Here is a 65562-nt window from a genome sequence, read left to right as displayed (position 1 = left end):
AATGGATCCTTTTGACTTGGATCCATTCACTTATTGATGATTTGGAGGAGGGGGCGTTTGATCGCTGTTGGGACGCTTGGTGTTCTGATGCGGCATAATTATGTACCAAAATTGCAAGTGCACAATTGATCAAGTTATTGTATAAAAAGTTATCGATCCCACGAGGAAGGTGATTTTAAGAGATTATTAGAATTGGTTCTTATGTTTTGTGCATGACAAAAATAGGATTAAAGAATAAGTGTAATTATGGAGAGAGATATGATGAGTGATTGTTTTGAATATATGTAAGTGACAATAAATTAAATTTTAAAGAAGAGAAGAAAGAATCAAAGAATAAAATAAAAAGCAAGAATAAAAAGAGAAAAATTAAGAAAACAAAAGATGGAGGATTCAATTAAAGATAAGAGAGATCTAGAATTGAATCCCCTAGCTAATCTCAATTATAAAATATAAACTATTCTCTTTTTATCATATTTCAATTTAGATTTATTAAGCATAGATTATCAAACCATTTAAGGAAAGTATAACCTATCAAATTATCATCTAAGTTAAAATTACAATTCATGATAAGAACAACAACAAGATAGTAATCCTAGAATTCATAAGCATAACCTATCAAACTATTTAAGATAAGCATAGATTATCAAATTCTTCTTTTACCAATTAGTTTTCTAGTTGATTATCCTAAACATGAATATTTTAATGCAAGAGAATAATTCATATAATATAAAGGAAATTAGACTAGTTTCATACAATTCTAAGATTCTTACAAAAATTAATTTCACATCTTAAGAAATAAAAGCAAGAAGAAAAAGAACTAATTACAAAAAAAAATCTAAACTATGAACAAGAAATAAATCCAACTACAAAGAATTAAAATCTATACTACAAAATAAATTGCAAAAATTAAATGCAAGAAAATAAATCTACTCTACAAATTAAAGTGCAAAAAGAAATAAAAAGACAAGAAAATAAATCTACACTACAAGCATGAATGTAAATTTAACTAATAAGCAATAATAAAGAAATTACTAAAACGAAATAAAAGAGAAAAATAAAAGAAATGCAAACCTTTAAATTTCTCTTCATCTCCATCTTCATCATTCAACAAAGAGAAGAAAAAAAAATTTAAAGTGGATAAAAATTCTTTTATTGATTGCAATAAAAAGTTATAATTTTTAGAAGGTCTTCTCAATTAAGAGTAACCCTCCTCTCCAAATGGAGTTACAAAATTTTTCATACCCCTAACATCTCACTCTTTACCCCTATTTATAGTAAACATCAATGAATGAGAGCCCTTGGATTGAATCCTTATCCAAAACCATCAAAAATCAGCCATTGATCTGTAACTGATTCGTCAGTATCGATGCCAGCATCGATGCTGGCATCGATGAGCGCATCGATGCCCGTATTGATGTCCTATCAAAATTTTGCCTTCACGGATGGCTTCGTCTCGTCGAGATAGGCGATTTTCATATATTATATGTTAAATTTTACCTTCTGGATTGAGAGATATCGTCGTTTCTTTACAGCCAACTATCTTGAATATTTTTTTTCATATTTGATTTTTTATTTTCTCCGGCTTCTACAGGCTACTCGGCTTGATCCTGGGCTTGGACTTTTTGGCTCTTACTTTTGTTCTTCATTTAATTCATGGGTTTTTGTTGAGAGAAGAGATCTTGGGCTTTATTCTTCATTAACTTGCAATTAAAGATAAAAATAATTATTAGTGGTATATTTATTCATGTAAAATAGATAATGAGGGTATAAAATTATAATAAAAATATGATTATTAAATACCCTCACACCTAAACTTTTGCTAGTCCTCTAGCAAAGAAAGAAAAAGAAAAATTCTAACTCACTTTCACAGGAATCGCGGTTGTATTTAGCGCATACAACAAGCCTTTAAACCCCTAGGTTACCCTAGTAGACGAGTTATAGTCTCGTGAGGGTTTGCAGTGAATATACCCATAAAATTCGGTCAACTTGTTAAATTAAAGAAGTCAGTAAATACTAAATTCACTTGATAACTTTAGATAATCTAATTGAAGCCAATTATCACTCAAGAAAACATTTTTATATATAACTCTAATGTATATTTCCAAGAAAATCTTCTCATTATAGCAATACAAAATCAAGCCAAACTTAGAAATTTAATTTAAAAGTTTTGAAAAGAACATGCTAACTCTTTGTTTTAAATAACTTTCAAGTCTCTTGATCAAAAATTATTTTTCAAGACTATATATACAAAATAACAATATAGATAAAAAATAGTTAGTGTTATGTATATATATTTTTTTTTTCTCACTCTTTAATTCTTGGTGATTTTTTTCTATTTAATTGAGCTTTCTAAGTGACTATTTAGCGAGATTTAGGCCAATGAATCCCAACCCAATTGATCTTAGGTCATTAAATATAGAAATACTCCTTGGGCTTAATTACTCAGTCAACTTAGGCTTTATAAGATAGAATCACCTTGAATTTAAGAGTTTTTTTTTCCTATTTTTCGTACTCTTTTTTTTTGTGTCCATTTTCTGCACTCTTTTTTTTTTGCCCATTTTCCGCACTCTTCTTTTATAAGGTTAGTTTTTTTTCTTTTTTTAATATACATATATGTGTGTAAGTATATATATAGTCTGAAAAAATGTGTAAATCAAGATAATCTGAAAAAAAATATTTTCAACGCTAAGTTAAGCATGCAAAAATTTTATTATTTTTAATTAAAAGTCTAAGTTAAGGCTTAAGTAAAGTATACTACTTTGAAAAATCATTTCTTAAGAAATTTATTTGGAGTTATCATAAAATGTGAACTTGAGTATATTACTAACTAGGAATTAGAAAATTTAAAATCTATCAATTAAATCAATTATTACTTAACTCTATTAATTTGGCAAGTGACAATATTTTTATAATTTTTTTTAAGAAAAAGAAAAAATGATAAAAAATGCAACTAAAAAGGTAAAATAAAGAGAAAAGAAAAAAAACTAATTCCCACCCCCACACCTAAATTTTGCATTGTCCTCAATACAAATTCTTGATGCACAAAGTAATGCAGATAAGAATTGAAGAACTTACATTTGTTCTGTCGACCTAGAACAATGCTGATAAAGTTCTGTAATTACTGTTAGTATGGGGATGAAGAAATCAAATAAGAAAAAAATTGTAATTATTCTTTTTATTATTATTATTATTATTATTATTATTATTATTTTTAGAAAAGAGAAAAATGGTTTTTTTTTAAATGAGAAGAAAAAGAAAAAACCTAACTAAACAATTTTTTTTGAGAAGAATAAAAGTTAGTTTTTTTTTAAACTAGGAAAAACTAACTAAAACAAATCCTATATATATATTTTTTAGAAAAATAAGAGTTATTTTTTTATAAGAAGAAAAAGGGAAAACCTAACTAAAACAAATAAAAATAATAAACACTTTGCAATTACTTTAACTCTAGGGTTAAGCCTAACTCAGCTAGACCAGCTCCTAACCAAAAATTTCTTAAGTGAAAAGATAAAAGTTTTACTCGGTTAGTTAGCCAGGTAAGGATAGGAATAGAGGTTGATCAGAGATCGATTACGTACCTCGTTCATTGCAGAGCGCTTTACGCAACCTTTAAACCTTGCCTTAGACACCAACTAATCCAAAAAAACATAAGCCGGTTCACCTAAAGATTCTTTATTCCTTATTAAGCTCGATTCCTTAGGGCCAACGTCTAATGAGTTTTATTAAGCTTGGGTTGTGTAGTGAGGAATTAATGATTTTTGGGCTAAGGAAAGAAAAGAGTGATGAAATCCCTCACCTTATCTTGATTAGGGGTTTTTGCCCTTAAGAATATTTTCAAGTGTGTGCCAAATCAAGTGCTATAATCACTTCAGTGAATTCCTACTAACTATATGCAATGCAACCCTATGAATTAAAAGCGAAAACAAAATGATGATAAAAAGAAAATCTTTTTTTATGGTTAACAATTAAACAAAAGTGAAAAGAGAGATCTTGTTTGAATTTATTATCTTGTTAGTAAATGTCAAAGTGGAAGGTGAATTTTATCATGGTCAACGAAAATAAAATCTTTTTTTTAGATCCTAATTGTCGCTAATTGTGAGAAACTAGCTAAATGTGTGGAACTAAAAATATTAGGAAGAAGACTTACCACAAGTGAATCTCCAAATCCTTAATCTCCAATCCTTGATCTTTAATCTCTAAGTAGTTCTTTCACAAGAAACACAAAAGTTAAAAAATCAAAATAATTAAAACCTACTTAAGCACCTTCCCCGGTAACGACGCCAAAAACTTGATGCGGCATAATTATATACCAAAATTGCAAGTGCACAATTGATCAAGTTATAGTATAAAAAGTTATCGATCCTACGAGGAAGCTGATTTTAAGAGATTATTAGAATTGGTTCTTATGTTTTGTGCGTGACAAAAATAGGATTAAAGAATAAGTGTGATTATGAAGAGAGATATGATATGAGTGATGGTTTTGAATATATGCAAGTGACAATAAATTGAATTTTAGAGGAGAGAAGAAAGAATCAAAGAATAAAATAAAAATCAAGAATAAAAAGAGAAAAATCAAGAAAACAAAAGATGGATGATTCAATTAAAGATAAAAGAGATCTAGAATTGAATCAACTAGCTAATCTCAATTATAAAATATAAACTATTCTCTTTTTATCATATTTCAATTTAGATTTATTAAGCATTGATTATCAAACCATTTAAGGAAAGTATAACCTATTAAATTATCATCTAAGTCAAAATTACAATTCATGATAAGAACAACAACAAGATAGTAATCCTAGAATTCATAAGCATAACCTATCAAACCATTTAAGATAAGCATAGATTATCAAATTCTTCTTCTACCAATTAGTTTTCTAGTTGATTATCCTAAACATGAATATTTTAAGCGCAAGAGAATAATTCATACAATATAAAAAAAATTAGACTAGTTTCATACAGTTCTAAGATTCCTACAAGAATTAATTTCACATCTTAAGAAATAAAAGCAAGAAGAAAAAGAACTAATTACAAAAATAAAAAGAAAAAAAATCTAAACTATGAATAAGAAATAAATCTAACTGCAAAGAATTAAAATCTAAACTACAAAATAAATTACAAAAATTAAATGCAAAAAAATAAATCTACTCTACAAATTAAAGTACAAAAAGAAATAAAAAGATAAGAAAATAAATCTACACTACAAGCATGAATGTAAATTTAACTAATAAGCAATAATAAAGAAATTACTAAAAAACTAAAAGAGAAAAATAAAAGAAATGCAAACCTTCAAATTGACCTTCATCTTCATCATTCAACAAAGAGAAGAAAAGAAAAATTTAAAGTGAAGAAAAATTCTTTTATTGATTGCAACAAAAAGTTATAATTTTTGGAAGGTCTTCTCAATTAAGAGTAACCCTCATCTCCAAATAAAGTTACAAAATTTTTCACACCCCTAACTCCTCACTCTTTACCCCTATTTATAGTAAATAACAATGAATGAGAGCCCTTGGATTGAATCCTTATCCAAAACCATCAAAAATCAGCAATTGATCTGTAACTGATTAGTCAGTATCGCCCGTATCGATGCCCGCATCGATGTTCTATCAAATTTCTACCTTCACGGATGGCTTCGTCTCGTCGAGATAGGCGATTTTCATATATTATATGTTAAATTCCGCCTTCCGGATTGAGAGATATCGCCGTTTCTTTACGGCCAACTATCTTGAATATTTTTTTTTTATTTAATTTTTTTATTTTCTCCGGCTTCTACAGGCTACTCGGCTTGATTCTGGGCTTAGGCTTTTTGGCTCTTGTTCTCCGGCTTCTACAGGCTACTCGGCTTGATTCTGGGCTTAGGCTTTTTGGCTCTTGCTTGTGTTCTTTATTTAATTCATGGGTTTTTGTTGAGAGAAGAGATCTTGGGCTTTATTCTTCATTAACATGCAATTAAAGATTAAAACAATTATTAGTGGTATATTTATTCATATAAAATAGATAATAAGGGTATAAAATTGTAATAAAAATTTGATTATCATGTTCCCTGAATTTTAGATCCGTCTTGTAACAGATCTCGTCCACTGGTTCCAAAGCCTTAGCGAGTTGGCAGGCGAGGCATTGATGTTGCCTTTGATGTTCTCTCTTCGATAAGATTGGCGCGGCTTCAGTGGCTATCTCCTTGATTGAGGAGGAGTCTAGATTTGCAAATTCGACCTCATTGGAGGCCGGAAGGATGTTGCAATGCGTGATTGTAGCAGCAACGGGGGCGTTGATCTTCCTGCGCTTACGAGAGGCGGAGGATCTGGAGGAGGAGGACGACAGATATTCCTCAAACTTGGCCTGGTCGAACTCGTACTCGACCTCTACGTCAACCGGGATCCGTATCCGAGGTTACGACACATCAACCTTCGAAGAAAGGTTGTTGGCTTCCACTGTGGTCGCTAGTTTATTTTCATCGAAAGTAGTCTTCATTATCGAGTTCATTACAACTTTTATCATTTACAATGAATTCAAATAAGAAAAATAAAGATTACAACTTTCTAGAAAATAAACACAAGAACTGTTTATCAACTCTTGCTTGCATGGGGTCTTCGCCTATGCCGGGGATGTTGATATACATAGACGACCGTGAATCAGATCCGATTGTCAGAAAATTAACGGAACTCCTACTTCACCAAGGAAGTATTCACTTTGAAGCATTAAAATCGACCAAGCGAAATCAGTAGCTCTTCTGGAGATTAAGACCAAGCCTAATCTCAAGGAACGGATGGGGAAAAATACGAGTACAGATCCTTCGAAAGCCTTCCTCTTTATGCTGAAGTTCACCGGGATCTGACTTGCCTTTGCTGTAAATTCGTGCTCCTTAGACTCCTCAATCCAGCAACACCTCACCCTCTTGATAAAATTCCGCCCCCGTGAAATGAGCCCCTAGGCATGTATTTATAGGCTTCGGTTGGGGAGTTTTCGGATAAGAACGATGGATTTGGTCTTATCCTTAGTTGACAACCGTGTAACCACGTTTGGAGATGATATCAAGGCAGTTGCAAACCTCTGGACAGAAAAAATCCTGTGAAAATAGCAAAAAACGCGTTTTGGACATTCTGGACAACTTTGGGCGCGGGACAGACCACGGTGACCCGCGGCCGCGCTGTGACGCCCCAGGGTTCACACAAGGCTGCAATCCCAGGTGAAACCTGGATTGTCAAACCTGCCAAGCACCAAACACCATGCCACGACATGTTTCACCATCACAATCGTTATCTCTCTAGTGGAAATAATAAATAGATGAAGGTACAGACAGGCAAAACTAGAAATAGAACAACACCGAAAATACACAAAAGAAGCATAAGAGATATTAATAATGAGCCCAACTAGAATGAAATAGATATATCTCTGAGTCTGAACTGAGTCTCAAATACAATGAGTCAAATAAACAAAGTCTCACAAGAGTTCTCAACTCTAAAATAAAATACCAATCTAGAGTCTGAAAAATAATCAACTACATGTGGAGTTCTACAATAACTACAAAATATAATAAATAGCTAAACAGACAACTAAGATGTCCCATCAACCTGCGACTCTCCGTGCGCCGGACTCGCTGCCTGAAAGAGGGGAAACAACGAGCGTCAAAGCGCTAGCGAGATCATCACTACCTCTCCCCAGGGGAAGGGGTAGGAGTATATATATAAAAAATAGAGTCAATACATACATATATCAAATCATTCATATAGCTCTTCATGAATGAAAAACAAATAGTCAAGGAAAACATACTAACATACATATATCAAATCATTCATATAGCTCTTCATGAATGAAAAACAAATAGTCAAGGAAAACATACTCCAATCTCCAACATAAAGAATAAATATAGCTCTTCATGAATGAAAAACAAATAGTCAAGGAAAACATACTCCAATCTCCAACATAAAGAATAAATCTCTCATCTTGAAGTGCATCAGAGTAGCCTGCTCTAATATAAGAGGATGCCAACCAAAACAAAACAAAATTTAACTACTGTCCATAACGGGTGTGCCAAAATCTTAAAGTAAATACCCTACTCACGGGTAGTCTATCATGGAAGTAAAACTTATAACTGATCACATATCTATATGTACATCATCTTGTGCTATAGCGATACTTTTGTAATGCTCTTACTCAATCGCTCTGCGACAATAGGTTTTATTATCTTCCTCTTCCGGATACGTGTAATAACGATACTTTTGTAATACTTTTACTCAATCGTTCTGCGATAAATAGGTTTCATCTCCCTATTTCCGGATACGTATAGAACAACATTATTCAATATGTGTTTATCAATTTATCTCATGTCAAAAGTGTGTCAATCTAACACAATCTAGCATACGTGCACAAATCTCGGTGTGTGTGTCCTTATCTGAAGTTCACCATCATCCCAGGTGTTAAACAATTACTAACATCATAATCTATCATCATAAGGTCGAGAAATTCGTTCGACAACCAAAAACAACTCAAATAAACATGCACAGCCAAAGCAGACTGGCGGTCGACCGCGACGGGCTCCAGAGACTACCCAGGTCTCTGTCCTGCACGCGGTCGACCGTGGTGGTCGACCGTGAACCCTGTTTCCAATTTTCTAAACTGGTTGTGTGTGTGTCGTGTTCATGTCGTGTTTTCTCGATGTAAACATGTCTAAATCTTCATAAAATCAATTTATCTCATGTCAAAAGTGTGTCAATCTAACACAATCTAGCATACGTGCACAAATCTCGGTGTGTGTGTCCTTATCTGAAGTTCACCATCATCCCAGGTGTTAAACAATTACTAACATCATAATCTATCATCATAAGGTCGAGAAATTCGTTCGACAACCAAAAACAACTCAAATAAACATGCACAGCCAAAGCAGACTGGCGGTCGACCGTGACGGGCTCCAGAGACTACCCAGGTCTCTGTCCTGCACGCGGTCGACCGTGGTGGTCGACCGTGAACCCTGTTTCCAATTTTCTAAACTGGTTGTGTGTGTGTCGTGTTCATGTCGTGTTTTCTCGATGTAAACATGTCTAAATCTTCATAAAATTTGTATGCAACCATGTCACAGCAGATATGAATATCTGGAAACAACTCAACAATTATAAACATAATTTTATGCATTTGATTTGTTTTCAAAACCCCTAAAACATGCATAAAAGATCAAAACAACGAATCAAACTTCTTTCTTCAGATTAACCACGTTTTAAAATCATCTTCAGGTCTTAAATACTTCTGTAAAAATCGTTCTCAACCTTTTTAGCATAGAAAGACCTAGTCTCTTTACATATAATACAAAAGAAGTTGACTTTATTCATAAACTAGTCATTTAGGCTCTATAAAACATGTTTAAAACTCTTTAAAAATGTTTTGAAAACTAGAAAGAGGATTAGCAGAGATGATACTCGCCTTTGGTTGCAGCAAAATGTGTTAGAAGCAAGGTTGAAAAAGATCTCCACTCCAAAAGCCAAGAATCACCCGAAAATCCACTTGAAAACCTTCAATCTTCTCTAATAAATCAAACTAGGGTTTGGGGGGTTTTGGTGGCTGTTAGGGTTCTTAGGAAAACTGAGAAAATCGTGAAAAACTCATATATATATCAGGGGAAAACGGATATGGGTTTAGAAATCCGAAACCAACTCAAAATAGGAGAAAAACAAACTGCAGGTATCGGGTCGACTGTGGCGGCGCGGCGGTCGACCGGACTGGGCATTTCCAGATACTCATGTGTTTGGCCATTTGTGCATGTTTCAACTCTTTTCTCTCTCATGTATGAACTCGTTCATACTCAAAACACATGGTATTATCATACTAAATATCCACATATCATAATTTATCACACATTAATTTTATTATTCATAAATTATCGGGGTTTTACACGTGCGGTCGTGGGTCACCAAGAGGTGACCCGTGCGCCACGCAAGTTCCGAGCCTTGTTTGAGATCTTTCGGTGTTTTTCGACTTTTTCGGACTTGTACTTTCTGCCGATTTGTGTATTTGGTTGTCTTGTTGACTTATACGCTTCGCTGATTGATGAGCGTAAGCTGACTGACGATTGCGTTCGGTCACTTGGAGCTAACCGACGCACGCGAGCTGACTGACGAGCGTGTTTGGTCACTTGGGGCTGACCGACACGTTCGGTCACTTGGAGCTGACCGACAAGCACGGGCCACTCGGATAATACTTCTTGACTCTGATGATGACATTCATCATCCTCTTATCGTCTCGAGCTACGTGCAGACACCTATAGGTATTTTTAGATGCCTATAGTATTTTATTTTGTTCACACTGTTGTTACCTTATTGGTCTTTATCATGTTTAAAATTGCTTGGTCCAGTGTTTTATATTGTAGTAGTTGTTAATTTGGTTGAAGAAGATTTCATTTGAAGATATTGCAAGCGATCTTAGTGTTGATGATATTGAAGCAATTGATGACAAAGATGATCTTATAGAGGCGTTGCTTTTAAATGATGAAGATGAGGATGAGTACATTGAAAACACCCCAGAGGGGGGGGGGTGAATAAGGTTTATGCTAATCTAATCCGATTTTATGCCAATTAAAAACTTATTAATAAGTTATCCTAGCAAATAAGATATGCAACAATTATATGTAAGGATAAGCAATGTAAACAAAGAGTAAAATAAACAAACTACAAAATAAACAAGATAGTGGTCACTATGAGCAATAGACAATGGCGACAAGAATAAAATGAACAATAAGCACAAGTGAGACGCCAAGGCAATCACAAACACATAAAGATGATCACGGAGTTCGGACCTTCCGTCCTACGTCTCCGCTTCCACTCCCGGGGAAAAATCCACTATCACACCGGGTTTTCAACGCTCACCCAAAAACGTTTACAACGACACACTCGGTTTTCTAACTCACCAAAAACTTTACAACACTCACAATGTAACCATACTAACTATCACCTCAAGTGTTGGTCTCTAGCCCGTGTTTTTCTCAAGTGCTCAGAATTACGACCTACCTCTAGGCTTTACTACCGACGCCACTCCTCTTGGGATAACCCCATCTCTCACCACACACTCCTCTTAGTGTACTAGTGTATTACAGAGTGAACCTCACAATAATAGCGCAATACAATAAATGATTGTTCTCTAATATGGATGAGAACACGATGTAAGCTCACACTCAATGATACACTCCCCACAAGCCAAATTATACTATGTATGAAAATACTAGAATCTCAATGGTTGTATGTGTAAGCAAAGAGATAAATCAAAACAAACTAAACTCAAAGTAAATCTAGCTTATAGAAATTATAATCAAAACAATAAATAGGTAGATATGAGTTTAGAAAAACTTCTCTATGATGACAAGAGAAAGAGGGAGAAGAGTTGAATGCTCAAACACCAATGAATGATCTCCTCAAGCTCTAGTGAAAGTTTCTTCACAAACTAAACTCTTAAACACTTTTAAACAAAACTTAAACCCTTGTAAAACTTGTTTAAAACATTCTTCTTTTTTAGTTTTAGGTCTGAGGTATGAGAGGTATTTATAGAGACCCCAAAACACAAGAAAATCAATGCAAAAAGATCAAAAACCCAAAACAGTACAAGATTGAAAAACTAGCTGTTATGCTGTAATAAGTCGACTTGTCACTTTTATAAGTCGACATATAAACTAGTCGTTACAGGCTCTACAACACACATAAGTCGACTTACGGGAAACACAAGTCGACTTTCTATAGCATAAGTTGACTGTTAATTTTATAAGTCGTAGCAGAAACTTTCTGCTAATTCCAGAGCAGTTCATAAGTCGGCTTATTCATAGCATAAGTCGACTTATAAACATACACAGACATGAAATGCACAGTAAAACTCAACTTCAAACATTGTTAAAAAATATCAAATAAATTCAGAAAAATATAAAACTTTAGAAAATGATTGTAAACATGAAAAAAAACATGTTACAAAAATTGGTTTTCAAAAAGCACTTTCCATTTGTAAAATCTCATTATTTTACAAAATCACATAAGTATGAGCATGTTGAAAACTTGATTTCGCCAAAATGACTTAAACAAAACTTTGAAACACTTTAGAATGGATTTAGAGACTTATACAAGATATGAAAATAATGTAAATAAGTCTTCAAGCCATAAACATAATATTTTTCCAAATACAATAGAAAATAAAACATATGAATGTTTGGTGGAAAATTTGTAATAAGAAAAATAATGAAAGAATCGTATTTGATTTATTCTCTCTAACTTCTTAGAAAAAGAATGATTACAACTCTCTCGATCTCGATTACAATTAGATTTCCTGATTACAAAAGAGAGGAGAATGATCTGGATTCTCCCCTTTGTTTAATTATGAGTTCTTCACGGTGGCGATGGAGTGTCTCCCTCGAATGCTCGCATCGAGTTTGCTCTCTATTGATAATCCGAACGTCTTGATTCACTGGAACGGTATCTCCTCCTCACCATTTGACGATATGGAGAACTTGCGTGGCAAGTTTGAAACTCTGAAAGAGTTGATAACTCAGAGCGAGTTTAAACTCTTAAAAAAGAGTTGATTTGAACCAAAAGTTCGGTTAATAAGCCAAGGGAATACTCCAAGAACTTTATTGCTGCAAGAAGCTCCAAGATGCCAGATCCAAGATCCCCCAAAAAGTCAGTTAAAGATCTCCTCCTTGCTGCCAAGCTCCAGGGTCAATCTAAGCCAAGAAGTTCCAATCCTTAACTCGGTTGAGTTTCTTCTTATTTATAGGGGATTAAGGGGGTGTAACTGCCCCTTAAATCACTCCTAAGTGGGGTGTAACTTCCCTCAAATCATAGGAAACAGTTTTGAAACTGTTCAAGGGTTTAAAGGGTGTAATCCCCCCTAAAATCTCTCCATAATGGGGTCTAACCGACCCCATTAAGTGGAGATACGGTTTCAAAAGACCATTCAGGTTCTGTTTGAACCAGTCAAACACAAAAAACGCGGGTCTGAGCCCCGCGTTTTGATGTTGCAACGCAGGTTCGACTCCGGCGTTTTGATATTGCAACGCAAGGAGGACTTTTGCGTTATGTTGCTGACACACGAGGAGGACCTTCACATTTTGGTGTGGCAACGCAGGGAGGACCTATGCGTTTTGTTCCGGGAACACATCCACGAGCTATGCGTTTTGAATCTGGGACGCACAGGTGAGCTCTGCGTCTGGATTTGAAGAGACCGTCAATTTGTAGTATCTTTTGCTAGAGTGTTACAAAGACCGTCATCTTGTAATCTTCGTCTTGGATCCTTGAAAATATGAGAGTCATCAGTTTATAACTCCCGATGTTGATTGTGAAGGCTGTTGATTAGAGCTTTCATCAGTTATTGTGAAGGTCATCAGATTGTAACCTTCATCGATCTACGTAAAAGTCTTCAAATTGTAACCTTCTGAAAGTCATCAGATTATAACTTCCATCATAGGTGTTTGATGGGGATTGGCTATCTGTTGTGATTTTTAGACAGCCTACAATGAATATGAATGTATATTTGTTTCATGTCTATATAATTAAACTAAAATAACTTACCCACATGAAAACAAACATGTATAAACAATTTTTGGAATTTATTTGTAAAAACGTTGTTTGTGGATAAAACCAAAAACCAAAATGTGTATGTATATATATATATATATATATATATATATATAGAAACCAAAAACTAAATTGTGTATATATATAACCATATATGTACACATAGAAACCAATAAAATATGTGTGTATATGATATTGAGCTTAAAGTACTAAACACACATAATATAAAACCTAAACTAATATACCAAGCAATGATCTTGATATTCAATAAGCTCTTCTTGGTAAACTTGCGGATGAAGCTTGAACTTGGATCTTCAACTTGAATTGTATTGCTTCATACCAATATTTTGCCAACCCATTGATATGATTGTTATGGCGCAATTCCATCCAACCTCCAACATATTGTTTGTCTAGAATAAATACAAAAACACAAATACTAGACAAACAATATTAGTTGTAAATTGTTTGTTAAAAACATTATCAAAATAAAAAGCCCAACATACATGTGGAACAAGATGATTACAAGTGCCATTAATCAATCAAATATGATGAAGCAGGTTCCTCGTTCATGTCGAACTAGGCCATTCTCTGGTCATATGTTTGTAGAAGATATGTTAGCTGGACATCCTGATCATTCATATTCTTGATTCCGAATGAGTTCTGAGGCAATTCTTTTGCTAAAAAATGTTCTCATTGAGAAGAATGCTTTAAGGCCAACTAGATATTTAAGCTGCAATGAACAACTATGTATATTTTTATACGGAATTTCACATGCCTTTTCAAATCGAGTATTAGCTGAGATATTTCAACATTCAGGAGAGACTATTAGCAGGCATTATAATAATATACTTAATGCTATATTATATTTGAAATAAGATTATATCCAACTTCCCACGGCTGATGTAGATGTTCATCCTAAGATTCGAGAGAATCCCAATTTCTTCCCATACTTCAAGGTAGAGCTCTCAGCATATATTTTATGAAATCTTTTTAAATGTGTATGTGTGTATGTATCTGTACATTAGAACTTTATATTTATTTTATATTTACAGAAAGCATTGGGAGCAATTGATGGATCTCATATTCTTGCAATTGTGAAGAAAAAGAAACACAATAGGTATCGTAATCGAAAGAATTTCATATCTCAAAATGTAATGGCAGCATGCTCATTTGATCATACTTTTCTTTATGTTGCTACTGGATGGGAGGGATCAACATCTGATATGTCAGTACTTCATGCAACACTAGAAGATGGTAAATTCAATGTTCCTGAAGGTAAATTTTAATATTTTTCTTTTTGGTATTTTGGAATCAATTAGTACTAAAGTCAGATAATTTTAAATATGTAGGTCGCTTTTACTTAGTTGACTCGGTTTGGAATCAATTAGTACTAAAGTCAGATAATTTTAAATATGTAGGTCGCTTTTACTTAGTTGACTCGGGATATGCTAATATACTAAAGTCAGATAATTTTAAATATGTAGGTCGCTTTTACTTAGTTGACTCGGGATATGCTAATACTTTAAAATTTATCGCCCCATATCGTGGATCACGCTATCATCTTGGAGATTTTGCAAATGGGACCACCAGAGCCTATCAAGATACTAAAGACAAATATAATCATAGACATGCACAACTATGTAATGAATTGGACAAGACATGGAAAATTTTAAAGCAAAGATTCAAAATTTTAAAAGTTTCAGCTCTATTTCCTTATAAAACTCAAGTCAAAATCATTGTAGCTTGTTGTGTTCTTTATAATTTTATTGCAAGGCATCATGAAAATGATAAATACTTTAATATGCTCAATGGATTAGAGATGAATGAGGATGAAGATGAGGAGGAAGAAGAAGACCCCCAATACATGGTTGGTGCAGATGAAAGTTTAAGGGGTGAGCAGTTTCGTAACAGGATTGCTTTGGAATAATTAATATCTGTAGTTGTCAAATATTAAAGTATTAGGAGGTCATATTATGTCTTGTTTTCTTATCTGTAGTAATGAGAGCCTACTAAAGTGATTTACTTATTGTAGTTAATGAAGCAGGGATAATTACCAACATTTCCTGGCTGCCAACATTTTTCGGACCTTGTGTATTGAATTGTTTCAGACATCATAAGTTATTGTTATGCTTAGATGTGATATGATGAACCTGTAATAAGGTCCGTCTCTTGAGTATTGTTGTTGTTGTTGTTTGGAAGCAGCTCCTGAGTATTATTATTCAAGTAGTGCATGTTTGATTGCTAAGTTTTTTGGAATAAACCTGTAGTCAATTACCAGGAGCTGGTTATTTTTCTATTTCACTTTGTTTGCTCAGCTCCTGAGTATTATTATTCAATACGTTTGATTGCTCAAGAACAGAATGAAGCAAAATTTAGTGCCTAGTGGATGGTATCAACTCCATAATTTGGTAAGTTTTGTAGATATTTATATAGTCATTTCGTAGATCAATGTTTGTTGAAGGACTATGAAGATATATAAGTATGTGTTTATTTAGTCTAATTTTTCCGTGTTATGTAGATTCATGTTACGATTGTTATTGAAGATTGTCATATCCAAACGGGTTTAGAATTTTTTTAACCCTTCACGATAGATTAATTAAGTTAAACATTCTCTTTAATCCCCCCTCCTTAACCCTTTGCCAAACGGGGTCTAAGAGAGTTTCCTCAAATTAGAATATCCTGTATGATATGAGATTCCATCAAACGAAATCAACGGCTGTGATCTTGATAAGAGGTTAGTTTCATGTTTTGGGGCAAAATCCGAAGCAGAGAGCGATGAGAGGTAGGTGAGGCAATTAATGAGATTGCTAGGGGTATTTATGACAATCAGGTTACGTGCCCAAATATGATGTCAGGATAGAGATGGGAACTTGCATTAATTTTCTGTTTGAAAACAGCTTGTGCTGCCTCTTTAGCAATTTGAATAAACACTATTTAACTAACCCATATTGTTTTCATAAATTTCAGAGTTGCCACTGTTTTTTATTTTCCACCCGGGGGTTGGGTGGGGGGGAGTAGATTTTGAAGCATAAGCCTGCTATAAACTATAAGAAGAACCTATAATTTAAAGGTGACTTAATCTTTCTTAATATTCCGATGTATTAAGTAAAATTTCTTTAGACTTGTCTCATTTTACCATCATGATTGACACTATTGACTTTTAATGTGTCACATGCTCCTAAGTAAACAAAGTTGAGTATATTTGCTCTCTAATCATCAAATAAAATTTCATAAATACCCTTATTTTTTATTAAAGACACCTCTCTTGAAAAAGATATTACACGCTAATGAGGTGGAGTTTGAGAAATGTCTTCTATGATTATAATAAAAATATGTCTATTTACAAAAGTTGCACCTCACAAAATTGGTGCCATTAGGTATTAGAAGTTTTATATAAACTATAAGATATAAAAATTTCACAAATTTTTATTTTAAAAAGGTTAGAGATGAAGTGATATTCTATCTAAAAGTTATCTTAAAATTGTCCAAAATAACTTTAATAGTTAAGAAAGAAGCGAAAGTTAGAACAATTAGACAAGAAAAAGTAAAAGTTGTTCTAAAATTATCACATGCTTATACTATACCAACTTACATCAATGATTATCACTCATGATAGTTTGTCAAAGTCCACTAACATCTATCAATCATACTAGATTAGAGAAAAACATTCGTAATATTCTCTTATATATTTCATCATGATATTCTTGTTGGCGCAAGTGGTTAAATCTGGAATAAAACAGATAAATCTGTTAGAGAGCTGAAGTGCTATATTTTAAAACTTTTCAAGTTTAGTTGTTGTGCGTTTATGAAATGCTGTGCTTAAAGCAATATTTGGTCTACTTCGGTGCAAGGATCCCAAGGCCAAACCGCTTACAAGAACAGCAGTTAGTACATTAGTGTGCACCGACCAAGTACTGTCAAGGTCTCCTCGATTTATAAGACCTTTCGGTTAAGGCAAAAATCTCCTCGATCTGTTAAACCTTTCGGTTAAAAACTTTCGGTTAAAACCTTTGGGTTCAGGCAAAGATCTTCTTGATCTGTTAAAACCTTTCGGTTTAAAAGCCTTTCGATTAAGACAAAGATCTTTCGATTTGTAATAACCTTTCGGTTCTGGGCTCTGTTCCTTCGGGCATAGGCTAAAGCTTGCACGCTTTCAAACTCTGCAGCAGTAGCACAACAGCTTAAACACTTTCATGTATTTTTTTTATATCTGAGAGCTGCTCCAAAGGGCTCTATTTATAGGCCTTTAAGACCAGCTCAAGGGTTTATTTGCTGTTATAAATTATAATGACAATTATGAATGTAACAACAAATGACTTAATTGCTGTAACTGCTGCATGTAGTTTTAATTACTGAATGTAGTATCGCCTGAACGCGAGGTTGGCGTTTCTACGCAACTCGAGGATCGCGTCGAGCCTTGTGAACACGATGATCGTGTTCTCTCTCACGAACACAAGGGTCGTGTTCCCTCTTGCAAGGCTGCAGTCCAAGGTAAAACCAAGGATGTCAAATCTACCATGTACCACACCGTACAATAACAAGTTTCACCATCATAATTACTATCTCTCTAATAGAGTCAAATAACAGGTGTAGGTACAAAAGCAAGTAAAAGATAATACAAGAGTCAACTGATGAAATAATAGAGATCAGATTAATATTTCATCATCGAACATACTGAAAAATACAAGTTAATATCTGGAATGAATAAACTGGAACTCCTCAACAAGTCTCAAATACATAATGTCTGAATAACAGGAAATAAGGCACACAGCCTTTACAACCTCTAGAAATAAACTCTCAAAATGTCTAAACAAAAGCCTACAGTGGAGCTCAAGAGTAAAATATAACTATAGTAGAATAGCTGAAGCTAGAGTACCTCGCCATCAACCTGCGACTCTCCGGGCTCCTGGCTCGTTACCTGAAAGGGGGAGGGACAATGAGCGTCAAAGCGCTAGCGAGCAACATCACAACCAACCCCAAGGTTAGTATTTAGGAAGTTACAACACGAGCATAGGTACGTCGAGCGAAATAATCCAAACAAGGAAACCCTCATGTATATACCTTGTATCTCAAATTGTACATCCCTAAATACCAAACCCAAAATCTAATACAAGAACATTAATAAAAGAAGGCAAACTCATCTCAGACTTAAATACAGTGTCGTGTCACAACTTATATAAATGTCGTGTCCAACCTTTGCAAGTATAGGTGTTAACTCTCAAGGTCTAAATTGATGTAGTGGATGTCCAACACATGGACTGCATATGTAAACTGTCCAACACATGGACTGAAAGTGGTAAGTGTCCAACACATGGACTACACATCATAATTGCCCAACACATGGACTAGATGAGTTATATGAACAGGTGCATATACTCTACTTTCTCACGTGTCTCGGTGCGCAAACCTAAACTCTTGTCCGCATGTCATCTCACATATAAAGATACAGGTTATACATTAATTTCTAATACCCGTCATTCGAGGCGACTCCTCGTTTATATTTAAACACGCAGCAACAATAAACATAAATAGATTTCAGTTAAACTGAAATAACTCAAACAGATCCAAACTGAAGAAATACAAAAGAAGAAAACTCCTCATCAGTCGACTCATTGGTCTACTCATCAGTCGACTCATGAGTCGACCTGACAAAGCACACAAAAAAAACTGAGATTTTTCCCATCAGTCGACTCATTGGTCGACTCATCAGTCGACTCATAAGTCGACTCATGAGTCGACTCATTGGTCGACTGAGCAGAAAATCCCTAGTTTTCTGCTTTCGATGATTTTCTGCAAAAACGTTAACTAAAATTCTCTTTAATCATGTCCAGCAATATATTTCCGATTCTAACTCATGAGTATCAACAGAAACTAAAGGGGTTTGCATGTGATCGCTTACATTAAAACCTTAAGCATATAAACATGTTTAAAAACGTATTGAAAATGGTAAATCACATTGAATCTCATGTTTAAACAAGTTTTCAGATCTGGATCTTAATTTACAAATTCGATTGTGAGCTTTTTATAACTGAAAAAATATAAATCTTGCATCTTATAATGTAAAGTACATATTTTTATGCATAAAAATACGTTTTAGGCTCAAAATCCGAAATAAAAACTCAAGAAAGCTATACAAACAGTGGGTGTAGGATTTGGTGAGATGTTACTCGCCTCTGAAGTGTTGTAAACTCCTGAATCCGATGAGAGGACGACCCCCTTCGACAGCACCACAAAGATCCCGTTGAAAACTCCTCCAAAACTCCTCCAAAATCACCAAAACGAACTAGGGTTTGAGGAGAGAGAGGGGCTAGGGTTTCTCTGGGGTCTGATGGGTTTTTGGGTTGGTTTCGGGTAAAATAGTATATATATATCACGGTTAAAACCCGAACAAAACCTAACCAAACCCGCAACTGAAAGAAAACCCGAAATCAGCCTGTCAGTCGACTTATTGGTCGACTCATTAGTCGACTCATTAGTCGACTCATGAGTCGACTCATAAGTCGACTGAGCAGACACTAAATCTAGATTTCGTTCATGTTTTGATGTACAGCCAAAACCAATGCATGAAACTCAATGAAACCACACTCATACATGTCTAACAACTTGTTACCAAGTATATCTATGACCTCAAGTCATTTATCACAACAACTTGTTACCAAGTATATCTATGACCTCAAGTCATTTATCACAAATAAAATTATTTATTCACTAATAATTCATATATACTTTATCACAAATAAAATTATTTATTCACTAATAATTCATATATACTTCTAACAAAATACGGGGTTCTACACATTAGTAGCGTAAGCTTTGAATTAATAACTTGATGTAAATGATAAGTATTTATAAGACTCATCAAACTTTATAAATCTTACTTGACTTTTGAACCAATTATCTTATCATTAGTAGTATAAACTTTGAACTAATAACTTGATATATATGATAAGTATTTGTAAAACTCACAAAACTTTAAGACCCATTCTAGCAGACATCCTTTCGGTTATGTCCTTTTTTAGACCCTTAGTCAAAGGATTAACCACATTCTCTGAATACCGAACGTCAATCACAGAGATGACTCCTTAACAAATGAGTTCTCTTAAATAGCCATGCTTTAGACGAATGATCCGCTTCTTTCTATTGAACATCGAGTTTACTGCCATAGCACTCACCGCCTGATTATTACAATAGATAGTAATTACACCTTGCAATTCTGTCAATAAAAGATCTCGGAGAAAATAATTAAGCCACTCAAGCTTTATCTCCTGCAGCACAGCATGCGAAGAACTCAGATTCCATTGATGACTGTGCAATCATAGTCTGCTTCTTAGACTTCCACGAGACGGCAGATCCACCCATGGTGAAGAAAAAACCTCCAGTGGATCTGCACTCATCTGGTTCTGAGCACCAACTCGCATATGAATAGCCTTTTATTACAGTCAAATATTTAGTGTAGAATAGGCCTAGACCTATAGTTCCTTTCAAGTATCTTATCAATTTCTAGACAACATCCCAATGAACCTTTCCATGATTACTTTGTTGACCTTCTTGTTTTGATGATGTTTAACAAACAATTTACCACTAATGTTGTTTGTCTAGTATTTGCATTTTTCTATGTATTGTAGACAAACAACGTAGTTGGAGGATGGATGGAATCGAGCCTTAACGATCATATCAAATGGAGGTTGGCGGAATTGTGGAGTGAAGCAACGTCAATTCAAGTTAAAGATCCAATTACAAGCTTCTTCCGCAAAGTTTACCAAGTCATGCTCATTGAAGACCTTCATCAAGCTTGGGTATATTTAGTATAGGTTTATATTATGTGTGTTTAATACTCTAAGCTCAATATCATATACACACACAATATTGGATTTTCTCACAAATTAAGCTATTTTGAGAAAACTTTGTGATATTATTTTATTGACCATGTTTACTTTATATTCATGTGTTATAATGTTTATGAAGACATTTCATAAAGTTTCAATATGCGTTTAAACTCTTTTTATCAAAAACATGTTCTTAACAAATTCATATTCATGCATGTTTTTACAAAATGATGAGTTTTCACAATTGAGAAATGAAAATTGAAAATTTATTTTTGTAACATGTTTGTTTTCATGTTTATAAACATTTTGTAAAGTTTCATCAAGTTTGGAATTGATTTGTTATGTTTAATGGAATTTAGAAAATCATGTTCTTGTTCGTGCACATGTTCGTGCATGTTTTACAAAACAGATGAGTTTTTATAAATGGGAAGTGATATTCAAGAAATTCTTTCTTTGACATGTTTATCTACATGTTTAAAAAATTTCCTCAAACTTTTAATATTTTTTGAGTTGATCTACTATGCCTAATTGATTTTACAAAATCGTATATGTCAGCAGATTTTCAGAAACTGTATTTCTGTGTTCAAAAATTTATTTATCTCAAATGAGAAATGATTTTTCAGAAATTCTTTCTCTAACATGTCATTCTACATGTCTAGAACCTTCTCATAAAATTTCATAATTTTTGGAGCTGGTTTACTATTTTTAACTGATTTTATAAAACTGGATATACCTGCTACAGTACCTTCGGTCGACCGTGCTACAGTTCCGGTCGACCGACGAACTGTCTGAAACTTTTCTTCATTTCTTACCTTGCTCTCGGTCGACCGCGATTTTCATCGGTCGACCGTCGTAGTTCCAACGGCTAGTTTTAGAGCCGTTGCAGAGTGTTCTTTTTTGTCTTTTGTTAGGGGTTTTGGCTGAGTTTTTGAGTGGGTATAAATACCCTATTGCTGTTCTCTTTCAAGTTTATGTTTGGTTTAAGTGTGTTTATAAGCTTTTAAGCATTTGAGTGTTTTGAGTTTGTGAATTCAATTTCACAAGAGCAAGTGGAGATCATCCTTGGTGTTTGAGCATTCACTCTTCTCCCTCTCTCTTGTCATCTATAGAGAAGTTTCCTTAAACTCAATTCTAACATTTTATAAGTTTGCTCTTAATTTCATTAGCTAGATTTCATATTGAGTTTATATTGTTTTATCTCTTTGATCACACACAACCTATTGAGCTTATTGTATTTACATTCATAGTATAATTGGGTTATGGGATTATGTAACTTAGAGAGTGAGCTTATAATTCATTCTCATTCATTGTAGAGAACAAACACTTTGTATTGAGCCTAATTGTGAGGATTCACTTGTAATACACTTGTACACCGAGAGAAGTGTGTGGTGAGAGACGGGGTCGAATCCAAGAGGAGTGGCGTCGGTTGACGTGCCTAGGGAGAGGTTGTAACCGAGCACTTGAGGAGGAGGATACGGGCTAGGACCAACACTTAGTGTGTGAGGTGTGATTGCATAGTGATTGTATTGTGAGGTGTAAACGTTGTTCGGGTGAACGTAGAAAACCCGGTTGTGATAGTGGAGATCTCCTCGAGGTGAGGAGCGGAGACGTAGGTCGTGGGGACCGAACTCCGTAATCATATTGTTTGTTTGTGATTACATTGGCGCACTTTCTTTTATGTTCATATCTTACATCGCCTTTGTATATTGCTTGTTGATTATATTACCCACTATCTAGTTTAGATTGTTTACCCTTGAGGTTATATATCCTTGCACATACATTGCCTATATCTCTTTGTTAGGATATATCTTGTTGTTCATATTGCTTATCCTAGCTCATATACATTGTTGTATTTCATACTTGCTAGGATAACTTATTAATTAATTTTAAGACCCTAATCACCCCCCCTTTAGGGTCTAACAATTGGTATCAGAGCTTGGTGCTCTTTGATTTAAGGTCTAACCACCTTGAGTTAAAGATCCAAGTTATCTTATTTGTGCTAATCTAGTTATGATTACTTTTGTCTTGCTTGCATATTTTCATATATATATATATATCATGAATATAAATGTATTTCGTTTAGGCTATAAATCAAAAGTTGCTCCTAAATTCATTAATTTTCCCTATGCTCAATGGGCTTCTAGATTTAAACTATTTATTGAATCTAGAAATATCGACTTATGGAAAATTATTGATTGTGCTTATATTGTGCCCACATTGGAGAAATCCAAATGGAGCGATCATGATAAGAAAATGTTTTCAATGAACAAGCTTCTGTTAGAATTTTTGCTTAATGCTTTTGACTCATCCTTTTCTAACAAATTTGTTCATATTGATAGTGCTTACAAACTTTGAAAATTTATTGAAGCACATCAAGGGGACTTGGAGGCAATCCAACAAGCTTTGGAGGATTCTTCTTCAAGTTCATATGGAGCATCATGCACACGGCCACAAGAGGATAACTCTTGTGTAGTCTCGCTAGTGCATATGAGAAATTATCGCATGCCTACTCAAAATTACAAAATAATTTTATTGATCTTAAAAGCAAGCATGTTAGTTTAAAATCCGATCATGAGAAGCTAGTTTCCAATTTTGATATTATTTCTCAAGAAAATGTTGCTCTTAAAGAAATTAATGATATGTTAAAATTGAAAAATGAAAAATTGACTTAATCTATATCTAGCTTAACTCATGCTAATAATGATGCCATGATAGAAGTAGAAACTATTAGAAATGAGTTTAATTCTTTTAGAAATGATAATGTTTCATCTACTTCTATTTCCTATACATGTATGCAAAATGTTGAGTTGAGTCAAGTTAAACATCGCATATCTTGTTTAGATTCAACCTTAAAAACATGTATGGTAAACCATGATAAGCTTATGAACATGTGTGCTAAGTCTCATGCTACTACACCTAAACATATCACACATCATGCACACATGTATAGCAAAATTTATAAGTGCTCTATTTGTGGTCGTAAAGGCCATTTATCTAAATTTTGCTATGATGCACAAAAATCTAAAAATAGTAATATCAATGCTTCTTGTGCATCTCATAAGGCTTCTTCATCACACACACATGTACATGCACACACTCATAAAGTTCATCACAAGCATGCTCATGTGTATAGATGTGATCATTGTGGTAGATTTGGTCATTTGGCCAAATTTTGTTTTGATTTAAAGAAAGTTTCACATTTGCAAAACAATTTTAAAAGACCATCCATGTTTGCAAATGTTTCTAATGTTTCCCGTGCACAACCGTTTGGTCAACATAAGCAAATGCTTCCTTTCCATTGTACTTATTGCAATCGGAAGGGTCATTTGAGTAATTTTTGTTATGACCGTGTTCGTGCACCATATGCGCCTAAGAGGGTTCATAACCCTAGGGCTTTGAGCTTGAATGATAGGTTTTTCTCTTTCTTGGTTTTGAAAAATGCATTTTAAACTTTTATAAAAACAATTCCTTTTATTGGCTAAATTCTTTTATTTTCATGATCATTGGTTTTGCTTTAATGAGAGGTTTGCATTTATATAACCCTCCGGGTTTATTGGGTGTTTATTCCCAAATCATGTTTATCGGATGCTAGAATGATTATATGAGTTAGAACAAACTTAAGAGCTTGATATATTGTTGCCTCTCTTGAAATTCTTTTGTTAAAGATTTTGTTGTTGCTTTGAATTCATTATATTTCACTTATATGATGATATTTATATGTTTGTGCTTATGGATCATCTATTCGTACCTTATAATGTATTCCATATGTGGTTTGATCAAATCCCACAAAGGATATTCCATTTTTGATCAAACATGGGTTTTGGACTCAAATCTTGATTTATGATTTCTTTTGGTTGATTTGTTTTCATTTGAAAACTTTTTGCATGACTCTCATGTTCCTCTTCTTTGATTTCATAAATCTATTCTTTTATATGGTTTCTATATTTTTTGTGCTAAAGAGACACTTCTTTCACATTGATATATTCATATGTGTTCTCATTATCTTTTTCGTATGTGAGGAGTGCTTAGCATATTCATCTATGCTTGCTCACATATGTTTGCCATGATCTTCATTTCGTATATTCTATATGGCATTTTGATAGGGGGAGCAAATCCCTATATATATTTTTTATATACTCACCTATGCTCATTGATAGGGGGAGCTTTCGCTCTCTTATTCTTTTTGTCCCCTTTTTGATGTTGTCAAAGGGGGAGAAATATTATGAGTATATTCTTTCTTGTTTATATGCATGTGAATTATAAATTATATATTCACTTACTTCATGCATATGTTTTTTTTGTAAATTGTTTGTCATCATCAAAAAGGGGGAGATTATTAACCTTCTTGTTTTGATGATGTTTAACAAACAATTTACCACTAATGTTGTTTGTCTAGTATTTGCGTTTTCTTATTTATTATAGACAAACAACGTAGTTGGAGGATGGATGGAATAGAGCTTCAACGATCATATCCAAAGGAGGTTGGCGGAATGTCAGTGAAGCCTTGAGGTTGGCGGAATGTCGGTGAAGCCTTGCAATTCAAAGTTAAAGATCAAGTTCAAGCTTCATCCGCAAGTGTACCAAGTCGAGCTTATTGAAGATCAAGATCTAGCTTGGGTAATTTAGTTTAGGTTTTATATTATGTGTGTTAAGTACCTTAAGCTCAATATCATATACACACACGTATTTGGTTTCTATGTATATATATAGTTATATATATACATGCATGGTTTTAGGTTTTCATGTTTTGGACATACTTGCAAAATACATGAGTTTTCACAAATGGAAATTCAATTTGATAAATTCTTTTTCTAACATGTTTGTTTTCATGTTTATAAACATTTCGTAAAGTTTCATCAAGTTTGGAATTGATTTGTTATGTTTAATGGAATTTACAAAATCATGTTTTTCGTTCGTGCATGTTCGTGCATGTTTTACAAAACAGATGAGTTTTCATAAATGGGAAGTGATATTCAAGAAATTCTTTCTTTTACATGTTTATCTACATGTTTATAAACTTTCCTCAAAATTTTACTATTTTTGGAGTTGATCTACTGTGCGTAATTGATTTTACAAAATCGTGTATGTCAGCAGATTTTCAGAAACTGTATTTCTGTGTTCAAACATTTATTTCTCTCAAATGAGAAATGATTTTTCAGAAATTCTTTCTCTAACATGTCATTCTACATGTCTAAAACCTTCCCACAAAATGTCATAATTATTGGATCTGTTTTACTATTTGTAACTGATTTTATAAAACTGGATATACCTACTACAGTACCTTCGGTCGACCGTGCTACAGTTCCGGTCGACCAACGAACTGTCTGGAACTTTTCTTTGTTTCTTACCTTGCTCTTGGTCGACGGAAATTTTCATCGGTTGACCGTCGTAGTTCCAACGGCTAGTTTTAGAGCCGTTGCAGAGTGTTCTTTTTTGTCTTTTGTTAGGGGTTTCGGCTGAGTTTTTGAGTGGGTATAAATACCCTATTGCTGTTCTCTTTCAACCTAACCAAGAGAATTGTTTAAACAAGTTTAAGGGTGTTTTGTGTTTGTTTAAAAGAGTGTTTAAGAGTTTTGTTTGTGAAGCAAATTTCATAAGAGCAAGTGGAGATCATCCTTTGGTGTTTGAGCATTCGCTCTTCTCACTCTCTCTTGTCATCTATAGAGAAGTTTCCTTAAACTCAATTCTAGCATTTTATAAGTTTACTCTTAATCTCTCTCTTGTCATCTATAGAGAAGTTTCCTTAAACTCAATTCTAGCATTTTATAAGTTTACTCTTAATTTCATAAGCTAGATTTCATATTGAGTTTATATTGTTTTATCTCTTTGATCACACACAACCTATTAAGCTTATTGTATTTACATTCATAGTATAATTGGGTTGTGGGATTGTGTAACTTAGAGAGTGGCTTAATTGAGTTCTCACCTTGTTAGAGAGAACAATCATTTGTTAATTTATGCTTATCATGAGAATCACTTTGTAATACACCGGGGTCGAATCCAAGAGGAGTGGCGTCGGTTGACGTACCTAGGGAGAGGTTGTAACCGAGCACTTGAGGAGGAGGACACGGGCTAGGACCAACACTTAGTGTGTGATGTGTGATTGCATAGTGATTGTATTGTGAGGTGTAAATGTTGTTCGGGTGAACGTAGAAAACCCGATTGTGATAGTGAAGATCTCCTCGAGGTGAGGAGCGGAGACGTAGGTCGTAGGGACCGAACTCCGTAATCATATTGTTTGTTTGTGATTGCATTGGCGTACTTCCTTTTATGTTCATATCTTACATCGCCTTTGTATATTGCTTGTTGATTATATTGCCCACTATCTAGTTTAGATTGTTTACCCTTGAGGTTATATATCCTTACACATACATTACCTATATCTCTTTGTTAGGATATATCTTGTTGTTCATGTTGCTTATCCTAGCTCATATACATTGTTGTATTTTTTGTTAGGATATATCTTGTTGTTCATGTTGCTTATCCTAGCTCATATACATTGTTGTATTTCATACTTGCTAGGATAACTTGTTAATTAGTTTTAATTGGCATTTAATCGGATTAGATTAGCATAAGACCCTAATCACCCCTCCCCCCCCTCTAGGGTCTAACATACTTGTGAACCTATTAAGCATTCCTACAATGAATTCTATGTCTGGCCTTGTGCAGCTCATCGCATACATAAGACTCCCAATGATCTTTAAGTACCTTAGCTGCTCTACTGGGCTTCTAGTGTTTGATCGAAGTTTTTTGTTGTAATCATACGGTAGTGACAGTTCTGACAGGTCGTAGTAGCCATATTTTCTTAGCATACTATCGACATAATGAGATTGGGACAACCCAATACCCTCTTTAGAGTATATGATTTTAATTCTGAGAATCACGTCCGTAGTTCCAAGGTCTTTCATGATGAACTGTGCTGAAAGAAATTTCTTGGTGGATATTATTATCTCCAAATCATTCCCTTTGATGATCATATCATCCACATAGAGATAGATAACCACCACCTTTCCTTCAACGACCTTGATGTATAGGTACTTGTCAGATTCACTGACTTGATACCCATTGCTACGAACAACCCCATCGAACTTTTCATGCCAGAGTTTCGGTGCCTATTTAAGTCCATATAGAGACTTAACAAGTTTATAAACTTTACTAGTTAGGGCATCAAGTCCTTCTAGTTTCTCCATGTAGATCTCTTGTATGAGATCTCCATTGAGAAAGACAGTCTTCACATCCATTTGATGTATGATAAACCTTTTTATCGCTACCGATGCGATAAATACTCTGATGGTAGTGATCATGCAGACTGGTGCATAGATATCAAAGAAATCTATTCTTTCTCTCTGAGAGAATCCTTTTGCCACTAGTCTTGTTTTGTACTTCTCAATAGTACCATCAGGATGAAGCTTCTTCTTAAAGATCCACTTGCAACTGATAGGCTTTGCACGTTCAAGTACATCCACCAGCTTCTAAGTGTGATTTTAGATTAATGAATCCATCTCATCATCTACAGCTTCTTTCCATAGAAGAACATCTGCTGACTGCATTGCTTCTTGAAAAGTTTGTGGATCTCCTTCCATATTTTATAGGTGATGAAATCATCTCCAAAATCTTTTTGTCTCCTGACACATTTGTAAGATTGTTCAGTAACTCCTTCATCATTGACACTTTTAGTTTCTCGCAAAACTGGCTCCTCTGGTGCTTCTGACGTACTAGCATTCTCTGCATCCCGAGCTTCAATGATCTCTGGTGCGTCTGACGTACTAACATTCTCTGGTATATCTTGGAGCAATAAACATTTATCCTTGATAGACTTGTCCTCAAAGAATTCTGCATCCTGAGCTTTAATGACGGAGTTGGTTCCAAGGTCCAGGAATCTGTAAGCATCGCTATCTTTAGCAAAGCTAAGAAACACACACCTATTTGTCTTTGGTCTGAGCTTAGGTCTTCTGATATCTGGAACTCGAACATATGCGAGACACCCCCACATTTTGAGACTATCCAAAGAATCTTGATATCCCAACCATAATTGATGAGGAGTACTGTCAGTTTTGAAATAGAGTACTCTGTTCAGAATCCAGTTAGCCATCAGCATAGCCTCTCCCTAATAGCATGTAGGTAGACCAGATGTGATTAGCATCGAATTCACCATCTCGGTCAATGTGCGATTTTTCCTTTCTGCAATCCTATTAGATTGTGGAGAATATACGGAGCAGTAGTTTTAGCAATGATTTCATGCTCCTTGAAGTATGCTTCCAAATCCTTAGATCGATACTCTCCTCCTCTGTTGCTCCTGAGTTTTCTCATCTGAAGTCCAAGCTGCTTCTCCACACAAGTCTAAAACTCGATACATATGCTGAAGGATTCATCTTTAGATTTTAGCAGATAGACGTGGCAGAAGCGAGAATGATCATCAATGAAGGTGATGAAGTACTTCATGCCGCCTCGAGTGAAGAAGCTCTTGAAGTCACAAGTATCTGAGTGAATCAGATCCAATAGATTGATGCTCCTTGTGACACTTGGAAAGGGCTTCCTTGTTAGTTTCGCTTGTGTGTAGACTTTACACTTCTCAGGTTTGTCACCCCCCTATTTTGGAAGTAATCTTAACTTCTCTATGCTAATAGTTTTCTATAATTTACATGTCCCAACCTATTGTGCCATAATGCAGAGGAGTAAGCAGAAGATGATATTTTATTTATAATTGAGTTGGGTACAATAGTACTGATCTTATATATGCCATCAATACGATATGCATTGCCAAAATAAATTTTCTTAAATGATAACACAATATTTCTTCCTTAAAAATCCAGCCTCATACCTGCATCACACAACTGGCTTTCAGAGACTAAGTTTTTAATAATTGAAGGAACATGTTTCACATCCTTCAATATGAGAGTCTTCCTTAAAGAGAGAGTTAGCACCACAATTCCAGTTCCAAGAACAGACACTCCAGAACGATCAGCCATTGATACATTCTCTTTGACAACAATATAAGAAGAGAACAAATCTCTGTTGGAGCAGACATGATAGGTAGCACTTGTATCTAACCACCAAACAGAGATGTTGCTGGGAGTTGTCACCTAAAAGAGCATAGCCACACAATTGTCAACTTTATTGATATTGTATGTTGTTCCCTTCTTTGGTACTTTGCAGTCCTTGGCAAAATGTCATTGCTTTTCACAGTTGAAGCATTTACCGCTCTTGCTCTTCTTGAATTCTTTCTTCTGAACGTTCAGGTTCTTCGGATTCTGGTTCTTCTTTTTGTTAAAAGAATTTTTTTCTTCTTGGAAGAAGAACCACTACACTTCTCAAAGTTAGCAGCCACCATGTTAACAGACACTTTCTGCTTAGCAAGGAGCTCAATTTTCGTGCGAGTTCGAATCTCGTCATCGATTTGAATAAACTTCTTCGAATCAGACAGAGTCACCTGTCTTTTCCTTCTTCGAATATCAGTGAAGAATGACATCCAAGATAGAGGAATCTTGTTGGCAATTGCACCAGAAATGAAGGTTTGACAAAGATTGATTTTTTCATCATTCAGCTTCATAACAAGCTTTTCAAGCTCTTTGACTTGAGGCAAAACCTCAGTGTCATCTTCATACTTGAAGTCTAAAAACGTATCAATGATGTGAAATTTGGACAACTTCTCCTCATCCTTGTACTGATCCTCTAGAGCATTCTAGATTTTCTTTACAAATGCCTTCTTTGTGTAAGCATATGCTAAATGATCGGCCAGACAGTTAAGGAGATAACTCTTGTAGAAGTAATCATCTCTAGCCCAAGAGGTTTTAGACTCAGAATCTTCTTCAGAGTCGGGTTTCTCCTCAGAAACCACATAATAGATTTTTAGAAGTTGCATTCTGAAGATCACTTTCCAACGTCATGCGTTGAAGTTGGATCCGTCAAAGTTCTCTAACTTAAGACAGGTTACTCCAAGATTCATCGCAGGATCTATGGTAGATCAAAAATATTACTTTAAGATTATTGGCGCCTGTGGCTAAATCTAAAATAAAACAGATAAATCTGTTAGAGAGCTGAAGTGCTGTATTTTAAAACTTTTTCAAGTTTAGTTGTTGTACGTTTATGAAACGCTGTGCTTAAAGTAATATTTATCCTACTTCGGTGCAAGGATCCCAATACTAAACTGCTTTCAGGAACAACAATACAGTACACTGGTGTATACCGACCAAGTACTGTCAAGATTTCCTCGATTTATAAGACCTTTCGGTCAAGGTAAATATCTCCTCGATCTGTTAAACCTTTCGGTTCAAAACCTTTTGGTTCAAAACCTTTCGGTTAAAACATTTCAGTTCATGCAAAGATCTCCTTGATCTGTTAAAATCTTTCGGTTCAAAAACATTTCGGTTAAGACAAAGATCTTTCGATCTGTAATAACCTTTCAGTTCAGGGCTCTATTCCTTCGGGCACTGACTAAATCGTGCATGCTTTCAAACTCTGTAGCAGCAGCACAACAGCTTAAACACTTCAATGTGTTTTTTTATATCTAAGAGCTGCCCCGATGGGCTCTATTTATAGACCTCTAAGACTAACTCAAGGGTCATTTGCTGTTATAAATTATATTGACAATTATGATTGTAATAACAAATGACTTAATTGATGTAACTACTGCATGCAATTTTAATTGTTGAATGTAGTAATGCCTGAACGCGAGGTTCGCGTTTCTACGCAACGCGAGGGTCGCGTCGAGCCTCTCGAACGCGAGGGTCGTGTTCCCTCTCACGAACGCGAGGGTCGCACCCTCGCGTGAACGCGAGGGTTGCGTTCCCTCTCGCAAACTCGAGGGTTGCTTCCTCGTGTGAAACGTGAGAGTCACATTCACTTGCTGCGAAGCAGCCTGCGTGGCGCCGCCTAGCCCCGATGTCTCCATGCGAAGTACAAAGTGCGCCTTACAAAGCGTCACTTAGCGCCTCAGTCCGAATAGTCCCGATCCTCGGCCCATTGACCCACGGCCCACGGCCCACGGGCTCACGACCCCCGGCCCATAAGAACTTATGAGTGATTAATTGAATAAAAACAATCTCGGCTTGCCGTTGTCAAGCATCAAACACACCTTTTGAAACACCAAAACTTTAACTTTCCACTACGCTATTAAGTATTTCTGAAAAACACCAATAGTTAATAAATACATAGTTTGAAAACTTATTTTTTTTAAAAATGGTTTTAACCAAAAAATCCAACAATTCTATGCATCATTACTTTTACGTTAATATGGAACTCCATCTTCTTTTTCTCTTCCATTCGTTTTTAAATACACGTACATTTGATCATCTCTCTTATTTCTGGTTATTGCAGGGGGGGGGACAAACTAGTTTATTCTTAAGGGGTTGTTTGGTTGTATGTTTTTACCATGTAAAAGGATGGAAAGTGTAAAAAAGTGGGTCTCAATGTCAGCTTTCACCACTTTCAATTGTTTGTTTGTAGTTGTAAAAATAGTGTAAAGTGATTTCATATGCTGATGTGGCTTGTAAAGTGATTTCATAAAAAAAAACATGATTTTAGGAGAAAGCTGACATTAAAGTCAGGAAAAAATAATAAAAAATAATTCCAACCAATATGATCATTTGAGTAGAGACCGATTTTTACACTTTCCAAACAAACGATTAAAGTTACATTTACAAACCAAACAAGCAATTTATGATTCCTATAGAATCAAAAACAAACAAAGAAAAATATAAAAGTAAAATTAATGAAGTGGACAACAACTTTCTAAATTGTGTCATAAATACACAACTTTATCAACAGCAGCCAAACAGCCCCTGAAACACTTCTTAAGGGCTTGTTTGGATTGAGGGGAATGAGGGTGAAGGGAAGTTAGGGGAACCATTCACCTCCATTCACCTTGTTTGGAAACACTTAGGAGGTGAAGTTAATTCACCTCCATTCAACTTGGTTCACCCCCCTAATAGTATAAAAATTATTACCCCCCAAATTGGGGTGTAACCAAGGGGAAGGGAATTCCCTTCCCTTCCCTTCCTTTCCCTTCTCTTCTTTTTCCTTCCCTTTCCTGCACTCAGTTTCCCTTAACTTCCCTTCACCCCCTACGAATCCAAACAGGCGCTAAAAAAATCACAACATGTTGCTATTTATTTGGGTTTATTGAACTCAGCGAACACGAATGCTCACCTCGCAAAGTTGCGCAATACTGTGATCCTAATAAATGCGTGGAAAAAGGAGAACAAAAAGTCACTAGGATAGTGTCATTATTGTAATAATATCAAAAAACCATGTCTGTTTCCTTTGACAACTTGGCAGCCAAAGACATTGTAAACCCCCCGCAACCGCAAAGCCTTCCCCATTCTCTCCCTCTAACCGTTTCTTCTCTCTCCAAATCACCCCGCCGGCGGTGACGGCACCTCAGCCTTTCCCTTCCCGGAAAAATCGCTGGGCGGTGACGCGGCACCATCCACTACATTGACCTTAACGTACAGGCCGCACATGGGTTTTGTGGCCTTCAAGCAAGCCTCACAACGGCCTGCGATCCAGTCCGACGCCGCGGTGGCCGTAAGAGCCCGTCACCGCAGCGGCCGACGCCACCGGTCAGAGGACGCCGGCAGGGGGAAGAATTTCCCTGCGCTCGACTCCGAGGGATCCTTGGATGGCCCAGCGCGTGCGCGCGTGCGCGCGCGAGGCCATCGAAGGGTGGCGCCCGCGACCGCTGAACTCTTTCCAGAAGCTTGATAAGGTACTAACAAGTCTCCTTTGGGGAGGGGATTAGGGTGTAATTATGTGGAAAGGGGAGGGGTGTTAGTGTAGAGTTTCAATAATGTTCAGTAGAACGCTTCAACATATATTTTTTAATTTATTGGGCGTACAGATGGAAAAAATCCCCTACAAAGTCTTGCTTGTTTTTAGCTAAATATTATAAATAGGTTTATTTTCTTAAATAAAAGGAAATTGCATTTTAAGGGAATTAATTTGTAGGGATTTTTTCATCTATACCCCTCACATCTCCTTATTTGCAAATTGGTGCCTCAAATCTTGGTACCCCCAATTATCCCGCATTGAGTTTTCCTACCCTTCCCACTTCACAGTTTTAGTTTTTAAATGGGAAAATGATGCAAAGCTATTGCAAAACTTTGACATGGTGCTATTTAGAACCCGCATTGTTGGGTTTTGAGGGACAGAAAGATCTAATGTGAGAGATTTGTGACGATAATTTTGCACATATTAAGATTTGGAGGGTAAATTTGCGATATGGAAGATTTTTGAAGTACATATGCAAAAGTCTCTTTCTTTTTCATTTTTCATTTTATTTTGACAAGTACTCTGTATTATTTCCCTTAATTCTAAAAAGTTAAGCATGCTTGACTGAACTATTCTCAAATGCTAAAAACTTGTATTAACGCTACAAATACTCATAGTTGTTGGGAAAAAGGTGTATTACTTTTGGTAGAAGAATTTGCTCTCTTGACATAATATTGAATAAATTCTCGTTTGGTTGGACCTACTTCTGTAAGGGTGGCACTAGGGGCACACCACCAACCACAACCTCAACAACACCCCCTCTCTCATTGCTACAGTACACCGGGCCCCACATGAGATTTTAAAATTTCAAAATCTCATGTGGGGCCCGGTACACTGTAGCAATGAGAGAGGGGGTGTGGTTAAGGTTGTGGTTGGAGGTGTGTCCCTATCATTTTCCCTTCTGTAAACGTGTGTTAAATAAAAAGTATTTTACGTTTACTGAAATGATCTTTTAGTTAGTTCTCTGCATGATTTTCTTAATCATAAAAATGAATCGTGCAATGACGGACTAGGTCCTGCAAGAATTCTAGCTCGCTTCATCTAACTTCTGCGAATTTTTTCATGTTTAGATTGGCCAAGGCACATATAGCAATGTATACAAAGCCAGAGACCTAATGACAGGAAAAATCGTAGCATTAAAGAAAGTGAGATTCGATATCACAGAGCTAGAGAGTGTAAAATTCATGGCAAGAGAAATCTCAGTACTCCGAAGGCTAGACCATCCCAATATCGTCAAGCTTGAAGGCTTAGTAACATCTAGAGTCTCACATTCAATCTACTTAGTGTTCGAGTACATGGAGCATGATCTTGCAGGACTCGCAGCGTCCCCTGGCATCAAATTCACTGAGCCTCAGGTGATAATGATGTTCGCCAAGTGTTTTATTTTTGATATGTTTTAGAGAATTCTGTGATATGGTGAAATACATTTGGCAGTCAGAAGATAAGTTTGATGAGCTTGACAAGTCTGGCTTCTTTTGACCTATTAGCATGAGTAATGGCATTTCTTTGATTACCTCCTTTTGGACCCTGATGTGCATATGAATAAGCTGTAAGAGAAAATGCCCTTTATAGATTAGCTAATTGTGCTGTCAAAAATTGTAATAAATCACTACATTCAGAAAAAGTAATATGAACTTCTTTACGGTAGTTTCTTGTCTTAGATTGGAAATTGTCAGTTCTTTAGATAACATAATATGCTTCTCTTATTATCACTTCAATCATCTTATTATGATCTTCTCATTTTATCTTCTAGTAATGAATATAACTTTATTATCGACATTAGCCTATAGCCGAAGATATTATTAGGTAGCGCGATGGTGTTTAGTACATTTTAGATGTATGGCAAACAAAATTAGTTGCTTATGAACTTCTCCTCATGTTATATTGTAACAGGTCAAGTTCTACATGAAACAGCTACTCTCTGGCCTCGAACACTGCCATAGCCAAGGAGTCCTTCATCGTGATATCAAGGGTTCAAATCTGCTTCTTGACAATGAAGGGATTCTTAAAATTGCAGATTTCGGGTTGGCTTCTACTTTTGATCCTGACAAGAAAGAACCCATGACTAGTAGAGTTGTCACACTTTGGTATCGTCCTCCTGAGCTCCTTTTAGGCGCAACTTACTATGGTGTCGGTGTTGATCTCTGGAGTGCAGGTTGCATATTGGCTGAGCTGCTTGTGGGAAAACCGATACTTCCAGGACGAACAGAGGTGTCGAAATTTCCAAAATTTCTTTCTCAGAAATGTTCATTATATTGAAGGGTTTGATATATATACCCCTAAAATTGTGTGTTTGCAAAACTACCCCCAAATCATCAACTCCCAAAAAAATACCCCCAATCAACAAATCATCAACTTTGTAGGATATGTTGAGTAAAATTTTGACTATTTTGTTGATATTTTTACATTAGAGCTACAAATTAGCCTATCAAATTTAGATGATTTGTTGATTTGGGTGGTATTTATGATTTGGGGCAGTTTTGCAATATATTTAAGAGGTATTTATATAGAAAACTCTATGTTGCACTACTGTTAAATACGGCGTTTTGCTTTATTACAATTTTCCTATAACCTGCAAAATGTGTACATATGCAAGATGTACCATTTTCTACCACAATCAATGAGGCGGGGAAAAGAAAAACCTTTCCAATTAACGAGGCATAAGAATAAGCTGGTTCCTCTTCTTTAAACCTTGGTCCAACTCTTTAATTGTAGTATTTCTTTCTTATATTCTTTCTCTTCTTGGGACTTTCTGTATATATAATGTGTACATTCATATACAGGATATTCCCCTCTTTTTACATCAATCAATCAATCAATGAGGGGGTATAAAATTACCAGACCTTTAACATCCTATCAATGCAAGCTTCCTAAGTCTAGGAAGTCCATATTCTTCTCTAAACCTTCGTACAACTCTTGACCAAGGTTTTAAATGTTAGATATCGGGAAAATATCGGATGTCCAAAATTCATATCAGATTGTACATATCGGGGATATGTGGTAAATATCGGAATGCTATAATGGATGTTTTCATATATAGTATAATGCACTAAAATGTAATATCTTTAATTGTTTGTTTGGAAAGTGTAAAAAGTGGTCCCTACTCAAATGATTATATTGGTTGGAATTATTTATTATTATTTTTTCCTGAATTCAATGTCAGCTTTCTCCTAAAATCATGTCTTTTTTTTATGAAATCACTTTACAAGCCACATCAACATATGAAATCACTTTACACTATTTTCACAACTACAAACAAACAATTAAAAGTGATGAAAACTGACATTAGGACCCACTTTTTTACATTTTCCATCCTTTTACATGGTAAAAACATACAACCAAACAGCCCCTTAGAGAGAGAGAGAGAGAAATGGGTATGCTTGGTACCAAGCATAAGTTTTTGTGCTTGGTAGTGAGGTGACATATTCCCCTTCACTCATTGAAATTGAGGCCCACATTCACATGGGTTGGAGAGTGGTTGAGAATTGGAATGAGTGGATGAGAATAGGACACCTTACTACCAAGCACAAAATTTGTGCTTGGTACCAAGTATACCCATTTTTTTCATATACACACACACAAATCTAAGCATATAAAATGTAAATAATATATGCTTAGGATTACTAATCATCCTTGTAAAACAAATAAAAAAACAAATCAACATTGCAACATTTGGTTTAATTTTTTTAGGCCAAAATGTCATTTGATATACGCCCAAAAATTGTCAAGCGCAATATATTGTTTTGCGACAAGCCATATAAAAGCATATATCGGCCCACATATTAGCTGATATATAGGTCATATCGGGGATACATCGCCCAAAATACCCAAAAAGCGGTAAATGATATTTAGAGACTATATCGGTTGCGGCAAGCCTTGTAAAAGGATATATCGGGCCATGTCGAGGATATTTAAAACAATGCTCTTGACAATTACAAGTCTCGAATAATCCAACATGTGTTGTATATTTTGGTTTTCTTCAAATGGGGGGGAAACCCATTAAATTGATCATTTAATAATACATATATGTGATTAAATCTCAGATCTTGGTTTAGTTCATGTCCTCAAACATTTCACATTATACGTGGGTTTCGATTTCAGAGCATGTCATACAAGAGTAAACCATTTCTTTATTTTTATGCACTGTGTTTTGATTGGAACATATATCGGTAGTCCTCAGGCTCAAATGGTCTTGGCCATTGAAATGATATGGAGAACTTCTTCTACTCTCCTACATGTACCTGTATAGTTTCAGATGGCTTATTTTTTCAAAATTTATTTCTCAGGTAGAACAATTGCATAGGATCTTTAAGTTGTGTGGCTCCCCTTCAGAGAAGTACTGGAAGAAATCAAAGCTGCATCATGCAACCATGTTCAAGCCTCAGCAACCATATAAACGCTGTATTGCCGAGACCTATAAGGAATTCTCGCCTTCTTCACTTTCACTAATCGAAACCTTACTCTCAATTGACCCGGATGAACGGGGAACAGCAACTTCAGCTTTAAACAGTGAGGTTTGCAATCACAAAAAAAAACTCCATGAACTCAAAATTATACCTAACCCCCTGAACTGTCGGAAACTCTCATAAGCTGTGTTGACCGGTAGAGTAAAAAAACCTGATCTATGCTTACTTACTTGTTAGTTACATTCAGTAGGAGTTTCAGGGTGCTTAAGCAAAAAGGATGATATAGAGTTCTTGTCGGTCATGGTACTTAAGTGAGACAAGTTTAGTGTTCTTAAGATTTATAAAATTCAGGGGGTTTCAGGGGTTATGTGCAAAACCCACTAAATTTCAGCAGGTTTTGTGAAACTTACCCTAAGAAAGTTTCTCCTTTGTTGCAGTTCTTTACTACGAAGCCTTATGCTTGTGAACCATCAAGCCTGCCTCACTATCCTCCAAGCAAAGAAATGGATGCAAAGTTGAGGGATGAAAAAGATCGAAGGTGGGAATTTTCTCTTTTCGGTTTAATATTTTGGCAATTATATTTAGTTTACTAACAAATTAACTGTTGTTCTCATTAGGCAAAGAAAAATTGATGGCAAAAGAAATGGTAACAGAAGAAACAAAGCTCGAATCTATGACCAGAGAACCAATGAACGCCGAAGCAGAGCAGTTCCTGCTCCGGAGGCAAATGCTGAGCTACAAGTTAACTTAGAAGTATGTCAACAACCAAATCTCCAATCTTCAGTCTTTCATGTTAAATAAAGGGAAAAATTGCAAAATAGACCGTTTTTGCTAATTATTTAGCAAAACAGTCAAATAGACTGTTTTGCTAAATAATTAGCAAAATAGACCTCTTTTTGGCCAACAGGCCAAAAAAAGGTCTATTTTGCAAAACAACTCAGAAAACATACGAGACTAGTAGTCCCGTATGTTTTAATCACGGATTAGTGAAATTTTCTACTCAAAACATACGGGACTACTAGTCCCGTATGTTTTCTGAGTCACTAATCCGTGATTAGTTGGCTCTAAACATACGGGAGTAGTAGTCTCGTATGTTTTCTGAGCCTTGTTTTTCAAAATCGACCTCTTTTTTTCAAAAGAGGTCTATTTTGCTAATTATTTTTCAAAGTGGTCTATTTCGCTATATATTTCATAAAAATGGTCTATTTTGTAAATTTTTCCTTAAATAAATCCTCAAGAAAAGAAGCTAATTAGCTTAAAAGTAACGAAACCATCACAGGAGTAGCTATGAAGAGAAAAATAACTACATTCAATCTTGACCTTTCTTTGTAGTAAACAAAAAACACATATAGGAGAAATGAATGATGCAGGCATTAGATTAGTCCATTATGGAAAATCAGAAACATGCCAGAAAGCAGCTCAAAATATTATATGCACTGCCAATGTTAAATTTTATTTTCTCATTAGAGTTGATTTAATTATCTGACAAACTGTGTGTCCCCTATAGAAACATTTTTCGCCTAGTAGTAAATGTTGTTTTCGCTTGTCACTTCATTTCTGGAATTCAAACACAAGCACTGTTATGTGCACGAATCACTTGTTTTGGGTGTCAATTTCACCTGTACACATACTTAAAATACTCTTCTGATTCCTTAAGTACTTTCTATTCATTCTTGATGCATCACATGACATTGCAAACCATTTTGTTCTTGTATGTACTAATCTTCTACATGAATTTTCATTCAAAAACCGAAACAAACCATTTTAGTTACTGTCAAAAGAGTTAAAGATGCTGAGCTTTGGACATGATGAGTTGGTGATTTAGCTACCTTATTTGTCTACTTCATAGTGAGCAGAGCACGTAATTACCAGTATGGTTGAAGTGTATGCAAGATTTGTTGTATCTGATCTATATTGTAATTATAAAAGCTTCTTCAACTTCTTGTTACCTCTCTAGTTTCAACAGTTACTATTCGTAGCAATCTCAACTGCATTAATTCTCTTTGGTTCTACCATACAGCGACAGAGGATAATAGCCAACATAAATGCAACGAGCAAGAGCGAAAAGTTCCCTCCACCACATCAAGATGGAGCGGTCGGGATTACAACAGCGTCATTCACTTCATCTTTCTTTGACTCAAAGGTTGAGGCTGGTCGACCACTGGCAACTCTAGTTCAGAATGGTTTAAAACCTCAGACAACTGTTTCTGAGAACTTCTCGAAACCGCTCAAATCTTCATCTGTTGGGATCTTTATGGATATCAGGAGGAATCATAGAATTTATAGGAAGAAAAGGGGGAAGGAATTAGAGGTTTTTGGTGCTGGATTGTAGTCCATTGTATAATTATGTTGATGGCTGGGATACTTTAGTTTCTCATTAATTCATGCCATTTTGCTAATGTGTATATATTTGGAATGTAAGGTGGTCTGTTGTCGGATAAATGTTGTAATTTAAAGGAATGTGGCTGAGTACATACTTTTGTTGCTGCGAAGAGAGGAGAGATTAAATGAAGATGCATCTTTCATTGTAGGCCAAATGAAATTTTAGTTAGTCCAAAGCAAAGAGGGAGAAACAAAATATTTATTCAGATACTTACCGTAACTTCAGACAAGAGAGAGATGTTCTTGAGATACAAATTCCATCAATCAAATTAAGCGATGGGTATTTTCAAAATGTGCATATCTTCACTAAAATGTAACAATTTTACCAGTAACTAGTCCCCAGCAATCTAAACTCACATTGTCTCCCCTATTCCTTCTTTCGATTAATCCCATTTTTAAAACGAAATAAACAACAAATTCCACTTATGTTGCCATTAGAACCACAGGGACCATACTCTGTTGTCAGAGATAGATTAATGATAGTCAACAAAACTTTTGAACTCTAGAAAAATAAGAATATATAAGGGCATTTCTGTCGACTTCAAAAAAGCAACTATGATATGTTACAAATGCACTATAAAAAAAAATCGTGCATAGCTCCTTGCAGTTGTTTTTCATCACTTATACACTTAATTCTAAGAAACTAAAATAACAATAAGAATATACTGCTTATTGCAGTAAATAAAACAAAACCTTAATGGATCCTATGACTGAAGAGAATAATCAACACTAGGTCTCATCACAAAGACTAGAGAAGTGTGGCAAAATCGATCTGAGAATCCACAGACTACTATATACACCAGAGGCACCAAGTGCCTGTTGATCACATGTACTCTGCAAATGAAGAAGCTAACAGTTTATTAGGCCTGATTAGTAGTCTGATTCATCAGTTAAAAGCCACTACCGAAGGAAGTTCAAGTAATTAAAAGTATTTTTCGATATTGCAGAAGCTTTTAGTAGTCATCTTGTACACTTTTCAGTACTCACAAATTACTACAATTCGTTCCATTTCACTCTTCATGGATCAGATTTCCGAAAAGTTTACTTAAGGTTATACGAACACAGTTAATTTGATCTGACTACTACAGTTTTTCTTGTCAGATATACTAGCAAATAAATATATGCCAAAAATTGAGTAAATCGGAAACCATTAAATAATTAGATAATAGATTTGTAAATATGTTTTTTTTCATACAATGATGATTAATTTAGAGTTTTATACAAGAAGAAAATTTTTTGATTATGTCAACCATAAGATCATCTGCAAATTCATGCAAGGGTGGCTTGTCAAGATCAACTGCACAGTCTTAGTCAAAACACCTAAAGATATGGTAAGGACTACGACCATTGGAACAAGATAAGTGTGCATGTTAAACAGTGATTTTTTGGTATGAATTTAAACAAATAGAACAAATTGTTCCAAAAATAAAAAAACTCAAATGCAGATTTAATCATAGTAATTTTAACGATACTAATGAAATCTTCTTTATTTTCCTAGTACATCTTATTGTTGGCAATCAATATGCCACTTTTATCATAATATATGATTTTATATCTATTTTGTCTCTTGCATTTTTGACCTGCATAAAATATGCACTAAAAATAATTTTCTATTTAAGAATTTATATGAACAAAGCTAAACAGTTTGCAAACTTGACAGATTTAAATTCAATTAAATATTCCATCAAGGTTCTGTTGAATAAAATTTATGATTAGAATGACGCATACTGTAACAACTCAAGATATTTTGCAGGAAAGTTTTTAGCTGGTTAGGTTATACAATATGCAATTTTTTTTGTTTGATTATTTATAGTAGGTTTTAGATCATGTGCATTGTGCATGTGCATGTTGGCTGTAAATACAATGCAAGAATTGGCTTTCTTGTGCAAGTAATAAATGAAACTATCATTAAATCAAAATGGAAGAAGCTACATGGTCCAGAAACTGCAAGTTACCTTTTTCTTTTGTCGCTCGAGTAACTGACTCTGAAGCTCGTGATGCTGGATAGATGTTCTTTAGACATATAGGTGGCAGATGACGCGGAGCAAAATCTTCAATCAAGTCCTTATTACTAGTATCCTCCAAAAATTGAGCAACCTGTGACAATGGCATTCTTCGTGAGGGTATTGAAAAACTTCGGCGCACAGCCGCAGGTGGTGTTGGTAGGGGAGATGCTGTACAAGACGCAAATGGTGATGTTTGGCCTGTCCTCTTGTTTGGATCTTGTCCTTGATAAACCAAAGGCGCTGAATGACCAATTAAACTTGCAGGCCTAGTAGATCTCACCAAACCAATTGGCGGTCTTGGAAGCTCGTGAAGTTCACTAATCATCGGTGGAGGTGAGATATTACAAGTTGCTGTTGGAGAGAGAGATGGCTGAGGAGTTCGCACACATGGCAGCATGACATCTCTATCATCGGGCTTGTTTGACCAATGGCCACTTGTCAATGGACCGGAGTAAGCATACTGTCTGACTTTTTTAACATTAGAACCTGTCTGTGGACTGAAATGAGGTCTTGCCAGTTCCTCACTCAAAGGAGGAGGCATCCTGATAGGACTACTGTTGATATTACTTTCTTTTGGTTTCACTGTATGTGCTTTTGGGAATTTGGCGAGGCTTGGCATTACATCATCTCTGGAATTTTGAATGAATTTGTATGGCTCCAAGGGAGATGAATGCCATAACTGGGAGGGTTTTCCAACAGAGCCTATGGAAACTGAGTGCTTCACATCTACTGGTGTGGGTAGAGCATAAGTATGAAACTTCCTTGTTGATGAAGGTCGCAATTGTTTTATCCTTTCTTTTGGATCGAACACTTTATCAGGGAAAATGGGTGCTGAGTGGCTTCTAGGACTAGGTCTTTTATAAAATTTGGGAACTTCTGCCTCATTTCTGTCTACATTTTCCTGCATTAGCTGATGTCAAGTGTTTAAAACAACATCAGTTAAACATTTAAAGAAGATGACACAAGAACTAGGTGTACCATGAATTGTTTTCTAATATAGTAGTCTGTGATATCATGTATCCTAGTATTAGCTGATCTGTGAAACTATAGGTATACAAATATGATTTGTTTTATAGTATAGTAATATACATCCTATGATATCATGTATCCCAAGACTAGCTGATCCACGAAACTATAAAGATAGGTATACAACTATGGTTTGTAGTTTTGCACATAGACAGGTCAGGATACACGCATTACAATTTGTGCCGCTGAGCAATAATAGGTGATTATACAAGCTGTGCACATTTAAATCAAATAGTTTATGTGCTTTTTCAACTGTATATTATGTACATCTATTTGTATGGAGTACATGTGTGTATATGTAAGGTATGTACATGCATAAACGTACACAAATACTAAAAAGAAGGAAAACAGTACAAATCATTGGTGTTAGATTCTCAAAATTCTTGGCACTGCTAGAAAAACATCTTTTCCATCTAGGCTTCCAAATGGTAACAATGTTCTAATGGTGCAATATTGAAATTGAGTTTGTAGACAGTTTCTTTAAACAGATAAATTGTATGAACATTTTTATGTAGTATCACTTTTTAAATAGTAGGAGAAATTATTAAAATAATCCGATTTTAATATTTAATTATAAAAATCAATCTACTTTTTACTTTATTTACCATTTTCCACCTATTTGTGCCAATTCAGTCAGAAGTAGGTCAGTTTTGAAAACTCTATTTTCCCTAATTATCCCGCATTGAGAAACCCCGGTAATTAGCACTTTAATTATAAAAAAAGATCCGACAGCACTTGATTGCTTCTTTGAGCCAGAAATGGACAGGGAAATATATAAGGTCTGTTATTAATAACCACATTAAAGTGTGGTTTATACATGTCATTACAGGCTGGAATCAAGCCCTTCTGTTGGTGGCTCTCTCGTGGCCTGATTAATTTTTACACAAGGAAAGTTTGTTTTTTTAATAGGTTTGGAAAATTTGTCATATTTTTTTTATATAGAAAGTTTGTTATATTAGCCAACATGGAAGAATTTTAATTAGACTTTAATGATGCTGAAAAACAATCCTCAAACCCTTACCCTTTCTGTATATAGCAAACCCGATCTTTTTACGTTAAGCTAACTACCGATATTAGGTCGAAAATGATAAATAAATAAAAAGGTCAATTTTTGCGATTAAATATTAGACTTGGTTTATTTGAAAAATTTGTCCTAAAGAGTTTCATATCCAGCACACTTTTCTCATAGCTTTTTTATATTATAGTTTTTCTTTTGTAAAACTTTCTGAAGGTAGCCTACAGTATGTCGATATACCGGGCATTATCTTATAGTCGATTGAATCAATCAACAAGAAGATAAAATTTTCCCAACTGTTGACATATATCGGGGCAGAAATCCCAACTCTAGAAACCCCCTTTCCCACTCCTATGCCCTAAACCTTAGAGCCATTGATGGAGAACATGCTATCACTGTTCACAGGAACAGCCATGTAATATCTTCAAGCTTTCCCGCTCTGTGACTTTGTCAGATTCCTAGTTTTGCCGGGCAACTCCATGACCATGGATCCTCCATGACCATGGACCCTCCACGAGGGACTTTTTAAAGTTCTGGCCACAGCACCATTTTCTTGGTGCTCTGCCTATGTACCACAAGGAAAAAGAGGTGATTTACCTCAAAAACCCATGTCCATCCTCATATTCTTCATGCTCATCTCCTTCAAAATCATCCACGGTAAACCCTCATCCCTTGGCAGCCCAAGCTCCATTGTGCTAGTATTGCAAAAATCCCTAGCAAATTCCAAAAAAAAAAAATCTTTGGTCCTATAACCCTTTTCATTTAAAAATCCAAAATGCACCCAACTCCTCGTCAAAGACTCTCCCCAATACCACCCCTATCCGACGAACATTCATCTTCCATGGTTTCTGTTGTGTTTGCACTCTGCTGAGGGATCAGATAACCTCCCACCGCATCCTAACCCAATTGCCCAACATGGATTATCTCGTCTTCAACCACAAATCCAAAACTTCCCCCTATGTTTATTATGACGCAGCGTCATTGACCTCCTCGATCGCGCCTTCATAGAAATCATGGTCAACCTCCAGATCAATTGCTGCACCTTGATCCTCCACTGGCACTCTTTGGTGTTTTTGTTTATCATCTGATAACCAGCGAAGGTTAAATTCAGTCAATGCCCTCAAATTTCTGCCAATCCCCTACAACTAGTACATGGCTTGCTACCTTATGTATAGTGGTGATGTGGTGCCCAAGCGTGAACTCTGGACATGACCATCAGTGCCTTCAAGAGTTCCTCTGTGATGGCCGAGCCATCTTCAACCTTCTTTTCCCCACTGCATCGGTACCGCATGTGGTGAGATCTATTATGTCTAGGCTTCGGCTTCATCAACTAGCGTCAATATATTCATCCTTTACTATTTGCCCAAGTTCGGATAGACCCCTTTACTATTTTCTCAAGTGTGGATAGACCAATAGAACTAGAGGGGGTCTATCCCCAATTGGGTCATAGTGTAGGGTGTCCATCCACACTTTTTAAATATATAAGATGCCAACAGCTTTGAATATAATGTTATTATAATTAGACAATATTATAAATTTACATCTCTTTCTTCTTGATCTTCCAATCTTCAGAAACCATCTAAGTTATAGCAAAAGCTTCAAGTGAACTTTCACAAGCGTCTAGACTCCATAAAGAAGCATTATGGTGCATAAGCATCACAGTTCGCTGGCACCAGTGTTACCACTAGTAGTATGTCCTAATGCAACGCTTACAGCTATACAAAATGAATGGTGTCACTTGACCTGATAGATTTCCCATGCCTTTTACTAATACATTTGCATAAATTTGCATCTTCTGTGTTGTGGATTTGTATGTATCCACCTATGTTCATATTCGTGTGCATGCATGTGAGTCTCTCTTAGTGTGAGAGAGGAGAGTCCAACATTGGCTCTAGTTCACAAGGGTTCATGAAGAAAAATACCCTTCTGTAAAGTGTCAATGACACTAACATGTGAGCTTATGAGAATCATTGTTACAAGATAACATCAGGAAATTTGATTAACTAATTCATCTTAATGTGAAATGTGCACATAAACAATATCATGACATAGACATCTGGCAAAAGATACGGGTGTGCACATATAAATTATGCAGCTAACTTTAAAAATAAAAGAAGCTATTAATCAACAGTGACAAGAAGAACTGCAACTCATTATTGAAAAGCATGGTAGGTTTACCTTTGCAGGTTCTGTTTTTGATGCTCGAATCACTGGCTCCTCTACTTGATTTAACTGCAAATTCAGAATAACCACCAATTGGAAACAGAGTGTAGTACGAAGTGACTATAACTCTTGAAGAAGTAACGCTTTCATTTGCTTGCTAAAAATTTAAGGTGGAAATTTAGGTTGATACAGTAAAAGATATCTATAGTGAAAACTTGTAGGTTTCGTAGTTGAAAGTTCAAATATGAAGATTCTTAATTCAATGCAAATGGATTTTTACAAAGTAGCATATTCTAATAACTTCAACAATTTTTGATTAAAAATAGTGCGCCATACTCTAATAGGGAACCTACTACGTACGTTTGGAACTGCAATAACCTAGATTCATTACCATATTCTACAATGAAAGACAACTTCCACTAAAATGAAGCCATAAAGAAGTTACGTCCATGAGCTAGAACAAACAATTCTTTGTCAAAGAGAATGCATAAGCAACAAATACAAAGTGTATTATAGCCTATACTAAAAAGATCTTTGCTAGTTATATCTTGAATATGGCTAAAGCAATATACTGAGGTATTTTACAGGGAAACTGTAATGACATGCCATGTTGTTTCCCATTAAAAAGCTAAGTCTATTTGGGAGTGGATATGCCAGAGGCGACTGCCATGAAGTAAAGATGGTTGAAATCAACTACAAAGTGTTACGAAAATTTCAATAACGATGACCATGTTTGTCACAAATAAGTCACACATGAAACAAGATAAACTACAAAAAATGAGAAAAGGGAAGTAAAATAATCATTCATATACTACCATGAAAACTACGCAAATTACTAAACGAGTAAAATATTCCTGACCTCCATTGAGCTCGTAGATGAAGATAGTGCATCTTGATCTTTGTCATCTTGTCTATAGTCAAGACTCAGTTCCGCCTTATCATTGCTGTCATAACTATAGTAATCATCATCATCGTCATCATAATCATCATATTCTTCTGTATCATCATCTTCAAGCCCATTGAACTGATAATCAATATGCTCCTGTGAAGCAACTGCTTTGACTTGTGGTTCAACAACTTCTAGATACTTGAATCCTTTCCTGAAAAAGTTCAACTGAACTCCGAGCAGGGAAAGAATGGAAGTTACTATATGAGTTTTTGCTCTAGCTGAAGAATATGTATTCTTGGCATTTAAATGTTAGCTGAAATTAACCTGTGCAGCATGGTGCCTTGCTGCCTGTGTAAGAATACTTCTGGATTGACCTTGTTTCAATGATTTCAAGCGGAAGATGAATAAGTTTGCTTCCTCTTCATAATCTTCTCGTGCATCTTGCAACTGCTTTGATGAGACTGATTCACCTTTCACATGTTTTTTCCTCCCTTTTTCTCTATGTCTCTCTAACATGATTTTGTATAAATCTCTAGAAAAAATAAAAATAAAAATAAACTTGAGAAGGTAGTCACAAAGAAGGCTAGATAAAATGGTAAGAATAGTTGCTACATACCTTTTAACATCACATTGTTGCTTCATCTCCTTCATAGGAAAATGTACTCATATTAGAAGAATTATATATCTTTTCCAAAATAGATACTAGTAATTACATTTGAAAAATTAGAAAAATTGCTTATCGTGGTTTTTTAAACAAAAGTTATTATGGCTTTGCTGTGGATACAAGAGCTTCTGAAAAAAGCAACGTAAGAATCATATCTGAGTAAATAAAAAAATACACTACTAAGGAAATGAAGATGAAACATAAAACAGGACAGCATTAAAATAGATTCAGTGAAAGTAATCCATCTATGAAAGTTTGTAGATAAAATATATTCCACATGCAGAAAGCTATATCACCAGCTACAAATCATTGCCTATCTATCTGGATCATCCCAGATAGGAGAATTAAACTAAAGAACAATGGTTACAATGATGTCTTATCTCTTTATTCAAAATGGCAGGACAATATGAAGAACTGAAGAATATTTGTTAAAATAATGTTGTATATATTTTCCACATTGTTCATAGAATAAAACTAACTCAGCACATATGAAATAAATTTAAAAAGTCAAATATTTCCAAGAACCATAATATGGAATATGGTTCATAAACATTGGTATTAGTTCCTCTACATCTTTAACGAAGTAAGGGCATACAAGGACATATCATGGTCCACATGTTCGAGTCAACTCTTCCGAATTCTAAAAGAGTAATATTATCAAGATGTATCAATAGTGCATCTATACCCAGATTTATTTACAATTAAATATTTTCAATGTTGCAAGAAGAGCAGCTAAATTTAGCATCCCTGTTAGAAAAAGAGTCAAAAAGCAAACCTCGACAGTCTGAAGCTCCTTGAGAAGAGACTCTGATGGAGTTGTGATTGTCTGAACTATATGCATACGCTGACAAGAAGCAAATACAACATCAGAATGGTAAAAATGATGAATTTTCTCCATACATATTTTAGGTCTTACGTAGCTATCCATGAGTTTCTGAAGTTCAAATTGTACTTTACCCAGCATCAGGAGAACCCTACCTGCATGCACAAAATATGCTAACATAATAATTCAACATAAGGTAGAGTTTTCAACAATAATGCATACGCACGCGTGCGCTTCTTTGTACATGCGCTCAAAGAAGTTTATCACTACCCTGGATGATGTCTCGGATAACTTGTCCAAGGAGTTGGCCTAAAATCACATAGTTAGTCAGCTTATGCAGACTAACTCCTCACGATCTTCATGCCATAAATGAAAAATATAGAGTTTGAAGATCTGACACTTCCAAGTAATTTGGTTAATTATTTATTAATAATAGAAATTTGCTTTTTTTTCATCTATCAGAAGGGAGGAGTGCCAGTAATCTTGGAAATTTATGTAGAATTGTGTTGAAGATGCTCTACGCCATTCCAATCGAATTTGCTCATTAGGCAGATCTTATCACACTAGATAAGGGGACCAAGGCAAAGCAAATGTTCAAGATCAACCAACTCATGGCCATTAGACACTGCAGGTCTTGCGGATTCAGACACCTATAAGACAGACGGGGCAACTCATATCAGAATAGACAAAGGATCTCTAGGTTCAAGCTACCATACATAAGGATGGTAAGCTCAGCGAGTTCTTGCATAGGGGTCGCACGGAATTTGCATTTCTGTGCACTAGGAGTGATGGTGCGGTTTATTTATTGGTTTTTTTGGCATATTAGTCCCTTAAATCTTTCATATTTTGAATTAGTGCCTTAGATCATTAAAGTTGCATTAAGCTCCCTAATCATCATAAGTTATTTCAAATTAATCCCTCCAATTGCAACTTCTACTCTTAATTGGAGGGATTAATTTGAAACAACTTATGAGAATTAGGGGATCTAACAACAATTTCAATGATTTGAAGGACTAACTACAAAAAACTGAATATTTAAGGGACTAATATCGAGAAACCCTTATTTATCCCTTATTTATTGCATTTTCGTTTCTTGCGCTCTATGTTATCTGGGTAATCCTAACTGAAGTGTGCATGTATCCATATCCATACCCAAAATCCTTGGACACTGCTTGCATATATGCATACATTTCTTCGGGCATGTTCTCACTTATGCAATATACATTATTAAGTTAAAACGCTTTTCATACACTTATTGGACGCATATCCTACACTTCACATCTGCTTCCTAAAAATCATTGAATGTAGGCCAGGTTTTGAAGAATTATTTTAAAATGTCTAGTTTAAAAATGATTGTTTTCCAATTTATAATCCACATAATAAAAGAAACATATAAATATTATAGGAATTTTAATTCTTATAACGAGAGAATGAAAACAATATTGATCTCATGTAAATTATTAATTTCAATATATAATCTATGTATGTGTATATAAATATTTATATAGTTGTACCGTACCTACCTTTTATAAATTTGCCATGTCCTGTACATGTACCCGTACACATACCCATTTCTATGTAACTTAGCTTGCAATTCTTTACCTTCTTGTAATGTCACGTCTGAAAATTTCTGATAAAATGTTCCGCGTGTGAGTGAGTGTGTGAGTGCATGTGTGTGTATTGGGGAGGGCATGGAGAGTTACACACTCTTTGTCTCAAAAAATTAATAAAACCAAGGATATCACTTGGTTAATTAGTTAGAAATTAAAAAAATAATGTAATTGTATTGCATATACATCTTTGTACAATAAATCATGCAGAGTGCAGGTGCTGAGGGATGGACTAAAATGTGAACTTAGGCCAACTCCTTAAATATCTAAGGCATCATCACTGATACAATAATATCTTGTTTCACCATATCTATCAGCTTAACTTTGAGTGCACTCTCACATACATGTGCATTAGTGTGCACTCTCGTGCATAAGCATATACAGGCACACATAACATATCTATATCAATCAATCTATGCGTATGTGTATGCATAAGCACGGACAGGTACACAAAGAACATATCTATATCAATCAATCTATGCGTGTATGTATGCACGAGCACATACAGGTACATATATAACATATCTATATCAACCAATCTGTGTGTGCTTACATAAATATATATAACATATTCACAGGGGGAATTGGTTATAACCTGCCACTCATACCCACTGTTTCTATACGAGAGCAATATGTATCATATGACATATGAGAGGATTCTCTCCTGTGAGAGGATTCTCTCATATACAGTGACGTGGCTGAGTATCAGCCAAGTGTTGCGGGCTGAGTTAGGTAACAAAGAAAGAACCCTCTTTATTCACTAGGCTGAGATTCAATGACATTATTGTATACGATTGTATATGAAAGAATCCCCTCGTATGTCATATGATAGACATTATTCTCATACACACACACATACACACATACACACCCACGCAAACCACACATGTGCAAACACACTCACACACGCCCACCGACACGCATGCGTGCGTGCGCTCGCAAATACAAAAACATATGCAGCGGATATACACAAATACACACACACGACACACACTAATCTATGAATATCTTTTGACAAAAAGTAAAAGTCTTTAAGGCGTGCTCTTTGCATTTAAATCTTATAGTAGAATTACCATGTAGTTGTCTCCTTAGAAGCAAAGGTTCTACCAGCCAGCAGACAAAGATGGCCTTGAGGAATGGCAACCAACTTACGAAAGCAAATAAATAATTTGCACTTTAAGAATGTAACCGACATGGTGCATTAGTTACATTATAGTACCCGATAATCAATAATATAGGTCATAAAGAAATTTTACTCTAAGGCATGCGACAAGAAGACTAAAGTTTGATGTACTTGCCACTGTCTTCATCTTCATTCAATGCAGTTTTTTTAAGCAAGCATGTTCCCATTTCTTCCAGCGCTTCTGACAGCTCTGCAAGATTGCATTGCTACATCTATAACAATTACATTAAACATTTAACAAACAGATATTCTGAGGATTGCATGTGAGAGAGCTCTATGCAGAGTTGAGGCGAGGGACATAGTATAACAATTGATAAGGTTTTAACAAGTAGCTATTTTTTATACAAATCATGAGTGATCACTTTGTTCATAAAGAAAGACACGATTATTTGAATATGTATATATATATCTACATACAGATGTACACACACACACACACACACAAATGGTAACTTTTCCTACCAAAGCTTACAGGGAATCAAATAGTCCTTAACCCAAAAAAATCAACAAAGAAACAAAAAAACAAAAAATAATTTGAGATTGGCCTCCTCGAAAGTAACCATCCTCAAGCTCAAGAGAAGCAAATTTAAGACTCAGAACCAGCGAATAAATGGTAAAAAATAGCCTAGTCAACATTCATGAACAGTTGAAACCAATAATAGATCAAAGAATTATAGGTTAGGAACCTGTTATCTGAGTTAATCAATCATTATGATGAAATCTACCAGTTCATGAATAAATGGTCAATACTAGATATTCTTGCCACAAACAACGAACTAGAAGGAAATCTACAGTTGGCTGGTATGCCCTAAATTGGTGTCTACCAAGACACGTCAAAATCTAATAAAAACCCATCAAACTTCCCAGCACATGCAACATAATTAACTGAAGACTATGCTCTAGCACATCAGTAGATATTATACCTTGAGGGTTGATCTACAGAGAAGTTCACTAGGTTTTTTCCCACTGGGTCTGTGCTAATTTCTTAATGTAATTAATCAACAGTGTATGGATTTAAATGATGCTTCAATGGTAATCCAGCCAATCCTTATTAACAATAAAGAGAGAGGAACATATTACTCTGACTTCCATTATTACCAATAAAGAGAAAGGGACATATTAACACAGATTATTACGACAAATAAGAAAATAACCGCAACAGGATTAGTACCAAAATAGTCATTTGTTTGGCATCAAATACCAAGTGATACTTTTGTTCAGACCTGGGATCGAAAATAGTTGAGATGTGTGAATGACCAATAATCATGTCAAGCAGGCAATCTTTATAGAAGGGATACGATGCAAATGGCCTGTTTGGATGGAGGGTAGAGAGGGGGAGGGGAAGAGAAATGTAATTTTAACCTTGTTTGGGAGTTGCATTTAGGAGGGTAGAGGAGAGGAATAGGGGGGAAATTTGTGCCAAAATGTTACAACCCAAATTGGGGGTAATGAAGGGGAAGTGAAAGAAGGAGAAAGTTCCCCCTTTTTTCCCCCCTTCCTTCCCTTCCCTAAGTGAACTCCCAAACATACCAAAAAAGAAACCCCTTAAAGTTAAAATTGCAATAAAAATTTTACCATATGCACTATTTGTTGTGGCAGCTGCAGCAGAAAGTAAGCTATCATAACATCTTTTCATATCTAGCATGTCCTGCAAACCCAATAAAAAATGATCAAAATCTCACATTCAGCATAATTTGGAGGATCTACCAACATGTTTACAATCAGCAAAACAGTTTTTTTTTTTGTCTGTAAAATACTATCCAAGTGTAAACTGTTTTCACATTATGCGCTTGACCTACGCAACCGTCCATGCCCCTTTACGGTTGATCATAATAGCATGTCACAATGAAACCTCAAGAGGTATCTTGGTTTTCGGAAATGTCATTGGCTGAGTATTTGCGTGTCTTTCTATCCTCCATGAATTATCCATGCCTAGCTTGGTTAGAGATGCATTTATCCAGGAAACATTACATACAGATATTTGTTTCCATTAATTTTTTTTTTTTGGTTTCTAATGGTCAAATTTTCTTGGTGGGTGCTCATTTTGAACAGGTACTCGTCAAATCATAATATTATCACAATGTGGATGCAACACCGTTGCAATAATTCGCTACATCGTTTCAGTTTCGAGCATTTAGGTGATGGTGGGTCAATCAAATCCCATCTCAATTCGATCAATCAACCAATAACTCCCGTAACTAATCAAGAAAATTACGAACCGAGGAAGGTTTCGAGATTGGAAAACCTGCGTGGCGTGGACGAGCTCATCGCGCATTGCCGGCTGCCGATCATGGTGACGGTGATCCTTCTTGTCCTTGGAATCGCTCTTGTGATTGGAGGCCAACCCCCTAAGCTTCCTCAATGGCGATTTCATCCCGAATCTCCAATCAAAATCCCAAAATTGGATGGCGGTTTAGGGGAAAAAAACAAGAGAGAGAAATGGTAGGAAGTAGAGGACTAAAATGCAAAATCTCCGTGATCTGAGGGTATAAATTGAGACAGGAGACAGGAGCGGGAACGAGAAGGAGGAAGAAGAACGATGAGGGAATTTTGCCTTTTTTTAATTTTTAAATATATAGTTTTTATTTGTTTGTTATTTGTTTTTGTTATTTTTTGGGTCATTAATTTTTCCGCATTTGACGATTCTTAGGGGCTGTTTGGTTCGCATAAGGGGTGGAAAACTCAGAAAACTCCTCCACGTCAGATTTTTAGCCTTCTACGTCAGCTTTTTTGTTTCCGTCCATTTTTTTGTGCCGCTTTGGTTCGTTCGAATGGAAGAGGGAAAACTCTGCTGAAATCGCCGCCAACTAAGATTTTTTTCCCTCTCCGATATCCTTCCCCAACCAAGTGAAAATGATGAAAACTCTGCCACGTCAGATTTTTTTCCTTCTCTGCTTTGTTTATAAAAGTTTTTCTTTTTTTTTCTATGCGAACCAAATACAAAAAAAATAAATACATTGGTTTCCCACCATTTTTTATGTGCGAACCAAAGCAAAACAATCTATTTCTTAGAAAAGTTTGGAAAACTCAAAACTTGTGTTTCTTTGCATGGAATTGTATTTCTCTATATCAAGGAAACGAACCAAACAGCCTCTTATCGAAGAGGAGATACGTTTACATGGAGGGGCCTCAAACAACTTTTAGTGTTTTACAGTACACCCCCAACAGCTTTTATAATCTCACGAAACTCCAAATAACTTTTGTAAAAAAAACTCGAAAGTCAAACACTATTACATCTCATGCGGCACGTGCAACTGCAATGACTTAAAAATATTAAAAAAACCCTTAAATTGTTAGAAGTCCTTTTATGACCTTTTTATATTTTCAACCATAGAAAATATCTGGTCTTTTATTATTCGTTCTCCTTTCGCTCGCATCCACATTGGGGTCTCACAAACTATTTTTTTTCCTTGAAGTTTTCCTTGAAAGTGCTTTTTTATTTTTCCTTTTGTTTTAATTTATAGGGGATATCAGCAAAAACTTAGAAATTTAACGAGAGTTTTCTTTAATTCCGAAAGTTATTCAGGGTCCGGTGTGATTCGGAAAGCGATTGGGGGTTTACTGCAAAAATGCTGAAGGTTCTTGGGCTTTAGTATGATTTCGAAAGTCATTAGGGGATTCTTGCAAAATGTTGAAAGGTCTTGGAGTTTAGCATAATTTACACTTTATATAATCTTATTAGTCATCATACTCCCTTTAAAAGTACGAGTTCGGGAAAATCTTTCTATGCTTAATATTACCTTTACCTTTTTAAAATATTACATTGTTATCCTAATATATTATATGTAAGACCCCGTAAGTTTTGATAATTTATATATGTGACTATTAGTGAGAAATAATATTTATTTATGATAAATATCTTTATGATAAGGTTGTGCATGAAAGCTAGCATTTTTGAGCTTATGAGGAGGTATATATACATCAGTTATGAGGTTGAGTTTGCAAATTTGCAAATCATAAGCATCAGAGTCGAAGAACTCAGTTCTCAGCTCATGAGTCGACCCATGATTGTCATGAGTCGACTCATGATATCATCTCCCTTTGTCATAAGTCTCTGCTGAGTCGACTCATTATATTATGAGTCGACCCATGAGTCATGAGTCGACCCATGACTGCCATGAGTCGACTCATCGGGGTTTTTCTGGTTTTTTGGGTCGGGTTTGTTTGGGTTTCGGGTCGGGTTTTACCCACTAATATATATTTCCCTCCACCCGAAAACACTCAGAAAACCCTAGAGAAACCCTAGCCTCCTCTCCCCCTCAAAACCCTAGCTCGTTTTTGGGCATTCTTGGGCGATTTTTGGGGACTTTCAACAGCTTTTTGTGGATTGCAGCGAAGGGGATTGCTCTTCATCACATCTGAGGCGAGTAACATCTCGCCCAATCCTTCTCCCATGTTTTTAATAGTTTATAACTGTTTTCCATGAGTTTTATTGAGCCTAAGACTTATTTTCAAGTATAAATCAATATCCTTGTTAGGGTTAATGCTAGAAATCATGTATTTCGGATTTTAAATCCCCACCAATAAGTTTTTGATGAAAACCCAGATCTGGAATTTTAATTAAAGAAATAAAATATGAGCTTTATTTTGATTAAATGCTTTCTCTCATGTTTAGGAGTTAAAAGTTTGGTCTAACATGCTAGTGTTCGTTTCTCATGCTATGTATGAATTTATCACTGCCTCATAGTCTAGAATTGATAGTTATGGAGGTGAAGATCAGTTTAGTGGGAGTATATAACGAGATGGACGAGCTGCAGTTGTGAAATATCCAGTTTTCAGCCCGTGAGTCGACTCATGACTCATCGTGAGTCGACTCATGACTCATCATGAGTCGACTCATCAGGTTGAGTCGACCCATGACTGTCATGAGTCGACTCACAAAGTCAATCCCTGTTTCTATTAGTGTCTGCTGAGTCGACTCGTCAGTTCACGAGTCGACCCATGAGTCATGAGTCGACTCATAGCTGATGATGAGCCGACTCATCGGAGTTTTTCCTATTTTGTTTGTGTTTCTGCTTGATCACCTACTGTGCTTATTCATTCATACAGTGTTCATATATCATCGAGGGTACCGTTCATCATTTTTTTGAACATGAGAAGCTGCCTTGTTTATCGGGTATTAAATTACAGTATTTATGATTTTTTTTCATCTACTTATGTAAGATGACTTTTCGGACACATGTTTAGTTCTGTACAGCGGGGCATGTATAAGAGTAGAATACGTATACCTATACTACTAGTATTTCATGTTTCATATTCACTGTCCTCGTGTCGGACTATAATTCATTGAAGTCCTCGTGTTGGACTATAATCCATTAAAGTCCTCGTGTTGGACTATAATCCATTACAGTCTTATGTTGGATAATTGCTGAACCTTGAGTAAGTTTTCTTAACCGATTTTTTTTTCTTTTGGAAAACGACATACTATATGAGTCTGGGACATGATTGCCACCTAGGCTGGACATGACATTTATTGTAGCCTTGACATGTTTAAATTGTATCGGTAGAGATGGGTTTTGTTTTCTTTTCCTTTATTGTTTCTTGTACTAAACCTCGGGTTTAGTATTTAGGGATTTAAAATTTGAGATACAAGGTATATACATGAGGGTTTCCTTGTTTGGATTATTTCGCTCGACGTACCTATGCTCGTGTTGTAATTTCCTAAGTACTAAAACCCACTATTGTTAGTATAAGTGATTTTATATTATTATGTATAAACTGTATTTTCATATACAACGAGCCCTGTCCCTTGGGGTTGGTTGTGATGTTGCTCGCTAGCGCTTTGACGCTCGTTGTCCCTCCCCCTTTCAGGTAACGAGCCAGGAGCCCGGAGAGTCGCAGGTTGATGGCGATGCACTTTAGCTTCAGCCAATCATTTAGTTATATTTTCTTTTGAGCTCCACTGTAGACTTCTGTTTAGATATTTGAGAGTTTTATTCTAGAAGTTATAAAGGTTGTGTGCCTTATTTCCTCTTGTCAGACATTTTGTATTTGAGACTTGTTGAGAACTCCAGTTTATTTATTTCAGATATTTATTTGTATTCCAATATATTAAATGGTGAAATACTAATTTGATCTCTATTATTTCATCAGTTGATTCTTGTATAATCTTTTACTTGCTTTGTACTACACCTGTTGTTGTTTCCACTATAGAGATAGTAATTGTGATGGTGAAACATGTTATTACACCGTGTGGTGCATGGCAGGTTTGACATTTCTGGTTTCACCTCGGACTACAGCCTTGTGTGAACCCAGGGGCGTCACATTATAATTATCCTGTTCAATTTGAATTGGTAACCAAATTATTTATTCTATTCATAATGAGACTTAACATGTTATTGGATAAAATAGATATGTTTCATATAATTCAAATCAGACTTAACATGTTATTGGATAAAATAGATATGTTTCATATAATTCAAATCCTTTACTTATTTCAGTTCGTAGAGAAATCTAAAAAACATATGAATAGATATGTTTCATATAATTCAAATCCTTTACTTATTTCAGTTCGTAGAGAAATCTAAAAAACATATGCTAACCAGCACCTAAAAGTTTTTGGACTTTCTAAAAAATATTCTCCAAGTTTTTTAAATTACAAAAACGTCTCTACAAATTCAAAATTTTATTAAAGGATCTTAAAAATTATAAATTTTACTTATCTCAATTCAGTGAGAAATCTGAAAAACATATGCTAACTAGAAACTAAAAGTTTTTTGACTTTAGAGAAAATATCTTGTAAGTTTTATAAATTATAAAAATACCCCTAAAAATTCAAAATTTATAAAAAACACCTTAAAATTTTCAAACCTATAAACATACTAAAAACCTACAAATAACATAAACAACCCCCAAATTTTTATGGAATTTGTAATACACACGCTGGTACTTTTTACAAATTACAAAGTAAAACCCTTAAAATTATAAAATTTATAAAAATCCTGATAATTTTTGACCTAATAGTACATTAAAAATATAGGAATTATAAATATCCCCTACATAATTTATAATTTATAAAAAACACACTTAAAGTTTCAAAAATTACAAACAAACATTTAAAATTTATAAAAAAACACCCTAAAATTTTCAAATTTATTAGTATATTGAAAGCATAGGAATTATAAATAGTTTATAAACAATTTACAATCTGTATAAAAGGCCTATAAGTTTAGAAACTTGTAAAAGGTCCTTAAAATTTATAATTTATAAAAAAAATATCATGAGAATTTCTAACCTATAGACACTAAAATGAATATGAAAAACTACTAATAACCCCTAGAAAATTAAAATTTTGTAAAAAATATCATACACCTTTTAAAAGTATAGGTTTAGGAAAAACTTTTATGGTAAATATTACCCATAACTTTTTTCAAAAGAACATAACTAATTAAAAATCTATTAAATTTGAAATTTATAAAAAAAACATCCTTAAAGTTTAGTACTTTGCAAATTACCTCTCCAAAGTTTAAAAAATTTCAATGATTTTTTTGTAATTCATTGATTTCAATGTAATGTTTAATAGTTTTGTGTATTTGTAAATTATAAATTTTAGGGTATTTTTACACTTTTTAAAACTTTTGAGGGTGTTTATTTTATAGTTTTCTAAATTTTTCATTGTATTTTCAATGTAATTCACATATACATCAATTAATGATGATATTGAAGAATAAGTCATTCTTAAAACTATTAGACCATAGTTAAGTGTGCACATCACTATTCCTGGACAGTATAGTTTATATATGCAAAAAATTTTAGACAATCTATACAGTGGTTAAAAAGATTTTGACATTAATGTACTATTTTTTTACAAATTATATTTAATGTGAACCCACCATATAATTTTGACCGTGGTCATCATAATTTTAATATGTTTGATTGCCTGACTATATATGTATATAAATCATAGATTACTTTACTTTCTCACATGAGCTAATATTGGTGCTTAATAATTTAAATTATTACTTTTAAATTTAATATAAAGAGGAGCTCTAATAACATTTATTTATTTACCTACATCATAATACAATCTCAATTTTTATTTTTTGCTGGAGATTTATTCCTTATTACACGTATCAAATTAGTAACTAAAATAATAATTATTTATGCTTAAATTAGGATGATTGTAGTTGGTCACTCACCATAGAATTTTTATGAAGATATATACATTACTTTCTATAGCTATCTGCATTGTCCATGTATATTTTGTAAATTAGTTCTTAATTTGACATATTAAATTACTTTTTCTTTGTAGAAATTTCTTCTTTGACTTTTAAACTATGTAATCACTATATCACCATTCTAGCATAGAAAGGACCTTACTCTAAATGGCTTCAAACCAATGTTTGAGTTGCACTGAAGTATGTACTATTGCTACTATATGTATATATTTTTTAAGAAAATCATGTCAACCACTTTTTAAATAGAAGAGAATATTCTAACCTCTAATATTATAAAAACTAAATATAGCCAATTGAATAATAAGCAAAAGAGAATTTACATCAGAAAAGTATGAATAATAAGATAAAGAGGAAAGGCAATGGCATTGCAACAGTACTACAAATAGCAAACTACAATGTAAAGTTAATATATTTTGTGGAGTCCAACTACTGGCTATAAGCATCGAGGTTTCCATATATATACTTTATAATTTATTAAAAAGGGTCATCTAATCTTATATAATAAAATTGATTTAATATTGAATAGTAATATCGTTGTAATAATATCATTATTGGAAAAAATTCCTTATGAATCGATATGTTCTTTACGATATATAAGTTATACACTCCAAATTCTTGTATCTTTTATAAAGCCAAAAAGTTTGAATACGAGTCTCTAACATGTTGCTCTCACAACAGCAGAATCCACTTAGGAGATTTGGATATTCCAGATGAGTTATGTATCCTATATACAATACAATTGTCCTAGGCAAGTGACTTATAATAGTATTTTCATTCATATCGTTTGGGGTAAGATTTAATAGGGACCTTGCATCAAAGAATTTTTTTTGTATATTTAGAGCACATGGCGAAATATATCATGATCTCCCTGTTCTAATTTCGTAAGAAAATAATTCTTTATACTTTCAGTTTTACTTTCATGATACAGAGAATGAGATATAAAATTAAATGAGAATACTAGATAATATAAATATGAGTGAAACGTCAACTAAAAGTTAACGTGAATATGAGTCAAACCACAACTAAAAGTTTAATGGACATAATGCAAGTAAATTCATACGTAAAATTCATTTGCGAACTGAATGATCACCTATCTTTTGAAGACTTCAAGATACTAATAAATAGAGATGTTGTACTAGATTAATGTGTTTATAACTCACAAATAGTAGATTACGTGGTCACAGTTTGGGTTGAAGGAAACAATGACAATATTTTATTTGAGAGAGAGATTATTGAGTTGATGATCAATCACATAAAAAAATTTGTTTTTTATTTTTACTCTATTTTTATCAATTTAAATAATCATGATATTTAACCACGTGCATTGCACGTGCATCTCAACTCATGGTATTCAACCACGTGCCTTGCACGTGCATCTCTTACGAGTTTCTAGAAAACACGTGAGATTAAATATTAGGGGTTTTGGCCTTTGCGCCCAAAGTTTTACCTCATTTAAAAGCTCATCCACGTTCATACACGCCCTTAAACCAAAGACACCCTAATGATTTATTTTTCACAATCACTCTTTCAAATACCATGTAGTCGTATATGGTATTTAGAAAAGATTATTTAAGTTCCCAAATTACCCTTCTCATCTCTCTCTCTCTCCCCCGCCACTATGCTTGAGATAGAAATCAAGGAGGAGGAGGTAGCGGTTGAGATTAAGCTGTTAGCGCCACAACCTCATTGATCATTGCAGGCTCATTTCACTACAAAAAAAAGAAGAGTTAGGGGCAATTATTTTCGTCACTTTTAATTCAATTAGAGGCAAATAAAAAAGAAGAGTTAGGGGCAATTATTTTCGTCACTTTTAATTCAATTAGAGGCAAATAAATGGAATTATCTGCCTCTAATTACATGAGTGGCAAATCTCGTATCCGCACCTAAATGTGGCGTTGCTAATAGTTATTAGGAGCAATATTGCACAAACTTTCACCCCAAATACTCAATGTGCCACGTCAGTCGGTTTATTTGAAAAAGTATTAGAGGCAAATATAATCGCCTTTAATAACTTTTTAGGTGCAGATGTAACTGCCACAAATAGTTTGAAATATAATAAATGTATTTACTTAAGATACAAATATAATTACCTCTAATAACTTATTAGATGCAGATATAAATGCCCCAAATAGTTTGAATTATAATAAATGTATTTACTTTATAAATGCCCCAAATAGTTTGAATTATAATAAATGTATTTACTTAAGGTACAAATATAATCGCCTCTAATAACTTATTAGATGCAGATAATAAATGTATTTACTTAAGGTACAAATATAATCGCCTCTAATAACTTATTAGATGCAGATGTAACTTCCCCAAATAGTTGGAATTAAAATAAAGGTATTCATTTAAGATACAAATATAATTGCCTCTAATAACTTAAATTTGATATTAATATTTTAATTTTTTAATAAATCTAAAAAAATAATTAATTTTTAATTCATATAATTAAGTTGAAAAACAAACATAAAATAATTGAAACATGAATAATTTTGATTAATAAGAAGTTAATGAATTAGATTACATAATAATGTACCAAAATTGCTTAAAAAACGTGTGACAAATAGTACTTAACAATAACTTAAATAACCAACAAAGTTGACCTTCAACATGAATGTACAAATATCTAACTTTTATCCCTGTCATTCCTATCATTTGGTGGCATCATCTGCTGCATAAAATCTGAATCACCTATCATTTGGTGGCATCATCTGCTGCATAAAATCTGAATCATTGAGCATTGCTGTAAACTCTCCAGGTGGGTGTGGCACTGGGTGGTACAAAGATAAAATCTGAATCATTGAGCATTGCTGTAAACTCTCCAGGTGGGTGTGGCACTGGGTGGTACAAAGGTTGCTGGTATGGATGGGGTAGTAGAACTGCAAAGATGATGTATACGGATACGGTGGAAGATGCTGATATGGAGGATATAGGTACGATGTCGTAGTGTGCTGGGAAGGTGAGTGTTGTTGGGAAGGAGATCGCGACGACGATGCTGATATGGTGGAATTTGTTCTGAAGGTAACTGTTGTTGGTATGGAGACCGCTGCTGGGAGTTAGACTGTTGTTGGGAGGAAGATTGTTGATGCGGATGTGCGTTCCCTGAAGTGATCATCTGTTTCAACTCATCCAACTCTTTTTGTTGTCGCTCAAACTTTTCCACAAGTACTGAATATTGAGATTACAAATTAGCATATGCTCGCCCAGTACGTGATCGAAGTGATGAAGATGTTGGCTGAGTTTGTGCCACCCAAGGAATCATTTATGGCGTCACCCCTCTTCCATAACCATGAACTCTACCACGAATCTCTAAACCCCTTGCTGCTACATAAGCTTGTTGCCTTAGTTCTGATGTTTCCTCGCCATGGGTTTCAACCAAACTCATTAATTCCCGTGGGATCTTAACCTGGAAAAAGAATTCACTTCAACAGCCAAAATGGACACAATTTTAAGTAAAGCAATTTTTTACATGTATTACTTGTCTAAATACAAATGATTAAATTTCAAACTCACCGCCAACTCCTCCGATGCATTATCTATCCAACTTTTGTTTTCATCTCGCCGTTTGTGCACTATATAAAACATCTCAATAGGATCGGGTTTGCGACCATGTTTTTTCTCCTATTTGTAAAACACAGAAAAACAATCATAAATTTTATTTAATTAAAGAAGCAACATCTCAAAGAAGCAGACTTCAACAGTAAATGTAATGTTATGGACATCAAATGGTCTACATAGAATAAAGGTCAATTCAAACAAATCTAGGACAACTAAGACGCTTGAGAGCATAGGCATTAATGTAATTTTAAGAGAAAATCCTAATACATCACAAATCTGATATTTGAATAGAAGCAGGTCCTCTCAATTCTTTACTCACCAAGTGGGTGCAAATTCAGTTATGTCTCTTTACAGGGTGGCTTAATTGGCTGATATTCTTTGTTCTTGGTCAAGCAACCAGGTCACTTCAATAAAAACATTCCCAGATTTGTACATAATGTGATTAATGACACAGGAGATAAGATTTGCTCAATAGAAGTTTTACTTAATTGAGTATTCAGTACAATGAGCTCGTCGCAAGTAGTACATGTAAAGCAGTAACTCCTACATTATTATTCCATTGATCATGGCCTTTTGTACCTCAAACTTTTCCCAAAAATTTATCATTTTACCTCTCTGGTTTCCTACTCTTTGAATCTGAAACAGAAGGGGGAAACTAAAGGAATGTGTCTAGTTGTTGTTTTGTAGTGATGGCTTGTGGAGTGGGTGACTGTACTAGATCTTCTTTTTTTTCTTGATTGTGATCATACATGAAGTTCAAATAGGGATCAGTATTAGGTGCTTTTCAGCTCTGTACATAATTGCAGTGATCAAATTTAAGCTTGAAACTATGTTAGTTTGTTACTATGTGTTATCGTTAAACGGTTTAAATCGGATTTGCAAAAAAAGTTAATTTAAAAATCTAGCTTATTTGTTGCATTTTTGCTGAATTATTTCTCACGCCTAACGTGTTTTTACATATTCCTGCTGGTTGGGAATAAAGGCCAATTATTGTTGTAAGTTATCAACTCTTATTTCACATTAAAACATGCATGGAGAAACGTCAAATAACAACATCACAGTCAAAATTGTGTATATTGAGTACCTGATGTCAATGCTCCCCAAACACAAAATAAAACATGACAAATTCTATGAAACAACATCACAGTCTAAAGAAAAAAATGAGGTCTCGTGTTAACTTATATAATCAGCCATGTGTTGTGCGAAGCATCTTTGTGCCACCAGTGTGATTCATTTTTTTTGGCCTCTTGTGGCTTTCAAAATTCTTCTCACTCTAACCTAATGCGCACAACATAATAAGAAATTATGCCTAATTTGAAATCATAAGTTTATATTATGGATGATAGTACTTATCTTTATTTTTTGGATTAGTGTCCCAATAGTTAACCATTACCCACTTAATTGGTCGAGATCTACATGATCATCTCCACACAAGAATCGTTCTGGCAAACCAACATAGGGAGTGTAATACTTAGCTTTTAAACTTGCCTTATAGTTTCTGCACCTATCAGACAAGTCTTTGCAA

The 65562-nt window shown here is 34.9% G+C and overlaps 2 protein-coding genes across 6 annotated transcripts; one reads left to right on the top strand and one right to left on the bottom strand.

Annotated features, from left to right (window-relative positions):
- LOC109830645 (probable serine/threonine-protein kinase At1g54610) lies at nt 33999-41030 on the top strand. The gene is made up of 7 exons (XM_020397965.1): nt 33999-34070; nt 35203-35487; nt 36026-36343; nt 38419-38646; nt 38976-39076; nt 39156-39291; nt 40559-41030. Exons 2-7 carry the CDS (start codon nt 35248-35250, stop codon nt 40868-40870), a joined length of 1335 nt encoding a protein of 444 aa, XP_020253554.1. The 5' UTR covers nt 33999-34070; nt 35203-35247; the 3' UTR covers nt 40871-41030.
- On the bottom strand, nt 41422-54854 carry LOC109830644 (uncharacterized protein At2g33490-like). Of its 5 annotated transcripts, XM_020397961.1 has the most exons (11): nt 54545-54854; nt 53875-53947; nt 52415-52489; nt 49600-49661; nt 49459-49527; nt 48636-48664; nt 48344-48551; nt 47990-48244; nt 47146-47199; nt 42876-43836; nt 41422-41754 (listed from the first exon to the last, which is right to left on the bottom strand). In XM_020397961.1, exons 1-11 carry the CDS (start codon nt 54671-54673, stop codon nt 41744-41746), a joined length of 1926 nt encoding a protein of 641 aa, XP_020253550.1. In that variant the 5' UTR covers nt 54674-54854; the 3' UTR covers nt 41422-41743. The 5 variants fall into 5 exon arrangements, with proteins under 5 accessions (XP_020253550.1, XP_020253549.1, XP_020253553.1 ...); XM_020397960.1 differs by having other exon boundaries at nt 49459-49661; XM_020397964.1 differs by lacking the exons at nt 53875-53947; nt 54545-54854 and having other exon boundaries at nt 49641-49661; nt 52415-52486.

This window comes from Asparagus officinalis, chromosome 2 (genome assembly GCF_001876935.1).
Source record: "Asparagus officinalis chromosome 2, Aspof.V1, whole genome shotgun sequence".
NCBI classification, from domain to species: Eukaryota; Viridiplantae; Streptophyta; class Magnoliopsida; order Asparagales; family Asparagaceae; genus Asparagus; species Asparagus officinalis.
Note: the sequence above shows the minus strand (reverse complement) of the source record. Positions and strands in the feature narration are given on the sequence as shown.

Excerpts from the sequence above, each read along its gene's own strand:
- LOC109830644 (XM_020397960.1), bottom strand. The coding sequence starts at position 54,673 with ATGAAATCGCCATTGAGGAAGCTTAGGGGGTTGGCCTCCAATCACAAG. Across the intron at positions 53,948-54,544 it reads AGCTCGTCCACGCCACGCAG|GACATGCTAGATATGAAAAG; the intron begins GTTTTCCAATCT and ends TTGGGTTTGCAG. Across the intron at positions 49,662-52,414 it reads GAATGAAGATGAAGACAGTG|GTAGGGTTCTCCTGATGCTG; the intron begins GCAAGTACATCA and ends TTGTGCATGCAG.
- LOC109830645 (XM_020397965.1), top strand. The coding sequence starts at position 35,248 with ATGACAGGAAAAATCGTAGCATTAAAGAAAGTGAGATTCGATATCACA. Across the intron at positions 39,077-39,155 it reads AGGGATGAAAAAGATCGAAG|GCAAAGAAAAATTGATGGCA; the intron begins GTGGGAATTTTC and ends TGTTCTCATTAG. Across the intron at positions 39,292-40,558 it reads AGCTACAAGTTAACTTAGAA|CGACAGAGGATAATAGCCAA; the intron begins GTATGTCAACAA and ends TCTACCATACAG.